Raw genomic sequence first — 69,007 nt, forward strand, 5'->3', positions numbered from 1 at the left:
ATGCCATCACCCTCAGGGGTTTTGTGGTTGTTGTTGTTTGGTAATGTAGATTTTGGAAATTGAACTCAGGTCCTCATGCTTGCAAGCCAAGCACCAAGTGAGCCGTCCCTCAGGCCCTACCTGGTACCCACTGAAATTACTATGGAAATCTCCATCTTAGACTCCATCTCGTACCTGCTCACCCTACTTCAGAATTCAGACCTGCTGGTTTCGGTTGCTCCAAACCCATTTGTTTTGTTTTTGTTTAAGACAAAGCCTTGCTATATAGACTGAGCTAGCCTATATCTCACTATGTAGAATAGGCTAGCCTCAAACTCACAGCAATCTTCCCTCCTCAGTCTCTTAGATGCTGGGATTACAGTTGTGTGCCACCATGCCCAGTTTCCAAACTAAATGAAAACCCGTCTTAAAATTTTTGCACATCAGTAATTCTGTGATTTTCCTCATATTTTCTCTCTTGAAGATGTTTTCCTTTTACTCCTCTGTCTCGTTTTCATTTCTTCCTAATCTTGGGGCAGGGGGCTGATTGGTCTTCCTGATTCTGGTTGGAGGAGAGAGGAATACCTCTGAGTACATTACGGGGGTGACCTATGACCTTGTTGGCTGTGTCTGTCCAGAGAGCTGGGACTTTGTTTTTTTTTTGTTTTTTGTTTTTTTTAAGCTGAGGATTGAACCCAGGGCCTTGTGCTTGCTAGGCAAGCACTCTACCACTGAGCTAAATCCCCAACCCGAGCTGGGACTTTGACTGTGGAGTGGGAGCAGACTCAGCATGTCATAGAGAAAGTCATGTGTTGACTCTATTTGGTCCAGGGAAAGTCAGGGCTGTTCTTCCGGCAGCTCACAGGATTCTTACAGGTTGACTTCTAGGACTCTTTGAAACCATCCTTCCATCCCATAATAGAAATACATCTAGCCGAGCGATATGATGCATCTTGATTTTATTAGGACAAAGCATAGGGATGGGCAGTTGCCAGGGGAAAGGGGGGGAGCGCTGGGGGAGTGCAGCAGAGATGCTGTAGTGTGCAGCTAGAAGGCACAGCTGCTTTCCACAAAGCGCCGGCACTTCATGACCCGCAGGTAGGTCTCAGCCTTGTGCAGGTCCTTCTTAAAGCAGGAGAGCAACCCGTAGTTTTTGAGCAGAGCGTCATCGCTGCGCATGTTGGTATCAAACTTATCATAGGTTTGCTTGAGGAGCTGCCCAGCACGGGGACTGCCATCTTCCAGCTCCTGCAGTGGGAAGGAAGGGTAAGAGAGGCAGAGGAGTCTCCCAAGCTGTGCTCTCCCCCACTCCAGGACCTAGAGAAAGGATGCCTTCTCAAGGGTCAAGGCCGGGCTGGTAAATAGAGAACGGCAGTGAGCGCCCAGCTGGGCTCCAGGCAGAGGCAAAGGACAGTGTGGCCCACCCCAGTGTCATCCTCACCTGCATCAGAGCCTGGATGCCCTCTTCCAGGTCCTTCAGTTTCTCGTAGACACGGTCCGAGGTTCCGAACATCAGGCTGTTGGTGAAGACCCTGCTGAGGAACTGTGCGGGCCCCAGCCATGACTGGATGAGAAGCAGTGAGAATCGAAGCAGTTCCATGTCCTGAGAAGAAAGGGCTGGGTGGTGCGAACTGCCCCGGGATCTCTGCCTGGGACTCCAAGTTTGCCCCAGCTTCCGGGAGAAGGGGGTCTCTGGCCTGTAGTGCAGTTAGGGAAGACAGGGATTGTACAGACAAAGCCTGAGTGGCCACTCACGGTTCTCTGCTGGGCCTCCTCCTTGCCTGTGGGGGCTGGGATGGTCTCTGAGAAGCAGAAGGCAGCCTGGGTGTTCTGGATGGAATAGCGCTGTCCCTCGGGGATGTAGGCACGTTCCTGGAGGAAGAGCAGTCAGTGAGGCTGAGCCTGTAGCTCTCTGTCATCACTACCTGATGGAGAACCCGCTCCATTTCTGTTCATCTTGACAGCATTGGCTTGAGATCCCCAACCCCTCAGTTTCCTCCTATGACTTCCTGTTGTCTGTGGGCAGGGGTCTGCCCTTTCCTGCTTCCACAGTTGGGAAGGCACCCATCTCTAGAGAACTTACGAACTCTTTGTAGGTGTCAGCAGCCAGCTGGTGCAGATGCTGGGCTCGGAGCACAGCGTTGGCAAACAGACTGGACAAGGGCACGGCAGGGAAAGCTCCAGCCTCCTGAGGCCAGAAGAGGCAGAGCAGGGTGAAGGTCAGGAGCCAGGGGGTCCGAGAGTCTAGAGAGAGAGAAGAGGGCAGGAAAAGACTGAGAGCAACAGCCAATCTCTCCTGACCCCTGTAGGGACCCATAGTGTTCCCAACATGGGTAGAAGTTGGGCTGCACTCATGTTAGAAGCCTCCCATCCATCTTCAGGGCCCCTTGGTCCATATCACACCCAGCAGGATTTGAGAATGCTTACCTGAAGCCATTGCCAAGCAGTGATCTGTCCACAGGACCCTGAGCACTTTGGGATCTGGTCTCTAGAATCCTGGCCTTGATCCCGTGCACGCCCTTTTTATACCCTACCTGTTTTCCCCAACCCCAAGGCCCCTGCCTCCTCCCTATACATTTATTCATGGGCTGGGGCCACTGTCAGCTTGTGCTGATGGATAATTTAGGGGCTCCTCCCACTCACCATGTTCCCACTCCTCTCCTGCGGTCATGTCCCTGATCTTATCTTTCCATCACCACCTTTACCAGGCTTGTGAGCATTGGTTATGCAAGATCTCAGCTACAGAGACCACCCAATGTGTCCTTTGGAGAGTATCCCGAGTCCAGGGTACTCTGGCGGGTTGCTGCTGTTTGTTCACTGGGATGAGGGGCAACAGAGCCCCTCCAAGGAGGCATTGTCCCACCAATGTTCCTTTGTAAGTTGTGTTTATTTGTGTGTATGTGTGTGTGTGTGTGTGTGTGTGTGTGTGTGTGTGTGTGTGCATATAGGGATCAGAAGATAACTTAGGAATTGATTCTGTCTTTCTATCATGTGGGTTCCAGGACCTGAACTCAGGTACTCAGCCTTGGCTGCAGGTACCTTTACCTTCTGGACCATTTTTCTGGCCTTATTCTATCCTTTTCTTCTTGAATGTGTGATTCCCTAAGTCCACAACAAAAAACGCATGTGCTGGATTTACAGAGATGGCTTATATGCTAAGAGAGCTGGCTGTTCTACTAGAGGACCTGAGTTTGGTTCCCAGCACCCACGTCAAGTAGATCACAACCATGTGTAACTCCGGCTCTAGGGGATCTGATGCCCTCTTCTGGCTTCCATGAGCACTCACACATATGTGACGTAGACTCATACACATACACACCAAAACAAACAAACAAACAAACAAACAATAAATAAATAAATAAATAAAATAACCTTGAGAGAGAGAGAGAGAGAGAGAGAGAGAGAGAGAGAGAAAGGAAGGAAGAAAGAAAGAAAGGTAGGTGTGGTGGTGCATACCTTTAATCCCAGCACTTGGGAGGCAGAGGTAGACAAATCCCTGTGAGTTCAAGGCCAGCTTGGTCTACAGAGTAAGTTCCAGGACAGCCAAAGCTATACAGAGAAACCCTGTCTCTAAACAAACAAGCAAGCAAGCAAGCAAATAAATAAATGAATGAGTGAATGAATGAATGAATGAATGAATAAAAATAAAGAGAGAAAGAGATAGAGAAAGAATACGTGCGTTGGGAAAGGGAGGAACTCTTCCCCCATGGACAACATAGGTTGGTGGAGGGCATCTGGGTGTAGTGTAGTGCTAACATTGACCGCTAGAGGGTACCGTCCATGCATATTGCCCTCCCACAAACTCAAAGGTGCCCCTTAGGTCTGAGGGGCAAAGATCCAAACTTGAGGATCTGCCTCTGCTCCTTGGACCCGCCATGGAGCAGTAAAACAAGAAGCAAAACTGGTGTAAACAGATTTGGACTTCAAGTTCTTCCCTTATAGCCCTGAAGCTATAAGGATGCCCCGGGCGCCTTTAAGTTCAGGAAGCCATTCTGGGTTTTGAGTGGCAGCTCTGGGAGTCTGGGTCCGCACTCTGAAGCCCTTTCACTGTAGCCCCCAGCTCCTTAGCATCTGTCAAGAGTGTATCAGGAAGCAAAGAACATTCTCACATTTGGTCTTGTGAGTGTGGTGTAAGCACCAAACCCATTTCTTCATTTCAGAAGAAGAGACTGAGGTTCTGAAAGAACAATTCAAGAGCTGGTTCTGCTGAGGCAGCAGCTCCCTCAGCCTTGCAGTTCCTGTGCTCCATTGCCCAAGCCCTCTACCCCTAGCACCTGTGTGGAACCAGCTAGTTATTTTAGCTTCTGAACCCTTCCGAGTGCTCGGCCTCACCCCTGCATGCAAGGGTGCCTTGGCTTCGTTTTGTTTTCCCTGCCCATTCCCAGGTGAAAATGTGCCAGAAGTGTGGGGTGCAAATGGGAAAGCTTACAGCAAGGCGAAGCCAGGGCCAAAGAAGGCTGGGCTGTGACAGCATGTGGACCTCACCAGCATCCATTCCCCAGAACTCCCTGCACCTACATCTTTGGATCTCAGGATGTGTAATGCTTGATCCAGTACGAAAACATACAAGCAAGCATATCTCTCCAGAAGTAGCTGGTCATGGTATCAGCAACCAACATTGAAAAACCATGTCTCTGGGGTCTACAACGTGAATACTGGGGCCTCTACACCTCACCCCACTGAGGACCGGAAGATAGAGCCTCTTAACATCACCCAAGCATTTCCCAACAACTGCCTCTGATTCATCGTTCTGAAGAGGCTGCGAGAGCCTTAGGGGCTGTTCCAGGCAGGTCTGGGGAAGGCTGCAGGGGATTACCGAAGCTCTAAGAAAGATGGTACCAGAGAGAAAGTAAGGGCACAATTTTCTCTCCTCCTTCCAACTCTCCCAAAGAGGAGGAGCTAGATGAGTAGTGGAGAATGGTCCTCAAGCCTTCTGCCTCCACTGCCATCCTCCCTTGCATGCCCTGGAAGAGGGGGTAATTGACATCTTCTCTTGTCATCTCAGAGCTGAAGTGACCCCAGAATGGGGACTCCTGGGGATACATCTTTATAGAACGTTAGTATTACAAGCTCTAGGCCCAGGAGGATGTGAGGTCATAGGAGCTGGTGACTTTTTCTCTAATCTGGACCATTTTAGGACCTCTGGTGACAGAGACCAAAACCAGAATTCACTGCTACTAAAAACTAAGCTCTGACTTAACTTAGTGTTTGTCCAATTGTTCTGGAAAGTTGCCCAGCCTCAGTGTACCACTGAGACTTCAGAATCCTTTGGGGTCAGAGGCTGCCAAACAATGGTCTCTGCAGGGCTCGTGAGGGAGAGGATGTAACCGGCATCTCTGATTCCAGCCTCCAGAAGTTCAGGATGACATCTTTAAGAAATACCCATTTTAATCTCTATGAGTTCAAGGCCAGCCTGGTCTACAGTGAGAGTTCCAGGACAGTCAGGGCTACACAGAGAAATCCTGTCTCAAAACAACCAACCAAACAACCAACCAACCAAACAAACAAACAAAAGAAATACCCATTTTAGAGCCAGAGAGATGGCTTGGTCGGTAAAGAGCTTGCTTCACAAGCATGAAGACCTGAGCCTGGATCCCCAGCATCCAGCCTTGCTTCACAAGAATGAAGACCTGAGCCTAGATCCCTAGCATCCAGCCTTTATAAGGCAGGGCATGTTGGCACACACCTGTAATCTCAGTGCTGGCGGCGCGGAGATGGCAGGATCCCTGGGCTTGCTCTAGCTGGATCTCTGAGTTTTGGGTTCAGTAAAGGTTCCTTTCACTAAAAACAAGGTGAAGGGGCTGGAGAGCTGGCTCAGCAGTTCAGAGCAGACTGCTCTTGCGGAGAACCCATTTGGTTCCTAGCACCCATATAGGTCAGCTCACAACGGCTTGTAACTATAGTTCCAGGAAACCCAATACCCTCCTCTCACCTGAATTCATGTACACACACACACACACACACAAGAACACATAATTTCAAAATAAAACAGTAAAAGTAAAACAAGGCAGACAGTGCTTGAGAAACCATCTGTAGCCTGTTGACTTCTGGCTTTTGCACACAGTCACACACACACACACACACACACACACACACACACACACACACACACACAAACTGATACAGACATACACAAAGAACACCCCTTGGAGTCCATGGATGTCTTTGTCTGGAAGCCCTTTGTGTTGCCAGACTTAACTCTCTCTGGGCTTCTCTGGATGCACTACAGAAAGTCATAGATCTTCTCTTGGTCCTAAAGTGGCCTCTTCTATGCTTTGAGGTTCAAGTCTATGGGTAGGAGCAGTCTCATTTTTCTCAGCCTAGTTTAGGGATGACCTCAGCAGAATTAGGGGTCCCTCTGCACACTCCTCACTGGCAATTTGAAGCCCACCTTTCCATGTCTTGCTCTGTCCTCTTCTGGAGGATTCTGTTATTGCATTCAATGTGCCTTATTCCTCTTCAGTATTCTTTACATCAGATTTAAACATATACATAACATAAATAAATATACATATATTACATATGATGCATATATAGTCTTCTTCAGGCTACCCTGAAACTCACTGTGTAGCCCAGGCTGGCCTCAAACTCACGACCTTCCTGCCTCAGCCTCCTGAGTGCTGGGGTTCTAAATGTACAACCTCCCCTAATCCAGCTAGTCCACGGGGCTTAGCACTATTGAGCACTAACTTTATTGAGTCACAGGATTTTGACTTTAAAGTTGAAAGTGTATTATTTGGGGATTCCCAAGGGCCTTTCCAGGGAAGGTGTGTTTCTGAAGACCCACCATGTGCCAGGAACTGTCCTGGACAATAGGGCACGTGCGTCTCATTTGAGAGCTAAGGACGCTGAGACTCAGAGACAGACTGCATGGGTCTTGCAGTTTCTAAGGGATGACTCTACTGTCTTCCCCCGCCCCCTGCACGCCCCCACGGCACTGCCTGGCATTCACAGGACCTTCCTCATTGCACAGCCAGCCCTCACACAGATGTTCAGTGAAGGTGGGAGGAACTGAATGCAAAGGGATTGAATGGAGCATCCACAGACGCTAAGAAAAGTCGTAGCAAAACAACAACCCAGTGTGGCCTGATTTAGTGAACCAAATCAGATCATCCTTCATATTTGTATCGCACGTTTCAGTGTGCTTCATGGTTTCACTTCCTGTATCTTCTTGGACCCTGGAGTTCTCCCCACGATGCAACAGAAGGCTCTGGGTAGAGTGAGGGTCTTAGAGGGCTGGGGAATGGCTGGGCAGGCACCCCTGTGTATCAGTGGAGTATTGATGCTGGGGGATAATCCATGAACAATTGTAACTGGATATGCTAAGTAAAAGTGAAAAGTAAAACTTACTGGAAAAGACTGGGCTAGAAAGACACCTCAGTCAGTAAAGTGCTTGCCCGGCAATCAGGAGGACCTCCGTTAGAGTCCCCAGAACCTGTGTTTTTTAACAAAACAAAACAGGCAGGTGGGTGGATTACCCTTGTAATCCTAGTGCTGGGCGTACAGAGACCGGAGGGTCCGTGGGAACGTGGGGATAGTGAGCCAGGCATCTTTGCTGACTCAGCCAGTTCCAGGCCAGCAAGAGACCATATTAGAAAATAAAAAATTAAAAGGTGGGTGGTGCCTGAGGAACAGCACTGTCCAAAGTTGTTCTCCAGCCTCCATAGGCACACACACATATGTGCATGTGTACTTATACACACATGTGCCCTCGTACCCACATGCACCCCCCCCACACACACACAATCATACCCACAGAAAAGTGGAGAAGTCTGGGGTACTTTCCCTGGTGGGGTCTCGGTAACTTACCCTCCGGCCATTTGTGATTCTCTTAGACCATGGCCTCGCTGTCTCTTTGAGGTGGGATTTCCCACCCTTCTTTTACTCATTCCTCACTCTGTTCTACTTCTCTCGCTGAGACAGGGATCTCCCAGCGTAGCCCAGGTTGGATCCAAACTCTATCCTCTTTCCTCAGTCCCTGAATGCCAGGATTGCAGGTGCCTGCCAATTCTCTTAGTTGTTGAGCAAGTGCTGGCAACCCACCCTCCCAGGCAAACATTGTACCAGGAAGGTGGGCATGCCTCGATGGACCCAAAATGCCATCTTTTCTCTTTACTGGGAGGAGAACAAGCCATGACATGGAGGGAGTGGGCAAGCTGGTGGACCCAGAGGGACCTGTTCCCAGGAACAAATGCTTGGGAAAAGAGAACCAGTGTGTGTGTGGGGTGCAGTCAGAAAACCAAGGGGGGCTCGGAGGGCCAACGAGCTACAAATAGCAAGTAGATATGTCACATCTAGAAATCCCCTTACTAAAACAATTCTTTCGTTTTTCTGTTATTGTTTTGTTTTGTTTTGTTTTTGAGACAGGGTCTTACTACATAGTCCAGCCATCCTTGAACCCATGGCAATCCTCTTGCCTCCACCTCCCAAGTGTTGGGAGTACAGCTGTGAGCCACTGTGCCCAATGTTACAGTTATTTTTTAAATAAAAGGGGCAGCAGGTACATGAACACACAGCAACATATGCATGAAAAAATTAACTGGAAAAGTAGGCAAGGCTGCGTGGATAAGAAGTCTACACAAGCAGACCCACGCTTGCTGAATCTGGACCCTAATCATATCTGGTTTCCATCCTGCCGTGTGGACAGAGCTGGGTTAGGTAAGTCCAAGGAAAGATGACAACTTTTCTTTTCCTTTTTTTGGTTTTCTTGAGACAGAGTTTCTCTGTGTAGCTTTGTGCTTTTCCTGGATCTCGCTCTGTAGACCAGGCTGGCCTCAAACTCACAGAGATCCACCTGGCTCTGCCTCCTGAGTGCTGGGATTAAAGGCATGTGCCACCACTGCCCGGTGACAATTTTTTAAGAAGATGTTTTTATTTTATGTTTTTACTGTTTTGTTTGTTTCAACTGGATTTTACTCTGTAGCCCAGGTTGGCTTCAGGTGCACACACATCAATCTTCCTGTCTCAGCTTTCCAAGTGCGGGGGTAGAGTGGGGAAGGGAGAAGGGGGTTATAGATGTAAGCCACCACACCAGGGGAAGATGTTTTTAAAAAACATCTACACTAGGTACTAGGATCAGTCAAAATGTTTTTAAACAAACTCCTTTCTGATTGAACTCAGAATTTAATGCCTGTTAATCTCTGTTCTTTGCCGTCAGCTGCGTTTCCAAGGAAAGACTTCTGGGTTGGGGAAGGCACCTCCAGTTGAAGGTTGATGTTTTCGTTATAATGCAGTACTGGGGATGTTATACAGTAGGGTTGGGGGCAGCTCCAAGGCACAGGAAACATCCAGAAATCCCCCGGTTCTGAAGTTCGCTAAAAAGAGCAGACAGAATCTGGGAGTTCCAGTGTTCCCAGGTGGCTTTTGAGACCGTCCTCGTACAAGTGGCTAGGCATGGCTAGCTGTGAGAATGACCTGCTGTTACCACCCAAACAGAGCTGTCTTTTTCTACCTTGTTTTTCTCTCGTGTTTGAATCTGCTGGAAAAACACCCAAAGCCATGGGGTCAGATGGCCCCAGCCCAGGCAGCACCTGCATTGAGAGGGCCGGAAGTCAAGCCGAGCGGAGGAGGAACCATTCTGTGCTTAAACCAGGGCCCCCCAGGGACCTGGCTGGATTCCCCCAGTGGGCAATGAGGCATGTGCCCACCAAGGGCCTCTGAGCTGCATTCTGCAGTAGGGAAGCTGGTCCAGGCCCCATTAAAAAGGGCAGGGCGTGCTTCTGACCTGTGGTAAGTGGGAAGAGTGAGGCTTTACAAAACACAGCGCTTTAAAACAGCTCATGGCGGCGTCCCGGGGTTTTGTCCCCTAGTCCCTCCCCCTCCTTCCCTTCAGTTTCATGGCTGCCCAGCCTCATAGGAGGCAGTGGTAAAAGAGTAGGCAGAATGGATCTTTGGATCACAAGACCTGATTCTGACTCTAGGCCACTATTGCTGACCTTGCTGAGCTTTTAGTAATGGAACTAAGACTACGCCCCCTCCCCCAACACACAAACACACACACACACACACACACACACACACACACACACACACACACACACACACACACACACACACACACACACGAGAGATGGGCTCAGTAGTTAAGAGCACTGACTGCTCTTCCAGAAGACCCAGGTTCAATTGCCAGCACCCACAGGGTGGTTCACAACTGTCTAGACACCCCCCCCAAAAAAGACTACCCTCATGGTTAAGCTGGGGCTAAACAGTATCATGCAGATGAGGGGTGCACCACAAAAATTTGGCATCTCTTAAGAGGTGCTCAACATTTATCTATTGTGCTCAGGAGTAGCTTTTGACTCATGTTCTGTTCCCTGGTTTATACAAACTTGACATGTTTTTGAATTCATAGAATGATACAAATTTCCCATGTTTATAAATAGAAAAGTAAACAAACTTAATTATTTTATGTGACATTAAAAATATAAAACCAGGGGCCTGGAGAGATGGCTCAGAGGTTAAGAGCAGTGGCTGTTCTTCCAGAGGTCCTGAGCTCAATTCCCAGCACCCACACGGTGGCTCACAACCATCTGTAATGAGATCTGGTGCCCTCTTCTGGCCTGCAGGGACACATGCAAACAGAACACTGTATACATAATAAATAAATAAATTTAAAATATATATATAAAACCAAACCTAGTGTGGTGGCACACACCATTAATTCTAGCACTCAGGAGTCAGAGGCAGGTGGATCTCTGTGAGTTTAGGGCCAGTTTGGTCTACAGAGCTAGTCCCAGGCCAGCCAGGAATTGATAATGAGACCTTATCTCAAAAAAAACCACTAAACAAACAACAATTGGCTGGAGAGATGCCTTGCTTGGTAAGTGCTGGCCACATAAACATGAAGGAAGACTTTCCTTCAATTGCCAGAACTCAGGTACAAAACCTTGACATGGTGGGCGTACTTGTAATCCCAGTGCTGGGGAGGCAGGGATGGCAGACACTTGGAGCTGGATGGCCAGCCAGGTTAGTCCCATCTACAAGCTCCAGGCCAGTCAGAGGCTCTGTCATACAAATTTATGAAGCAATCCATATTTTTTTCTATATGAAAAATACCCAGTAGCTGGCTCAACTCACTCCTTTAATTTTTTTAGGCAGTTCTCAAAATATTGCCAAGGTGGGCCTTGAACTCAAGATTCTTCCTCAGCCCGGGTAGCTGGGATCAACAGGGGTGAATCATCATGGCTTGTGCCAGATAGGATTAATGATTCCCGTGTTACAGTGAAAGCAACCGCAGTCTTAGATGCTCCTTACCCTCACTATTATGACCCAGCTAGAGCTCTACTGCCAGGGACCCACAAGACAGACAAGGTGATACCATACGAGCTCCCGAAACAGAAAAACACCCCAAGTAGAAACTCTTCCATCAAAACCAAGGAAGTTACTGTCCTGTGAAGGTGTCTGCTGAAGGGGGTGCCTCCTGCCCAAATGATTTTTTGTCAACAAACATTTCAAGGCCCAGGGAACCTCTGCTACTGAAATGTGGTAGTCTGTCGGTAAAGTCAAGGCCTCCCCTGAACCAGGGAAGCCCCAAGCAGGGGGAGATCCTGCTTAGGGCAGTAGTGAAGACTCCTTTACCCTGGCTGGCTGCCTGGTCCCTGGTGGAGGTAGAGGACAGAATTAGCCCTAGTATGCAAAACAGCAGGAAAGCAAGGGCTCCAGCTCAGTGACAGCAGATGGCAAAACAAGACAGTTCCCTCTGGCAACCCAGACCTGGGAGGATCAGCGAGGCCCACCTCAACCAGCCTGGCCCAGAGGTCAGGGTCACTTCGTGGTAGGGACTCTGACCTGAAGGCCTTACCCACCTGTCCCACCCTGAATTCCTGTGGGAGCTGTTGTCTCGGTCTTTCCCAGATGCTGACAGCTGCCCAGGGTAGAGATTCACTTGCCTGAGTCCACAGCAGGGATGGCAGAGATGTGTTGTGGGTTCCACCAAGGAGTAGAGCGCCATAGTGGAGCTTGGTAGGGAGACTCCGCTTAAACATCTTAACTGTTCTCATCTTCCCAGCTTCTCTCACAGCTAGTAGGTAGGACTTGATTTGTAAAGCCTTAGAGGCCAGTGGGGTGGGAGAAGAGTGCTTTCTTTCTCTGTGACACTGGGATCACCCTGACCAAAAGTCCCCCAAATTTACCATTCAAATATCCCCTTTAGGAATCAATCTCTTTCTTAAGACAGGGTTTCTCTGTGTAGTTCTAGCTGATCTGGAACTCATTCTCTAGACCAGGTTGGCTTTGAACTCACAGAGATCTACTTGCCTCTGCTTCCCAAGTTCTAGAATCAAAAGTGTGTGCCACCACACCCAGCAGGAATCAAAAGAATCTCTCTCTCTCTCTCTCTCTCTCTCTCTCTCTCTCTCTCTCTCTTTCTCTCTGTCTGTCTCTGTCTCTCTCTCCCTGTTCAGCAGAAGGACAGGTTGGATCCTCTTCCTCCAATGACTGTTCCAGGGTAGGGGTGTGACTGTAGACCCCAGCTGGGCCTTCAGGGAGAAGGGTAGGGTTACTAGGGCAGTCACTACCCCCCCCCCCAGTTTCATAAGGCCATAGGTACCACATTCAGATACCACCATAGCTCACAAAACCACACCCACCCACCCAGTTCCTAGAGATGGATGTCATGAAGGCCTCTGGTGACAGACACATTGTTTATTCCACAGGAGGATGGGCTGTAGGCTAGGCAATCCCTGGGATGAGAGAGAGAAATGACATTCTTGCAGGCCCTTCTGGTGCCAGTGGGGACCATGGTCCTTCCTGGGCTCTTCAGGAAGCTAGTCTGCTCTGAGTCCATTTGTAGGTTCCCACAAGTCTCTGTTTCCTGTCCCAAACATGAGGACAGACCCTGCACGACACTTCTAGAAGAAGCCTTGGGTCCAGTCTATCCCCAGAGAACTCCCCAGTCCATGTCAATGCCCATTGTCCTTCTACCCCGGGTCTTTCAGCAAGAGCTGGGGACCAGGGGCTGGAGAGAGAGGCGGCATTAGTGGTCCAGCTTCAGACGCTGGCTGAGGATCCAGGAAAGAAGGGCTGGGCTATGAGCCAGGCAGTTCGGAAGCAATGAGGCCCAGGAGTTGGGCAAGATGAGGGTGGCCCTCACTCCTGGCCTGGGTGTTCTCCGACAGACCACTTTACCTCCCCTGTCCGGAGAGTCACGATGTCTTCGTAGGTGGCTGTCTGGTCAATGTTCAAGCCCTAGAAAAACGAATTGGTGCTCAGGTCTGGGCCACATTCTAACCATGCCAACAGAGGGTGACCCCCGCAGCTCAGACCTGCTAGGCTACACTGTCCCTTACCTCGTAGGTGTGATCCTCCTCCATTCCTGCCTTACTGTCATCCTGTGTGGGCGTGGGGGAAGAAGAACGAAATTCAGGGTGTTAGGGTCCTCCATCCCTAATGGGCCAGGGGTGTGGGTCTGGGGGGGGGGCAGGAAGAAGGCGTCTCCAAGAACAAATGAATGAATGAACAGTGAACCAATGGACAGAACTTGGGGTGGGGCCTATTCAAGAGAGCAGCCACAGAGTCTGAGAAGATGGAGACCCTGCCCATGTCTTATCTGCCCTGTACCCACCTCCCACCTTTCCCAAGGATCCCCAGTTCCCGCGGGCACCTTGTCTAGTAGCAAGAAGATGGGTACAATGATGAAGACAATGATTAGGAGGGTCTGGATCATGATGATACCATCTTTCAGTGTGTTCCGCTGCTTCAATTGTTCCAAGGTGCTGAATCCTGGGGCAGGGGGACAGGGCATAATGCTGGAGCTGACGGTTCAATAAAGCAGCTCTTTGGACACCCTCAGGGCCTACTGCCCAGCAGCTCTTCTGGGAGTTCTAGGGCCACAGCCACCTCCCCTGGTAGGCGGGCTGGGCTGGGGCATGGGTGTGGATGGCTACATGAACACAAATCTCCCCTGCACACACCTAAGACTTTAATTTCTGAGCCACAGCTCCAGGCAGCATCCAAGCTGGTGCTGTTACATTGTTGCTTGCAGAAGTAGACACCATTGTCCTCAAACTGGATGCTTTGGATGGTGAGGGTGTAGACAGAGCCGTTCTGCATCATGGAGATGTGTCCTTCATTTCGTAACAACTCCTGGGGCTCCTGGTCCCCTTGCTTTCGGAACCAGGTCAGGACTCCGGAGTAGTTTGAGGAGCAGTAGAGCTTCACCACGGAGTTCCGCTTTTTGGCTACGTACCTTGGGTACTGGCCTATCTCGGAACAAGAGCCTCCTGTGGACACCAAGGCAAGGTTCGAAATCTGGCTTAGTGTCTGTCTGTTTGAAGCCTAGCCCACTGCGGAAGACCCTGACCCAGTTTAGCTGACCTCACGTGTCTTGAGCATCATCAGGTTTCTGAGACCGTCCAAAGGCAGAGGTGTGGGAAGTAGGTCATGTGAGAGGCCACATAGCATACCATATACTGTTTCACACCTCTGCCTGATCAAACCTCTGTCCACTGGTCTTTCCTTAAAAAGGATTCTGGAACTTTCCCATTGCTTTCACGTTCACTGTAATGGCTAGATCCGGACCTCATCTTTTGGACAGCCTGCCTTTTGGCCTCATTGGTTACTTCAGCTCTTTGGGCTTTCCTACACCCACCCCAAATCCTCAAGGGCTCCCCACTGTCCCAGGGTTGAATCCTTAGGCTTCCACCTGAGGCCCTCTCTTACCCTCTCGACCCTTCTCATAGACCCACTCCATGTTCAAGCCTGAGAGGTTTGCTGGGTCTCAGCTACACAGACCCAGGCCTGAGGCCTGGTGGAATCCTATCTAGTGGTCATGCTCTGATCCACAGTATTGGCTTAGTTCTGGCCTTCGGCGGCCAGGACTGGAGCACACTAGCCTGATGAGGGATGACAGCCATCCAGAAATGTAGTTTCAGTGAGAGACCTTAAGGAGGTGTAGGTATGGGACTCCAGATGAGGAGCTCCAGGCGAAGATATGGGACCCCGGTGGCTAGTGTTGAACAGATAGATACATTTGCTTGTGAAGTGGTGGGTGAGGCAACTAACCTTGGAAAGTCTGTGACAGGTCACTGTTTGTCATTGCTGGTACCAGCTCACCTGGAGGGTGGGAGGAAGTGGGCGGGGCTAGGTCAGGCCTCTCTCTCTCTCTCTCTCTCTCTCTCTCTCTCTCTCTCTTTCTCTCTCTCTCACTCTCTCCCCCACCCCTACCCTCAGTTGATGGCTCCACCCTTACCCCCTCCACATTCCCAGGGTCACTTCCTCCTTCCAGGACTACAACTTCAGGCCCCTTTAAATCTCCCTGTGTCTGTACTAAAAAGAGGCAGAAGTAAGGCAGGGTACTAGAAGCCCTACTCCCTGCTCCCTTCTGCCTTTGACTCTCAGGCTGGCCTGGAGCTTCTGCAGATAACAGTTGGGAGAAGGGCCTGCCCAGTCTTTCAAAGAGAGGACCTTTCCTGAACCATGCTATCTTCCAGGTTACAGGGACCAGCATTTCCCATGCTCTGTGCCCTCAGGGCTTAGCTTCGAGGCTCTTCCAGGCCATAGCGGCCAACAAGATTAACCCCTTGCACCCAGCTCAACCTGAAACCATCCAGGCAGGAGAGGGGCTGGGACCTCAGGCCCTGAGCCTTCCGTTGAGACCCACAAGCTAGGCATAGGACAGTCAGATGGACTGTTTGCTGTCAATGCAGGCGCCTGAGCAAGCAAGAGTCTGAGCCTGAGTCTCAACCCAGAATGAGGCCACAGGCCTGTCTCAAAGCCAGCAGACCTATTATTGTCTGTCACATAAGCCATACCTGAAAAGAGCAGCAGCAGGAACAACAGCCAGTGGCAGGACATGGAAGATGGCCCCAGTGTGGTCATGGTCACTGCTCCGGTGTCCAGGCCCGTCACCACTCAGGAGGTTTTTGGGAGAAACATGCAACTGTATGTCAGCCTGGGCTGCAGCCTGACTGCTCTCTGCCTCTTCCCCATTAGGCCCCTTCCTGCTATGCAAATTGAGACCCAGGGGAGGCACCATTTCTCTAGGGACCCCAGGGGAGGGAGGCCTCATCAGCTGGCCTGCTGGAACTTGCCGGTGGCCCTGCTTGGACTGCACAACTTGGGATTCTGTGAGACAGTAGAAGCCCTGGGAGTGGAGGGGCGCTCCCGAATCTTCTAGGGACAGCCTGTGTTTCTCTCTCCGCCCCACTGGGAGGTCATTTCCTGGGTCGGCAGCCTCTACTGTGGGTTGCCTTTCTCTGGAAGGGCAGAGCTCGGGGCAGTTAACACACACCAATCCTCTACACCATTGGTTCCCACCCTGTGGGTTGTGACTATCAAAGACACATGGTCTTAGGAACTCTCAACTGTAAATTTATTTGTGTTGCTACTACATAACTGTAATTTTGCTACTGAGAGGTAGCATCAGAAATATGTGTTTTCTGCCGGGCGATGGTGGCGCATGCCTTTAATCCCAGCACTTGGGAGGCAGAGGCAGGCGGATCTCTGTGAGTTCGAGGCCAGCCTGGGCTACAGAGCGAGTTCCAGGAAAGGCGCAAAGCTACATAGAGAAACCCTGTCTCGAAGGGGGGAAAAAGGTGTTTCCAAAGGTTGTGACCCACAGGTTGAGAACCATTGCTTAAATGACTCTGACCTTGGGCCCTTTGCCCTGGGCAGCCTTTATCTGTAGGAAGAAGTACCCTGAGGAAGGACAGTGCAGAGGACAGACTCACACCAGGCTGCTGGAGAGGCCCAGAGAAAAGTTCCTTGGAGTACAGAAAACCATGTCAAAAGTTGACTCTGTGGGAAGGGAGCCATAGAGGTTCTTGTGCAAAAGTATGCCAACTGATAGAAAAAGATACAGCCTTGACAGGACCCTCCTCTTTTTGCATATGAGGTTGCTGTGGGTTGCCAAAGGGGCTGGACTTAAATAGAAACCACTTAGGGAAAATCTGCCACATAACCGTCATGGTTGAAAGGGCTTTTCCAGGAATTCTGTGGGATGCTGAGATCACCGAAGTGTCGTACGTAGCTCTAGCGGTCCTGAGCAGGGGTGAGGCTGTGATGGGAGAGCCCTCTGGTTCTGTAGGCTCTTTGGTTCTAGCTCAACAGCAAGCATGACCGTAGGCACCACAGCATTCAGGGGTTCATCTGAGCTTAGCTTTGTGTCCTTGCCTCGGGGTCTATGAAACCCTTAGCAGCCTCGCGCCTTCGAGTCTATGTCTCCCCTAGCAGCTTCTTTTTCTGTCTTGTCTCCTGATCCCCAGGAAAGACAGACAGATGTTAACATCTTTGGTAGCCTCATTACGTCTCACTGTCCCCCACAGCAGCCTGTGTGGCTGGCAGGATGGTCCACATTTGGAGAACAGCTGCCCTTTTCTTCCCACAGCAGGGTTAGAAGGTGAGAGGGTGGTGTCTGGGTACTCCTACCTCTGTCCTGAGCCTGTACCTCACTTGACAGTATGAGGGTCAGCTACTAAGGGAGTATAGTAGGCTAGGGTCCTGGGTTATGGAAATTGGGGGTAAGAGGGTTAAATTTTTATCTGAAAAACAGTTCATTCCGGGCAATCCCACATGTTTTTTGATTCTTTCCAGATGTTCCCAATGTAAAAAAAAAAAAAATTCTCTGAAAAGGTGTCAGATGTTCAGCTCACAGGAGACACAGCACCAGAAAAAGAATGTCGCCTAAGGTCAGCATGGGGGTCATGGGCCCCTCCCCTGGCAGTAAGTCAAAGTCCAGGGTCCCTCCTCTCAGTAGACTGGACCCTGAGGAGCTAATGATAGAAGGCTTGTTGGCTTTGAGGCTAGTGAACCTCAAAGTTGGGAGGTTAATAGCAAAGTTTTTGGGGGTCACACATGTGCTGTCTGGGCTGTACAGGGGCAGTGATTGCTTAGGAGGTGGCTCTGAGCTCAAGTGTAGGGGGGGGGCACAAGTGGTTGGCAGGGGGTGGTTGACATCAACATCCCCATGGGAGGGATGCAGATGAGCCCTTTGGGCTTCATTCCCATTCATGCCAGGCAGGGAGCCAGTGGGGCCCCACGGCCACAGGGCTATTTGTCACAGTTTGGGCCATGTTGTTCCCTTGCTAGTGACCACATCACTAAGCCTTGTACAAGCGTGTGACGCCCATTCCTTCCCAGAACAGGAGGCCTTGTAACCCACCCCCGCCTCTGCCCTGGGCTGTCCTAGCTACACAGCCCAGCATCTGGTGACCTTTCTCTTCCCCTTTCCAGGAAGACAGCACCAAAACAAGATGTGGAAGACAGGCGAGAAACAAGGTGCTCAGGCGTGTGGGAAGAAGTCAGGGACTCTGCGATGGGAGAGGTTAGGAAGGAAGGGCTCAAACCTTTCTCATTCTTGCCTCAGTATCCTGGGCCTGTAGATCTTAGTCGCCAGGAGGAGGGGCTGCTAAACTCAGGTTCAACCCCAGATGTGCTAGCCAAAGTCCCTCACCTAGGAGAGCACTTAGAGATGTGCCTGAGCAACTGTGACAGTCATGGCGGATGCCCCTGGTTCACAAAGGCTCTGGATAAGATGGATCACGGCCCATGAAGTAATTTCTCAGCCTGATCTGCCAACAGCACCCAGGGAGAAAGTGCCCAGTCCTAACCACTGAGAGATCAAGCCTTCTATCTATCTGTATGAAATAGAGGCAGTCCCAGTAGCCGGTTCTCCGTAGGGTGGCTGTGTCCACCCAAAGCTGCCCTGCATCCTTGGCTGTGTGTAAGCTTTCTACCAAGAGAGGAATGAGGAGGGAGAATTTTGAGACCCAAGCCCCTGCTGTCTACACCCCCCACATGTTTTTTCCTTTCTTCTTCTGCCAGAGATCCTGGAAAGATGGGCTGGGGCCTCCTGCAATCCTTCTGTCCTCAGGGCTGGGGAGACCCAAATAAGTTCTGGAGAAGTAGGTGAGAAGAAACTTCTTCTCCGGGGAGGAGGCACAGAAACCCTGCAGAGTGGGTGAACCCAAGCTCAGGGGTGTTCATGCTTAGAGTCAGGTATTGCTCTAGAAAATATACTTCCATGTAAAATGGCTCCCCACCCACTGGGCACATGCACTGAGCTTGCTTTGTAAGAAATGGTCTCTGCTGTGCACAGGTCCATGTGGCCCTGGGCTCTGGTGGGGACCAGGGTAGTACTGAGAAGACAGCACCCAGAGCAGGGGGGACTACCATGAACCCCACAAGGTCTGGATGAGGGGACAGAGAGGTGAAAGGAGCCTCTGGAGACAGGGACTATGGACGGAGGATTCCAACACATATTTGGGGGGACTGCCTATTAGAAGAGAAGGAGCGTGAGGACAAGCCTGGGCTTCCTCTTCCTGTCTTGGCTCCCAGAGGCTCCTGCATCATCCCTACTTGGCACAGTTTCTGGTTTACCCTTCTTCTTGCCTCCCTCAGCCCTCACCTGCATGGAGGTGCAGAAGGAGGCCACATCCCAGAGGCACCAGGGGAGAGTTTATTATAAGAACTGTACAAAGAAGCTTATCCGACAGCCTGGCTTTGGGCTGGTTCCCACCTAGACAAGGTGGGAGCAGGGTTCACTCGGCAGAGGGGTCCACAGGCAGCACTGCAGCCTCTGCTCACGGCTCTTCCTTCCTCTGCAGTGATTCTACCAGTTGGTGGAGAACATCAGACCTAACAATTCTGAGGCTCTGGGGGCCAAACCGGGCTGGGCCTGGAAAGGCGTGGTTGGTGGGTTCTGGGCAGAGAACTACTGACTCTCACTGGGGAAGCTTTCTAAAGGGACAGTCAGTTACCGTAGGAAGGAGACCTCAACTCCTTCGACAGAAGAGATACGGGAAGGAGACACAGAGTGGGAACAAGACTGGGTGTGAGGACAAGAAAGAGAGAAAGGGGAAGAGCGAGTCTCTGAGAAGGGAGCCAGAGAGGTATCCAGGTGAGGCGGGGAGGGCTGAGAGAGCAGAGCAAGCAAGGAGACTGGCCCGAGGTGTGCACATATGTGAAGACAGGTGTGTGCACGCGCACCTGGTTCTGAAAGTTTTGCCGATTCCTGAGTTTTACTCAAGCTGTTTATGAGAAACAAGAAGAAGAAGAAGAAGAAGAAGAAGAAGAAGAAGAAGAAGAAGAAGAAGAAGAAGAAGAAGAAGAAGAAGAAGAAGAAGAAAGAATTTAGGCCAAGTAGGATTACAAGTGCAAAGTTTAGAGTGTGTGTTCATCCTTATTTACTCCCTCACAGCAAAACTCACTCTCCTACATTTAGGGATACTTAGATGAGCAGACCCGCAGTGAAGACACTTCATCCTCTCTTCTCCCTCTCTGTCACACTGACACACACAGACACAAACATTCACAGATACATGTGTGTCTGCAGACACAAGTGGTTCACATACATACAGTTGTGTACAAACACATGAACTCAGGCTCACAAGCAGGTGCACAACCACACAGATGTACAGGGACACACACAAGTGTCCGAATCCAAAGACCCCGAGCAGGATCCTCACTCCCTCTTCCGAATCTGATCTCTGTTCTCTGAGTCAGCAGAACCTGGTCCTGGTGAGCAGAGCTAAAGAAAATGGCTTTCAGCTGGGTGGTGGTGGTGCACGTCTTTAATCCCAGCACTTAGGAGGCAGAGGTAGGCGGATCTCTGTGAGTTCAAGGCCAGCCTCGTCCACAGAGTGAGTTCCAGGACAGGCACCAAAACTACACAGAGAAACCCTGTCTTGAAAAACGAAAAGAAAGAGAAGAAAGCAAACGGCTTTCCTTCCCAGGCAGCAGGAAGACTGAAGCCAAACCTGGTGGGCCTTCTTGATGGCATGCCCTAGCCCCAGCATCAATACCTCTCCCATGAGCTTGGCTCTAACATTCTCAGGGGCACTTTGAGGAAGCAGGAGAGACAAGGAGCAGGGAAGAGATGGGCAGAGATTAGACAAGAAGGAGGAGAGGTCTCAGCCCTGGGGGTCAGAGGAAGGCAGAGAGAGGAAAGAGGGAGCGAACAGATTCTTCTTAGAGAGTATCAAACCTGACCGCAGCCAGACCTGGGGGCTCAGGCCCAAGTGCATTAACGCAGCTGGCAGGACCCAGCCTGTATGACCCATCCATGCATCCTAGAGAAAGGTAATTCCCGAGGGGAGTCCTTCCTTGGTTCTTCCCCCAGGGGCCAGCCAGGGGAGCTGTCCACCGGCCTGGATATGACTGGGTGAAAGGTTTCAGAAGTCATGCTTCCAGCGTGACACATCCGGATCCAGTGGCCAATTGGCTCTGTGCAGCAATTTCTGTACCAGAACTATTTCTTTTTTACAGGGCACTCCTGAGCTGGCAGGGGGGAAGCTGCGTCCCAGTCACAGAGATGGGAGCGCTGGCCAAGCCCTGGGGTCAGGTGTAGGTTTTTGAGGTTAAGACTTGTCTTTGTTCTGGCTAGAGCTGGGGGACTTGGGCCCGTAAGAGTAGTGTCAGCAAGGCAGCCAATCCCTCCATGATGTGCCTGCTCTTCCCCAAGTAGGGAACAGCATTCTACTGTCCTGGCCAAGAGAATGTCTGTCACAGCAATGTAAAGATGAAATTGGGAGGCAGTGGCTTCGGCCCCACCTGAGCCCTGGCACAATTCCCATTTCCCTCAGCCCAGGCGTCAAGCCCTGAGTAGCCCCTGCCTCCAAGTCCCACCCTCCAGCTCTGTACACAGCTCTCTCATGGGAGCTTCAGGCCTGTGTCAGTGCTCAGCTGGCCACCTTGATACTACTCTCTATACAAGAGACTCTTTGACCCCTGGCCGCACAGTCTGCCCCTGTGGTGCTGATGGTGGTGGTGGTGATGGTGGTGGTGGTGCTGATGGTGGTAGTGGTGCTGATGATGGTGATGGTGCTGATGATGGTAGTGATACTGATGGTGGTGGTGCTGATGGTGGTAGTGGTGCTGATGGTGGTAATGATACTGATGATGGCAGTGGTGCTGATGGAGGAGGAGGAGGAGTCTGGGCAGTGTCCAAGGGGCTGGTGGGTATGAGCTCCATGGTGGGTCCAGCATCCCCTGTAGAGTCCTTCTCCTCCTCCCCCTGGCTCTGCACACCATTGTCCTCATTCTCAGGGCCGTACATCTTGTTCATGGTGTTGGCAATCAAGCCTTCCTTCTCGGGGGCTCCGTCTCCATTGCCGTCCTGGCTGTGGCGGTACATGTAGGAGGCCTGCTTCACAGAGCGCTGCAGCAGGTGGCGGCGGTATGCCCTCTGGATTTTGATAGCACACACCTCCTCCTGCTTCCTCTTGAGGGTGGTGGTGATGGGCTCATAGGAGACCTTGGAGGGGTTGGCTGCCATAAACTTCTCCTCCATGGTCTGCTTGAGGGCATCCATCTCCCCAGAGTCACCCAGTACCTCTTTAGTCAGGGCAAAGAGGATATCCAGGCAGTGGATCTTGTCCCCCGGCACCATGGGCAGGTCTAATGTGATAAGCTTGATCTTGTTGGGTTTGGCGATTTTCAGTGGCTCCTGCAGGGTGTCCACAAAGTCAGAGAGGCGGCTGTAGTCGATGAACTGAGTGGCATCCGGGTCGAACTTCTCCCAGGTCTCGTAGAACATCTCAAAGTCATCCTCACTGAGGGGCTCGCTGCTCTCCTCAGTGGCCACATTGAAATTCTCTAGGATGATGGCAATGTACATGTTGACTACGATGAGGAAGGAGATGATGATGTAGCTACAGAAGAAACAGATGCCAATGGATGGGTTGCCACAGTCACCCTTGAAGCTGGTGCCTGGGTTCTCCAGTGTCGGGTCGCAATCTGGGGGCCCACTATTGAGGATGGGGTTCAGAAGCCCATCCCAGCCAGCTGATGTGGTAATCTCAAAGAGGCAGATGATACTGTTGCCAAATGTCTCAAAGTTAAACATGTCATCGATGCCCGACTCTTTCTTGACATAGGCGAAGTTGGACATGCCGAAGATGGAGTAGATGAACATGACCAGAAAGAGGAGGAGGCCGATGTTAAAGAGGGCAGGCAGTGACATCATGAGGGCAAACAGCAGCGTCCGGATGCCCTTGGCCCCACGGATCAGACGCAAGACTCGCCCAATCCGTGCCAAGCGGATCACACGGAACAGTGTGGGTGACACGAAGTATTTCTGTATCAAGTCAGAAAGCGCAAGGCCTACAGAGAGAAACAGAGACTGGGTTAGGCACTGGGGACATGGAGGGCTGGGGGGCCTGGCCCTGTGTACTATGGCTTCTCCTAGAGCTCTTGGGGGCCCCAGGTTACTTTGTCCTGACAGTTGAAGGTGGGATATATTAAAATTGATGGGGCCCATCCTTAAATCTGCTTGCAGATACCACAGGCAAGAGAGAGTAGGGAGGAGAGAATAGCTGTGTGGCTTGTTCTCATCTGTAAAATGGGAGTGAAATGAAACCACCATGCAAGAGTGAGGCCAGGCCCGTTAAGTGCACAGTAAATGCCTGGCATGCAGTAAATACTCAATAAACAGTACCTACTTACGGTCGTGGTTGTAGGTATCTGTTCTCCTCTCAATGTATAAAGATTCCGCAACCCTTTTCTTATTTGTGTATATGTTTACATGTATGTACATACTTATTTGTACGCGTGCATATGTGTGTGTGCATGCACACAAGCCAGAGAAAAACCACATGTATCATTTTTCCTCAGATACCACCCACCTTGTTTGTTGAAAGAGGGTCCCTCACTGGCCCTGAGGCCCAATGATTAGGCTAGGCTGGCTGGCCAGGGAGCCCCAGGGTCCCAACTGTCTCCACTACCTCAGTGCTGAGATCACAAGGGTGTGCCACCACGCCTGGCTTCTTTACATGGGTCCTGAGGATCAGACCCAGATCCTGTGCCTTCGCAGCAAGCTCTTGATTGACGAACTACCCCTTCAGCCCTCTCTCCTCCTTTTGGCTCAGCATGTGGCCACCCAAGTACACACCTGCTGGCTTCATGTGTGCACAGATGACAGGTGGCCTGTGAGCCATGCACTCCTTTGTGCATTAAAGGTGAAAGAATGGCAGACACATGTGTGTGTTTGTATAGGTGTGTGCGTGTTCCAGGTCTATGTGCATGAGGGAAGGCTTCCCTGAATGACTCATTTTGGTGTGGCCCTGCCAGCTCACCCACGATGGATAAGATGACCACCACAAAGTCGAAGATATTCCAGCCGATGGTGAAGTAGTATTGGCGCAGAGCAAACATCTTGAGCACACACTCCCCTGTGAAGATGATGATGAAGACCATGTTGATGTTGTAGAGGATGTCCACCTTGAGCTGGCTCTGGTCATCCGTCTCCACCATCATGGTAACCATGTTAAGGCAGATGAGGATCATGATGGAGATGTCAAACACCTGCTTTGTCACGAAGTCGTACACCATGCCCTGGATCTTGTTCTGCAGTGGGATGGAACGTACACATGTGGGACATGGAGTCGGGGGACACGATCAAGACCCAGACAGGATGGGTATGAGCGGGAGGTGCAGGACGGTTCAACAGAGGCCTGGGGAGGGGGAGGAGGAGGGGGAGAGGGAGAAAGTAGGTGCAAAGCATGCCACAGGAGGGAAGGGTCTGGAAACACATCATTCTCTGTGTTGGGGGTGCGTCTGTGTTCGTCGGTCCCCCACTTTAGGACCCTTCCTCCGTACACAGTTCCTAAGTCATCTCTACCCTTCTTCCCAAGTCATCGTTTGTTGGGGTGTATGCACATCTACTTCTGGCTCCTTGTTGGGGCCCTTGTCTCATAGGCCAGAGGTCTCACTTGAGAAGGTGGGTGGGTGCTGGGAAGTTGTGTGGGGCTAGGTGAGGGGTAATCAGTAGCAGGAGCCTAGAGACACCTGCTGTGTTTGTGAGCAGAGCCTTTGTGAGGTTGAGTCCTTGGAGGTGGAGCAGAGCAAAGGCTGCATGGACATCTGCTGTCCCCTCAAGCAGCAGCCTGGTACAGGCCACTGGATGAGGGGCCCAGAGCCTGATACCTGAGGTCGGGGAATGGGCTTCTGGGGCTTCTTGGAGCCAAGCTTCTTCATGGCGTTGTAGTATTTCTTCTGCTCCTCTGTCATGAAGATATCTTTTCCTCCAAAGTATAGTAGGGCAGAGACAATGAGACTGAGGCGGGTCCCTTTCCCTGCTCCCAGGACCCCCACCTCAAGCACTACCTTGAAGGTGGACTTTACCCCTTGAGAAGCATCCAGTGGGAAGGCAGAGGCTCTAGAGGGGCTAGAGGTGGAGGGTGGGGAAGGGAGAAACTGGTTCTGAAGAAGGGTGGGTGAGTAAAAGAAGGAGGGAGTGAGAGGGTTTCAGGCCCATTTCCCAGTTTCAAGGTAAGTCCCATTAATACTTCACCAGTGGGTCTTTAGCTTGTATCTACTTAATTTATTGTTATTGAGATAGGGTCTCTCTTTGTAGCATAGGCTGGCCTCAAATACACTATGTAGCCCAGGCTGGCCTACAACTCGTGAACTTATTGCCCCAGACCACTTAGTGCTGAAACTCAGGTGTGTGTCGCCTTGTCTGGCTCTACGTCCAGCTCATTTTATAGATTGGGAAAACGAAACTCCAGGGGTCAAGTCACTGTTTGGTCCGCTAGAGGGGTTTCAATCCACGCTTGCTGCCCAGGTATCCAGGTCAATGACTGCTCAGGGCTGCTCAGGCAGCTGATGACTATAGGAAGAAATAAGTGAATGGGCGGGGGAGGGGCCCTCCGGGGAGGGCCAGATACTCATCTTCTTTTTCTGTTGGTTGAAGTTGTCAATGATGACACCGATGAAGAGATTGAGCGTGAAAAAGGAGCCAAAGATGATGAAGATGACGAAGTAAAGGTACATGTAGATGTTCACCTCATACTGCGGCTGCTCCTCCTTCTGCAGGGTGAGGTACATGCACCGGGTTTCTCTTTGTTCCCCAAAGTACTATGAGCGGCACTCCCCTCCTCCCCAGGCTGCTGGGCTACCAAAGAGCTAGCATGGCGAGGTGGAGGTGGGGTGGACGTGGGGATGGCAGAATGGGCCACTATCAGCTCCCCTCTAACTTAATTATCAACCCAGTGAGCCAACTCACCTCCCGGGAGTCCACGGCTGCATACATGATGTCCATCCAACCCTTGAAAGTGGCCTGAGAGATCATGGCAAGTCATGAGGGGAGGGGCTGTCCCATACACCACCATTCAATCTCCTTCCCTTCCCTAATCAAGACCTCTCCAAAGACCACCTGCCAGGACCTCACTGGGCAGCATCAAAGAGACTAGAGAGAGATAAACACCACCTCCAGGTCCCATGGCATTGCAGAAAGGGTTGGCCACCCCTAACATGGAATAGTGGATTCTGAGATGATGAGGGACAACTGGGCACTTCTCCCCAGTTCTGAGAAGGCTCAGTGGGTGTCACTCACCACCTGAAGGAGGGAGAGATAGCCCAGACCCACGTTGTCATAGTTGACCTTGACGTTCATCCAGCGGACCTGGCCCGTGTGCATGAGGCTTTCACACTCAGACTTGTTGTTGACCACAGAGATGTCGAATCTCTTATAGGTGGTGGTGTTGACACAGTAGTAGAACTTCCCAGCAAACAAGTTGACCCCCATGATGCTGAAGATGAGCCAGAAGATGAGGCACACAAGGAGCACATTCATGATGGAGGGGATGGCTCCCAGGAGAGCGTTCACCACCACCTAGGGGCCAGGGTGGTGGTGGGGGTTATTGCGGGAGCTATTCTTAGGCATCTCACTGGGGACTCCCAACCAGGGGACCAGGCAGAGCTGAGCACTGGCCAGTCCAAGTGGGAGAGGAGTCTGCTGGGGCATATGTGTACAGGGGTAAGGTGTAGGGGCAGGGAGCTAGCAGACTGGTCCTCTAGAAGGGCTCTCTGCTTGGCTGAAGCCATCAAGGCAGAATGAGGGTGCCAGGCTTCTCTGGAAGCTGCCAGGTCATGGGTCACAAGGCAGGAGATAAACACTGCTTTCTTAGCCTCGTAGGAAACTCAGCCCATGTGACCTGGCTTGGCTCACCGCATCAGTGAAAGACACAGAAAGGCATAAAAAAGAAGCCATCAAGGTCCGCAGAGCAATAGGATTCAGGGTCAGGTCCCTGTCCCTTACCAGCCCTGGCCATATAGGCTTACCAAACTGTTTTAGTCTTGGATGAATCTGAGAATTGTGCCCCCTGATGTTACCCTCCCACCCCTTTTTAATTGTTTTTGAGACAGGGTCTCATGTATCCTGGGCTGGATTTGAACTTGCTGTTTAGCTGAAGAAGCCCTTGAGATACTGCTCCTGCCTCCACCTCCTGAGTGCTGGGGTTAGAGGTGTGTGCCACCACATCTAATGTATGAGGTTCAGGGGATTGTCCCCAGGGCTTTGTGCATGCTAGGTGACCACTCTACCAACCGAGCCACACCCTAGCCTGATCAGTTCCCCTTTAAGTAAGAGCTTTCTCACGACCTCTAGTCAGAGTGGGTGGCAGGAGCTGAGGATGCTATATGTCTCTTCAAATCACTCAGTTGGCCATGAGCAGGTTATTTCTCTCAGCGGGCAGAGGTCCCCAGCACCAGGATTGGGGGCCCAGCCTTGGGCCAACATCTTACATGAACTGGGGAGGTCGGAGTGCTTAGGTTGAGCTTGCTACTGCCCTGGAATGAGATCTCATTCCCAGTAGATCTTCTGTCCCTGATGGAAGTCCCATCCAACTTGCCCAGACCCTGTGTTCACCTGTGACTTCTGCTCTCACAGACCTCTGGGGATCTTCACTAAAGTGCCCCTGAAGCCAAAGGCATGGTTCCACGCTCGAGAGGGGCAGGCTCAATACTGGAGCAGAAGTACTTGCTCACGTGTTCCTGTTATAGGGCCCTGGGGGGCCCCAATCTGAGGTGGGGAGACCCATAAACCCACAGGCCAACCTTCCTTCCTCTTGCCTCAAGCCTTCCGGGCCACTACAGCAGCCTCTGCTGCCCTCCAGTGGTGGCAGGGGTAAGTTAATGAGAACGGGGCTTCCTGAAGATGGGTCACAGCCAGTCCCTGGTTGACCGACATATTGTCATGTACCTTGTAACCCTGCCCCATGGTGGCTGCTCCCGCGCCCTGAGTCCTCCTCAGCATTCCCCATCCAATACTCACCCTCATACCCTCAAATCGAGACAGCGCCCTCAGGGGACGCAGGGCCCTCAGTGTGCGCAGGGATTTGATGGGCCCCAGCTCAGAGTAGCCCAGCCAGTTGGCCACCAGGCTGATGATGGAGACCTGTAGGAAATGTGTGTTCAGGAGGTGCAGGGTCCCTGGCTTTCCTCCAGCCAGGGACAAGAGGGGAACCTCAATTTCTGTTTGTCTCCTGTAGATCTAATCCCTGGCGGATGATCCTGTCTGGTGGGAAGAGTAGCCTGTGACCTCTAGTACCTCTCAATCATGTCACCTATGACAGTAAATGGGAAAGACAGTGCCCGTCTCGTATGGTCCTGTGTGCCTATCAAAGGACATATGAAATCCTGCCCTTGCACTGGCAGGGATCATAAAGCCCCAGGCCTGGGCTGTAGTATCTGGAAGCAAGAGGTCAGTCTATATATAGGGAACAGTGCTGACCGGGGGGGGGGGGGGGGGGGGGGGGCTGACTCTCTGCATGAATTTGGAGGGGTCCCATCTCCAAGAGCCTGGGCTCCCTGAAGGTCTTGACATCTGACTGTGTGACTAGACCCGGGGGACTCACGTCCACAATGAGGAAATCGAGCCAGCACCAGGCATTAGTGAAATACACCTTGAAGCCGTAGGCCACCCACTTAAGCAGCATCTCCAGGATGAAGATGTAGGTGAAGACCTTGTCTGCATACTCCAGGATGGTACGGATGGTCTTCCTCTGCTCAATGTAGATGTCCTCGAAGGCCTGGGGACACCAGTACAACCCACAATGGCCAGGGGCTCAGAAGTTGGGGCAGCAAGCTCTGTTCCCCCATCCTGCTTGCTGCTGCTGGTTCCCAGGGCTCTTCCTTGGGAGGTAGATTGGGACACCCCTGGGGAACTTCCAGCCCCCCGTCTATCACTGGAAGGGGCAAACTTCCTTGTAGGAAGGAGTCTCAGTTCTCAACCAGCTGCTGGAGGTCCACAGTGATGTATCTTCAGTCCTGTCTACCCTTAATTCCAAATTCCCAGGCCCACCTGCCTCCCCACTGGCTGAGGGGACAGAGACTATAAAACAAAGGACCCTGTCTTCTGCTTTGGAAACTGATGCTGGGCTGGGGAGGGACCACTGCTGTCCTGTAAGCAGGAGAGCTGGAGTTCAGAATCACAGAACCTATGTCAGGCTAAATAGAGGTGGCAGCTCCAGTACTCAGGAGACAGAGACGGGAGCAATCCCCGGAGCAAGATGGCCAGCCAGCCTAGCCTAGACAGTTAGTTCTGAGTTCAGTGAGAGACCCTGCCTCAATACAGAAAGTGGAGAACAGCAGAGAAAGATGGCTGCCACCTACCTCGGGGCCTCTACATGCATGCATACAAACACACACACAAGCACACACACACACACACACACACACACACACACACACACTTCTAAAAACATCTGTCAGAAATACAGATGAGCCTCTGGATTCTCTGGGTTTGGAAGAGTGCTGTCTGCATCCACCCTTGGTATAAAGGGAGCCTTAGGGAGCAAGCCCCTGCTTCTGTTCCCACCCTGCCCGCTGGGGGAAGGTGCCTACCAGGGCTCCGCTGCTGAGCAGGATCATGAAGACAATAAAGGTCTCAAACCAGTTGTGCTCAACAATCTTGAAACAGGCCCGGCGCAGTGTCCACCACATTTTCCCACGGCCCTGGGAGATGTCCACATAGAGGCAGGGGCAGCGTTGCACACAGGCTGGGAAGCAGGGTGGTACATGTCACTGGCCATTAGGTGTTTCAGGATGCACCTTTCCACCCCCAAGTGGCCCCAAGAACAGGGTCCCACCTCCTCCCCACACCTGGCTCCATCTGGTTCCCATGGGGGCTCAAGGACCCTCTCTACAGCCCATTCCATCCATGCGCCAACTGCTGCTAAAATGGACCCAGGAGGAAAGATGGTTCACAAGCAAGCTTAGGACAGCTGCTGCCCCATGCTCCCCCATCTTGCCTGGTCTAGGCTTCTCAGGCTCAGGTGTTGGCTTCCCAGGTAAGGCAAGTTGAGCGGCACCAGGGAAGAAAACCCTGTGTGTTTCTGTAGCCCTCCTCTGGCCCGGGTGTGGGGCTGGTCTGTAGGTGTGTCCTCACCCTCTGTGAAGCATTCCTCAGGTAGCTCCCCCTCGGGGTTCTCCTCAGCCTGCTCCTCCGGGTCCTCTTCAGGGGGCTTGTAGTCAGCTGTGCTGCAGACGGACGAGTTCCCATCGTGGAGAGGCTGTAGTGGCTTCTGTGGGGACCACAGGGCACGTCACTCCTGGGTCCCAAGAAGTCCCCGTATTACCCAATAGGTGGGGTAGTATGGGAGATCAGACAGAAAGGAGAAGAGAGAAGAGCAGGCTCCATTCATTCGTTAGTTCATTCATTCATTCACATAGTAAACCTTGCAAAACTATCACTATATTCTGGCGAAAGCACCCTAGTGACCAAGATGTCCTCAGTTCTGCCCTCATGGCACTTGAGACCTAGGAAATCACAGTGAAGTTGTGAGGAGGCCTCCTGAGGACAGAAGATGGGCTAAGGGATGCTTGGTGGGGGCTCAGCCCGGTGGGGTCCTAGGAAGTGTAGGGTCAGCAGAAGAAAAGAGGCCCGAAGGTGCTTTTGAAGGGGCAAGGGTAAGAAGCAGAGCCGAGAGAGATCTGGGCTGCCACAGCTGCAGAGAGCAGGCACATGGTGCCCCCAGAGTCCAAGCCTTCCCACCCGCAGGGTCTGTTTGGCTGAGAGATCCAGAGAGGATGGAAAAATTTTCCCCTGCCAAGGCTCCAGTGTGGCGCCAAGGGAATCTGATCACAGGGGGGGGAGGGGTGTGGGGGCTGGTGCTCTGGCCTAGCCAGGCCTCCTCCAACCTCCCGGTGTAATCCCAGGCCAGATTCTCAGGCTGGCCTCCATGCTTCAAGGAGATCCTTCATGGTGAAGTCTCTGAAGAGAAAGATGAATTGGGCAGCCCCTTCCGTGTGTGTGTGTGTGTGTGTGTGTGTGTGTGTGTGTGTGTGTGTGTGTGTGTTGTAGCTCTGTACCCAGTGCACTAGCCAGAAAACCAAGGGTGGGCAGGTCTTGTTGACAGTTGACAGAAAGGAAAACTGAGGCATGGAGCATCTGGCCAATCAGAGCATACACCCTGGCCCCATCCTCACATGTCAACTCTCACAATGGCCCTTGAGCTCTGCTTGCTCCTCAGACCTCTTGCCTTCCCAAAGTCATGGGCCTGCCACGCTCCAGCTAGCCCCTCCCGCACTGAGTTCCTAATACCGAGGTCGAGGCTGGTGCTATGTTTCCTGGCTTATTTATAGCACCATAGCACTCAAGCCCCCGCGAAGTCAACATGCCACCCCATACTGGTGTGTGCTGGGGCTGGGGATAAGGAGTCAAGAGCTTTTAGGGCAAAGTTCATTAGTGCCCCCACCAGGGTGGGGTGGGTATCATCCTTTGCTTCCATCTCGGTAATCTTTTTCCTATTAGGGCTGCAGGAAGTGTGAGGAGTTCAGTCAGCTCCCCAAGGTAGCCCCGACAGGGTCCCAGACTTTGAGGGTGACCACCACCTGTGTCTCAGTAACCTCCTAAACCCTCAAAGGGAGGGTCAGGAGGAGTGAGCTATCTTAGGCCAGCAGGGCTGAGTGGATCAGGACTCTGACTTATCCTTGTTTCCAAACTCCTTTTGGGTTCTCTTGCTGTCCTCAGATCACTGGCCTGGACCTGGTACCAGGTCCAGGAAGTTTGGAACAGCCCCAGAGGAATTCTATGCAGAGATAAGTGATTGTGCCACTTTCAGCCTGCAGGGGGCTTTGGAGCTATAGATCAGACCTGAACATATGCAGGGCAAAGACTTGGCAGGGCCTTTAAGCCCAGGGGGTTATTTCAGAGAGGCCTGTTGGAGCTGGGCATGGTGGTGCAGCCTTTAATCCCAGCACTCAGGAAGCAGGGGCAGAGCCCTGTGAGTTCCGGGCCAGCCTGGTCTACAGAGTGAGTTCCAGGACAGCCAGACCTGTTACACAGAGAAATTCTGCCTCAAAAAAACCAAAAGGGGGGGGGGGGGGGAGATCCCTCTTGGGTCCACAGTGGTGGAGCTGAAGTGCCACAGATAGGGGCATCTGTCCAGAATGCTTTCTGCTGGCAGACAGGGCCCAGGTAGAGTTTTGGCCTGGCCAGTTGGAGCAATCCTGGTGTCTGCCCTAACACTCACAGAGAGCTGGCTGTGTGTGAACCAACACAACACAATGCCACAGGGCAGGAACCTTTCACCGATGAAGAAACTCAGGGTCAGAAAGGTTTTACGACTTGTCTAAAGTTAAGCAAAATTTTAAAGCTGGGTCTTACTGGCCCCCGTCCCCGGCAGCCAGACCCTCAATGGGATCACCTTGATGTCTTCAGGCTCCGAGAAGGTGTCAGTCTCCTCCTCTGTGGGCATCTCCAGGTCGGACTCCTCCGAGGCAATGGGCACCTGAATGGTGAGGTAGGGGTTGTTGATGAAGTTGAGGTGATCCAGCTCGATGCTGGAGCGGGGGCCGTCAGTCAGGCCCACGTGGTTCAGGATATGATTGTCCTTCAGGTCCTTGTTTTCATCTTCTGGTGGCGGTTCCTTCTTCTCGTCCTCGGGAGCACTTTCTCCAGTCTCCCCAGCACCCCCGGGCTCACCCAGGCTAAGCATGATGTCCTTGGGGCTCAGGATCTTGCCATGCAACAGCCCCAGGAGGAAGGCTTTGGCAAAGCCAATGCCCCACTTGATGCGCCCGATGGCAATCTGCAGGTTGTTCATCTCGCCATCTTCATCTGATGCTGCCAAGCTGTCGGCACTGAAGGAACTCAGCAGGAGAGCCAGGAACAGATTCAGGACCTGAAAAGCAAGGGCAGAGGGTCTCAGGCCAGCCAGGGTCGGAGGGATACCACCTTCACCCCTAATGGGATCCTCAGGACTATACACCAGAACTGCCTCATGTTGGACACTTAAGAGAATGCCATCTTCCAGGTGCGGCCGTACACACCTTTAATCCCAGCACTCAGGAGGCAGAGGCAGCAGATGTGAGTCTGAGGCAGCCTGGTCTACAGAGCGAGTTCCAGGACAGCCAGGACTACGTAGAGAGACACTGTCTCAAAAATAAACACATAAATAAACAAATATAAAAGGATGTCATCTACTGGGGAAGATGGTACTCATGATTGCCAGCGGAGGGCTCCTAGTATCAGTCCCACCCTACAGATATGGAAACTGAGGTTCACGTCTGTCATGGGACCCTGCTGCCCAAGGCAGTGACAGGGTTTGGGGTGGTGTGCTGGATGACAGAGGCTCTGCTTTCACTGTTGCCCAGGTCCAAGCTTCTAAACTTTTAGGAATCCCTTTTTTCCTTACTGTTGTTTTGTTCATTTGTTTTATGAGATGGGTTTCTGTGTGTAGCCCTGGTTACCCTAGAACTCGCTCTGTAGACCAGACTGGCCTCGAACTCATAGAGATCCACCTGCATCTATCTGTCTTCTGAGTGCTGGGATTAAAGGCGTGCACCACCAGCATTCCACTGCTGACTAGGTCTTTAAAGGCCATAGTGAACCCATCCACTCCCTCCATTTTATTTTCCAGGGGACAATGACTATATTCCTGCCTCCTGGCCTCAGAGAGCCCGCAGCCTAGTAGAAACAGGGCTTTGATCAGACAAATCCCATACCATGGATATAGGTGGCAACAGAGACTAGGAAATAAGTTTTGGAACCATGCCACCCAGCTCTACACTTCAGTTTATTAGGCTATCCTATGCTTTAGTTTAATGTAAAATGAAGATAATTCCAGCACATTGTGATTGCTAAACAAACAAACAAACAAACAACAGAGATAGAAGACTTACTAGGTACTCAGACTGGCTGCTATTACACATGCAATAATAGATAATTGTGCAAGGTGGGGGAATTAAATTAAATTAAATTAAATTAAATTAACCCGAGGGTGGGTTAGCGTTTTGTAAGTAAGAAAAGTAAGTCCCTGAATGGTGGAATGATTTGTCCTAAGACAGACAGCACAGGCCAGGACTACATCTCAGGTTTCTAATGCTGTTATACAACCTTAGAGGGCACCACTGCTTTGCACTACAAGATGACCTGTATCTTGGGAGGCTTGCAATATGGCGGCCCTTCCTCCCACTAGCCCACCCATCTTTGAACAGCAAGATGAAGGTGAAGTTGTCTGGGGCAGGAGGTCACAGCTTCTGCCTGCCAAGGGCATAGCCATGGTCTTACGCTCCTGGCCATGAGGGAATAAGGGAGCTTATGTGTGAAAATCTACTGTCCTTGACTGTCTTCATGTGTCCCACTGCCTGGCACGATCAGTGTCCTCCAAGGTCTTCTCATCATTGTCTCAACTATCAGTTTAATGTCTTTAAAAATTATATTAAAATCCTTTTTGGGGGAATGTGCTTGGGGTCTCAGATCTCATAGCTTCCTGCCGTTGCTCCCATATTTACTGGTCTTTCTTCTCCCTTTGGGGAGGGGACATCCAGTTGCCAGAAACACATTTGAGATGGGAATTAGCTGCTCTCTGGGTCAGCAGGGTTTGCACACGGCTCCTGCCTGGGACAGAAATAGCCTTCTCAGGCAAAGGGGGGAGGGGCAGTCTCCCTGGGAGCTCTGTGGGGTGGGGTACCCATGTCTTAGTCCCTTCTCCCTCTTCACGCTAAGCCAGAGGAAGCGACCAAGTGCTGTGAATGCAGAGGGTGTGTGTGCTCATGAACGCTGGCAGGGTGCCCTGGTGCCCTCTGGCAGACGCCTGCTCCTCTGAAGCCTGAGAGGGAGAGGGCTGAGAGGGGACGGTGCCCAAGGAGGAGATGAGCACACTGTCTCCCTGGGCTGCTGCAAGCCCTCTGAGCAAATTGGGAGAGTCATAGAGATGGGCTGGAAGAGACAGTAGGGTGTGTGTGTGTGTGTGTGTGTGTGTGTGTGTCACAGTACACAGAGGCAGTGCCACGCCACGACTGTAGATTCTGGAACCAGAAAACTTGGCTTCGAATACATTAGCTCTGAGCCTTTGCTTCCTGCTCTCTGAAATAGACACGTTAGTCCACCCCTGCTCGGGTGATGGTGAGGACTGACGGACTACACACACTGAGCTCAAGACTCTGGGCAAACGCTGAACAAGAGCTGTCAGCATCAAGGGCACCGGGATCACTGCGGCCTCACTGGCGTCATAGTTACTAGAGTCACAGACCCAGGCTCCAGTCCCAGCTCAGCATCTCAAGAGCTGGGTATCTCTGGGCCTCCTCCAGTGCAGAGACAGCATTCCCGGCCTCACAGGGGTGTGGGGGAAGGTTACCAGAAGCTTTGGGCTAATGGCTGGAACCTCCCCCTCCCCCAAGGGGAGGTGGTCACTGATTTTATTATAATGATTACTAACCTAAAACCATGCACCTGTGACATCTGACCTCCCTGAACTCAGAGGCTAAGCACTGAGCCTGCGCCAGGTAACCCTTATGAGAACCACCATTGACGTCCTCATTTTCCAGACAGGAAAACCGAGGAAAAAGAGGTTAAAATTATTGCTGGGTACGGGCCAGTGAGATGGCTCAGGGTGTCAAAAGGCTCTCCACAGGAGCCTAAGGACCTGAGGTAAATGATCAGATCCCATTATGGAAACAGAGAGAATCAACACCACAAAAATGGCCCTGCTCCCTCTCCTCCTCTCCTCTCCTCTCCTCCCCCCACCACACACACACACACAAAATACCCACACAAACAGTTAAAAAAAAAATTAAGTGGGCATCGTGGTGCATACTTAGAATCTCAATACTTGAGTAGCTGAGGCAGGAGGATCTTGAGTTCAAGGACAGCCGTGGTTACAAAGCAAGGCGGACACAAAATGTACAGAGAGGTCACTCCTACAGGCTCATTTAGCCATCCTGGCCCTTAAATCTACACTCACCCTAAGTCTGGCCCAGAAAACACCTCTTTCCCCCCACTCTCTCAGAACCCTCTCCTAGGAACTGCAGTCCTGAGTTCTCTCCTGTAGCTGTCCCGAGGTCTCCTCCAGCTGAGGTGACACCCCCTTCCCCATCAGCCTCAGCCCCCAGCCAGAGCCCAGCGATATCTGAGAGGCGCAGGCCCAGCAGCCCAGGTTCCTCCAGCCTTTGTGGGGCTATGCCGCATCTTCCACTCTCTGTTGCCCAGAGCAAGTGTCAGCCACCACAGGAGGCAGTCAGGGGCAGCACTAAGGAGCCCTGATGGGAGGGACCCTACCTCTACCCCAAGAAGGGGAGGAGCCCACAAGCCCAGTCACAGAAATGCTGGCCAGCTGGCCCACAAGCCTCGCCCCTGTCCAGCCAGCATCTCTTCCATGCACGGCCCCACGCACCAAGCCTTAGGCTACAGAAAGGGGCAAAATAGAAGGAGTTCCATCATGGAGTGGGTAGCCATCCCAGCCTTGGCATGGAAGTTCCAACCCCCACTGAGGCTTCGGTAGTGGCCACGCCCACAAGGCGGGGCTGAGGGAGGACGCGGAAGACCCAGGATGGAGAGGAGAGGTCTCTCTTGGTTCTGGGACCCTGGACACTGGAGGTAGACCGAGCAGAGTTCTCCAGAGAACACCGCCGGACTGCGCCACGCCTTTCCCAGACCCTGCAACCTATCCCTTCATTTGTAAGTTACCCTACAAAATAAACCTCCCTTTAACTACGTGGAGTGGCCTTAATAGTTTCACCGATACCATCATTTCTGGGTTGTCCACCACTGGACTGGTTCTTCTTCCCAGACCACAGGACCACAGACAAAGAAGGTGGAAGAAAAAACCTCCATGGAGACCCGGCTCACTCCGTGCTGCATCTTTCTTCGTACTAGTGACCCGACAGTCTGAAATACTTGTCTTCTATTTGAGAGACCCCAGCTGCACTGGAGAGCAGTTATGGCTCAATATGGTTCACACCATGGCGACAATGAGGAAGCTAGGATTGTACAATGCAGGTCTGTCTGCCGCTATAGATCAGCTCACCTCAAAACACAGCTTGCAGGCTTGGGAAGGTAGCTGCTGCGTGTGAAGTGTCTACTACATGAGTATGATGGCCTGAGTTAGCGTCCCCAGAACCCATGAGAAAAGACAGTGTGATCACTCAGATCTGTAACCCTAAAACTGGGGGCGGGGCTGGAGTCCAGATGGGCAGAGACAAGCTGATCCCTGGAGCTCATTGGCCAGCCAGTCTGCCAATCAATTAAAGACCCTGTCTCAGAACATAGGAGGAGAGTGAACAAGGAAACCCTTCCAGATCAACTTCCAATCTTCACACACATGTGCATATATATGTATGTACACCCGCGCACACACATACACACATACTGCACACACATGTGAGTGAACGTGCACACAGGCATCCATGCACATATAAACAAGGTGCATGGCTCCTGAGGAACGACACCTGAGGCTGCTCTGTGATCTTCTTACTCTCATGCACATGTGTGTGCCTGCACACACGGGAACAGGTAGGCATGAGTGTGCTCATGCAACCCCATGCACACACCCACACACATACACAACAAATACAGCCTACATGCCAGGCATGGTCCACACCTATAACACGGCACTTAGGAACCTGAGTCAGGAGGATTGCTGGAAGTCCTGAGCCAGTCTGGGTGACAGAGTGACTGACGCTGTCCCTGAACCAGTGACAGAAGCAGCCTGCGGACTCATTGGAAACAGGTTCCCAGGGTCACATTCTCTAGGGCTGGGGCCAGGAACCCATTTTAAGAAAGTCCTGGGGGTTGGGGATTTAGCTCAGTGGTAGAGTGCTTGCCTAGCAAGCACTAGGCCCTGGGTTCGATCCTCAGCTCCATTAAAAATAAAATAATAAACAAACGAACAAATAAATAAATAAATAAATAAAGCATTCATGGTTCATCCGAATTAAAATTTGACTGAGACTCTTGCATTTAAAAAAAAAAGAAAGAAAAAGAAAAAGAAAAAGAAAAGAAAGTCCTGCTGATGGTTAAGCATAAAATGTTGACACTCACTGAGGGAAATCATAAAATCACCATTTAAGGAGGTGGCCATGGAAGGTAGAAAACTCTTTTGGGGGGTAGGTGGTTCTCTGTGTAACCCTGGCTGTCCTGGAATTCACTCTGTAGACCAGGCTGGCCTCAAACTCAGAGAGATCCGCCTGGCTCTGTCTCCTGAGCGCTTGGATTAAAGGTGTGTGCCATCACCGCCCAGCAAAAACCTTTTAAAGTTAGATTTGTTTGTTTTATTATGTATGTTTTTCCTGCATGTGTATATGTGGACCACATGAGTGCCTGGTGCCCGAGGGAGTCAGAAGAGGGCATTGATCCCCCGAAACTGGAGTTATGGATGGTTAGGAACCACCATGTGAGTGCTGGGAATTGAACCCAGGTCCTCCGCAAAAGCAGCAACTCCTTGTAACTACTGAGCCATCTCTCCAGTCCCTACTGTTTGTTTTTTGGAGACAGTCTTGCTATAGAGCCCAGACTGCCCTGGTACTCACTAAGGAGGCCTGGCTCTCTTTGAACTTGCAAAGATCCTGTATGTCAGCTTCCTGAATGCTGAATATGGTGTCCACCACCACCAGGCCTGACTAGAGAGATCTAAACACCAACACTTTTATACAGCTATGAAATGAAATATGTCCCTCAAATGAAAAGACAGGAACTGTGCACGCTTCATGTCTCTCCTGCGTAAGAGTCAGGAAGCTTCCCAGACAGATTACTTACCACCAAGTTGCCAATGACCATGACCATCATAAAGACGATGAGGCACATGGCCTGGCCAGCCACCTCCATGCAGTCCCACATGGTCTCGATCCACTCCCCACAGAGCACGCGGAAGACGATGAGGAAGGAGTGGAAGAAGTCGTGCATGTGCCAGCGGGGTAGACTGCAGTCCAAGGCAATCTTGCACACGCACTCCTTGTAGCTCTTCCCGAAGAGCTGCATCCCCACCACGGCGAAGATGAAGACGATGATGGCTAGCACCAGGGTCAGGTTGCCCAGCGCACCCACTGAGTTGCCAATGATCTTGATCAGCATGTTAAGTGTTGGCCAGGACTTGGCCAGCTTGAAGACACGCAGCTGCCAGGCAGAGGGAACACAAGAATGACTGAGGCTTGGGGACCACCAGCCAAGCCCAGGGAGCCCTAGGAGAAAGCTCCATGTCCAGCAGTCTTAAACCCCATCCTCCCGATGAACAAGGCTTCACTCTGCCTCTCTGTTAATGGGGGTGCTTGAGTCCTACAGCCTCCTGATACCCATGTTAAAGTGGGAAAAGAAAATGGCGTTATCCATTGAAGATATAGTCTAAAGTATTTACAAGTGAGACTGTATACCAGAATTTGCTCTAACATATTATCTCCTAATAAAAATAGATGGGATAGATGAAAAAAAAGAATTGTAGCATTTATGGCTGGGGAGATGGCTTAGCAGTTAGGGGCACTTCATTGGTCTTCCAGAGAGTCCAAGTTCAGCTCCCAGCACCCACAGTTGGCGGTTCATAAACACCTGTAATTCCAGCTGCAGGGGGTCCTACATCCTCTTCTAGCCTCTACAAGCACCCATAGCAAAGACGTGTGGTGTATGGACACACATATAAATTTTTAAAAATTAATGATAAAATTACACTGTACTAGTGGTTGTAGTGGTGGATAGCAATAGTCCTCGTGATAAAGTTAAAAAAACAGGAGTGAACTTCAAGGGGTAGAGAAAAATAAAGAGTAATTCTTAAATCCCAAACATGTTACTAATGGACACTGAGGTTTTGTCTTCCACGGCTGCCCAAGGTCATCTAATGTCATCTCTCAGGGCCCCCCATTTTGGTCCCCCACCCCAGCCCTCTGTAATAGGAAGGAAGGACTCTCTTTCTCCTAGTTTACAGATAAAGGCTCCCAGGGGCCAGTGGCATGCGCAGGCAGCTGGGTCTTCTAGCCTCTTAGGATTTCTCCTTCCGTTCCCCCCTCAGCCCCCAGGTCTTGCATACCAGACGGAAGGAGCGGAGCACTGACAGCCCCTGGACGTTGGCCAAGCCCAGCTCTACCAGGCTGAGGGTTACGATGAAGCTGTCAAAGATGTTCCAGCCCTGCTGGAAATACTCATAGGGATCCATGGCAATCAGCTTCAGCACCATCTCTGCAGTGAAAATGCCCGTGAAGACCTGTGGGGTAGGACATGGAATCCCTGTCACAAAGTCTCATGGAGAACAGGGCCTTGGGAGAGTTCACCCTTCACACCTCCTGGCAGATGCTTTAGAAACTGAAGGGCAGGGGTTGAGGGCCCTGAAAAGAGGTAGGGAATGGCCCCCGCAGTCCATGTGTGTGCATGTGGCAACAGGTGTAAAGACCACGTCCTATGCCTAGGTGGATACAACATAGACCCATTCCTACCCATTTCTGACATTGTGACCACGGTCAAGTCAGTAACTTCTTGGGTCTTCGACCTGATCGTAATGTTCAATGTTCATGAAGTCTGGTCCACACTGACCTTGTTGGCATGTGGTTCTCTACAAAGCTGGAGGGATTATCACACTCTTTCCACAGAAAAGCAATTGAGGCTCAGAGAGGTACACCCCAGCTCCCTCCCTGCCACTCAGTTCCTCAGGCTCTCAATTCAGGATTTCTCTTTTGTGCTCCAAGCCTCCCTACCGAGCACAACCCAGGACCTAGCAAACTTGGCTTTTTGATTTTGGAACAGATGTCATGTAGCTCAGGCTAGCCTTGAAATCACTACACTGCAGAAGACGACCATGGACTTCTGATGTTCCTGCCTCCACCTTCCAGGTGCTAGGTTGACAAGCACCTGTCCTCAGGCCTGGTTTTATTCAGTGCTGGGAATGGAGCCTAGGAAGGCTCCCACAGTTAGATAAGCACTCCACCAAATGAGTCACGCCCTCAACCACCTAGCAAGCTTTGGTGGACACAAGGTCTTGGGCAGAATCAGTAAGAAGATCAGATCTGCCTCCTCAACCCCAGAACAGGTACCTGAGGGCCTCACAGCCCCTTCAAGTTCACTGAGCACGGCCCCCTCCTACCAAGCATCAGCTGCTCTGGGTCAACAGCTTGCCTAGGTACACACTGGGTCCCTTCCAAGAGCTGTCCCTGGCCATAGCAGGTGCCCAGATAGCAGTGCAGTGTGGACGGTGGGAAGACAGGCAAACAGGCCCTGCCCATCACACACACCCTGGCAGCTGAGCCATGAGCCTGGAGCACGCCCTGGCCTCTCTTGCCCAGGCCTCTCTTGCCCAGTCTGGCCATGGCTGCTTTGGGCATCTTTACAAGATATGTCTGTCTGCTTTGAAGATTGGGGATTCTGATGGCATGATTCTTATGCCCCCTACCCAGTGTTGGTACTGTCCCAGCCCTCCCTCATATCATAGACACTCTGAGCTTGCCTCTCCTGGAGGCAATGGGAGCCTCTTGCCCTTTTGCGATGGTTGGGTGGGTGGGGTGGGACTGCAAAGGGGATTGGGAAGGGTGGGGCACAGTGGAGGAGGGCTGGAGGAGGAGGCAGCAGCTTTTCCTTTGTCAGGCTCCACTGGGGCTGGCAATGAGGTGCTAATGCTCCTAATGGGCAGGGATAAGCGGTTGGATCAGAGCATGTCAACAATAGCTGAGCAGCAAAGGGCTTGGAACAGAGCAGCCTGGTGGAGCTGGAGAACTGGAGGTCTCTGGAGAGAGGTAGACCCACTGGCATTTGGGTATCTTTGGCTATATGCCCCCACTCCCAGGCCCTTGGTCTCTTTTAGGTTCCTGACAGTCTATGAAAGTTGAGAAACTTGTTTCCTAGCCCCACCCATTTCCACACCCCCACTCCCTCAACCCCAATTCTTAGATGTGGCCTGGATCCCAGACCTCCGGGAGTTTTGATCTCAGCTCACCCCACTCTCCTTGTTCCCAAGTACCTTGAAGTTCAATTACCATATTCCCTAGACCACTGCGTGCACGCGCCTCCTCTTACGACTTGTGCCAGCTGTCCCCAAGTGCCCTACATTTCCAGACAGCCCAGGCAGCCCCACTCTCTGTCCTGTTCTCCAGAGGACCGCCCTCCCCTTCCATCTTTTTCTTACCAAGTTGCCCACGGAGAGCACATTGTCAAAGTGCTCGGTCATGGGGTAATGCTCCATGGCCATGAAGAGGGTGTTGAGCACGATGCAGATGGTGATACCCAGGTCCACGAAGGGGTCCATGACGATCAGGTGGATGATATGCTTGAACTTCACCCACGGGGCACAGCAGTTCCAGATGAGCACTTTGTGTGCACACTTGTACCACCATGGTGGGCACTTCTGGTGGGCCTCTTCCAGCTCTGGAGGTGGAGTTAACAGGCCTCTGATGAAGAGTCTCTGTCTGGCTTGACTCTTAACTCCATCTAGCTCTCTGAGCCTCCTCCTACGCTAGGACTCTTTCGCCCACCCCTCAAAAAGGCTTTCTCTAGCCCCACCCCACACCACATCGGCTCAAGCCAGTCCCTCAAAATCCCACCCACAAGCCCCATCCCTCCAAGCCCTGCCCTCTTAGACTTCAGCCCATCAAGGCACATCTCCTTGGTAAGCCTTAACCCGAACCCCTCCCCAGTGCTCGGCTTTGAGCCCTCAGCAACCCCATTGTTACACCCTACAATGCCCTCCACTCAGTGAGCTGGAGCGGAGCTATCTGCCATTCTCTCGGGCTTGGGATTCTGTCAGGAAAGAGACATGCCCTGGTCTCTGGCTGGGCTCCAGAGTCTTTAGGGAGTATGGGGGGGTCCGCTTTAGGGGGTCAGTCCTCAGTGCTGCTGGCAGAATTCCTGAATGCTTTCCCTCCCTGTGATAACACAGGTCACCCCAGACTGTCCCCGGGCATAAACACCTTTCCCTCTTGAGTGGCTTTCTGGAAAACTACTACTCCTGCTACCTAAAGCTGTGGGGTCTACGGGATGGGGCTGTTCCTTCACCTGGCCTCTGTGGCTATGGGAGTGGCCTTCTCCTAGTCAGCCTCTCCAGAACCCACCACTGGAAACTTAAGAGGCAAACACTACCGGTGCTACCTATTTTGTAGCTGAAGAGCCTAGGATAGGTGGCAGCCCCTTGGAGACTCTGGGTAGGGCTGGGGTCCCACCCAGGAATGAGAAAAATGAACCTCTTGTCTCAGGCTAGTCTGCTTGGGCTACTGTCGGGGTCCCAGCAGCTGGGATCTGAAGCCTGAGAAAGAGGTCACAGCAAGAGCAGAGGCGGGAGCTTCTTGGGCCAGCTCTGCCCAGCATCCCAGGACCGTTTTCTCTGAGTGCAGAGTGTAAGGTCACGTGAGATGGGTCCCTCTGCAGGTTGGCAGAGCCCTGAAGAGCCCCAGGCTGCTTTTAGCACAAGGCAAGCCCTAGGAGGCGACCGGGTCCCCTCTCTGGGTCAGAGATTCTTTCTAGCCTCCCTCTCTCTTCATTTCCATATCTACTCCTCCTTCCTCTCTCTCACCGTCCTCTTCTCCCATCCATACGCCTATCTGTCTTTCCATTCGGCAATCTGCCGCACCATCTACTGTCCATCCACCCAGCCAAGCTTCTGTCTGGCCATCTCTTGTTTACCGCTTCTGTATTCTCCTCCTGAGACTTGGGGGTACCACAGGTCTTGTGGGAGTCTGTGATTTTACTTGGGGAAATTGAACCATTGACTTTTAACCTTTACCCAGGAAACACTGGAGTAGTTTCCAGAACACCAGGCCTTCCCGATTAGTATTATTAGCCTGTCCTTCCTCGTTGCCTTGGCAGCCCCCAGGCCCTCCCGGAAGCCCCTGGTTCCCGCAACGGCCTGGCCTTGCAGCCAGAAATGGACCAGGTTGACAGGACTATATTTATCCCAGCTTACTTCTCTGGTGTCAATATTAAGTTACTGCCCTCCTGAAGCTGGGTCCAAGCAGGCCCTGCCCTGCACCTCAGGAGGCTGAGAGGCCTGGTGGGCAGTGCAGGCAGAGTGGGAGGGGAGGGGGGCACAGGGCACTCACCCTCCATAGCATCTGAGATGGCACTGTCTGCGCTGCAGCTTGGCCTCGGGGGCCCCTTCTCCCCAGACGTGTCCAGGCTGCCATTGCAGTCCTTGCTGTGGGCCGGGTCCCCATCTGCCTCCCCACCCTCCAGAGCCTGGGCGGCCTTGGCCTGTAAATCGGCAAGGACAATGAACGAGAAGTGTCACAGTGAGCCAGGGGGATGGACACATTGATTCTTACTGGGCCTTCTGGATGACAGGCCTTTTCTTAGTTGATGCCAAATCTAGGGAATGGAGACAAGGGCCAGCTTTCAGTGGTGATGGAGTGACAGGGTAAGGACAAGGTGACTGGAGACCTTGACCCTGAAGACCCTCAGCCCTGATACACTGCTGGGCCCTAGACTTCATACATGTATGAGAAAGAGGGGAGCTGTCCCTTGTACAACCTAGGACCCTGCCTCACCTCAACAAAGACCCAGAAAGCACAAAGCCATCGACCTTTAATCTGGAGGAAAGTTCACATTTCACTGTCCCAAACTCCTTGCAGTGTCACGGGGGAAACTGAGGCATCAAAGCTCTCTACCTGGGGCTTTGTGCTCCTTTTGCTCCATAACCCTTCCCTCTTGCCCCTCCTCCCAGCCTGCCTGGAAGGAGCCAGCAGATTAAGCAGGCCAGGCTGGGGGCAGGGAAACCCTTGGGTCCTCACCCCAAACTCTCTGCCTGAGTCCACACCTTTTCTAACTCCTCCTGGTGTTTTTTGAATTTCTCCAGCATCTGCTGAAACTCCTCCTCTTTCTCCTGGTCCTCGGCCAGGGTAGCTTCATTCTGCTCGGCATACGCCATGGCCACTACTGCCAGGATCAGGTTGATGAGGTAGAAGGAGCCCAGAAAGATGATGACCACAAAGAAGATCATGTAGGTCTTGCCAGCTGCTCGAAGAGTCTGCAGATGAGGAAAGAAGAGAGGGGTCTCATGGCCTCCATGGGCCCTTGGACATGGCTGTCACTTAGGTAGGTAGTCAGAGAAGGGGTCCCTCACAGAGCCTGGGCATGTGGGGGCCTTGGAGACACCACTGCCTGCTCCATTTAATTAAACAAGTATCTTCAATCTGTAGTTGGTTGAATCTACAGAGGTGGAGCCCACAGATACAGAGGCCCAACTACCATTGTGTGGGGGCAGAGTTGAGTTTCCCGGATGTCCTATTGGTTTCTCTGAGGCTTGGAGATTCCTGGGACTGAGTCTATAGTAGCCCCAGACCCTCAGCTCATAAAGCAAAAATGGAAAATGACTATGATTTGTCTCTGGCCGGGTATTTCCTAAGAGCCCAAAAGGGGACTGAAGGCGTGCCCTAGAGGAGACGGTGCTTTGAGGGCCCGGCCATTGTGGGTGGGCTCTGAGGAGCAGTGGTCCAGAGGGTATGTCTGTGGGGCCGAAGGGCAGAGTGAGGGCAGCTGTACCAGCTGGAAGAGGTTCTCCCAGTAGTCCTGGGTCATGAGCCGGAAGAGCGCCAGGAAGGCCCAGCTGAAGGTGTCATAGCTGGTGTAGCCGTAGTTGGGGTTCCGCCCAGCCTTTATGCATTCATAACCTTCAGGACAGTGCCTGGTAGTGAAAGGGGGGACTGGTTTAGGGATGGCAGAGAGCTGAGGACAGATGGAGGCTCCGGGGAGTGGGGAGCTCTCCACATGTCCTCCAAGTACCAAAGCCTTCTATCCTTGCCCATTGTTTCCCCCCACACTCCTATCCACTCCAGATCCCTGTCCCTAATGAATCCCCACCTCCCAGGATACCTGGGGTACTGTCGCCCCACAACTCACCCGGCATCACTGCTATTCCCACAGAGCAGGGCGTCATTGGCGCCCTCCAAGAAGTAGAAGTTCTCTTTGGGAGACAGGCCACAAAGAAGACACGTTACCACACAGATGCACAGTAAACACATGCACACAGCATACACCAGCGGACAGATCTGTGTGCCCAAGGACACCAGACAGACACTCCCTGTGTAGTCCCTCCCATCCTTTACAAACAGTTCCAAATTCCAAGATCTCCAGTGGGTAAACTGCAGGGCTCTAAGCCATGCCAGCTTGCTGCCTATTGTGGTTATGAAGTCAGGATTTACCAAGAGCCTGAGACGGGGCAAAGGGCTGTGTCTGCATATGCATTAGGCTACCACATACTTATGTAACTGTAGGGATGGGGTTAGAATCTAGGAGCCACAGTGAAGGAAGAACACCACTTCAATAAGCAGACACTGTGAGTAATAGAGACTATGAGAATGTGATGCGGGTTCATGTAACCATAAAGGACAAGCATGTGAACAGGACATGTTCATTGGTAGCCTTACCAGGAAAGGGGTATAGAATGTGGGGAAGGGGAACAGGGTGCCCAGGCTACAGAAGGATGATGGATTGTCTCTTTGTACAGTGAGAGCCGTGTGTGTGTGGAGGGGGGGACCTTTTTCTCAGCACCAACTGTACATTTTTTTTTTCAGGGAGTCTCTTATTGGGACCTGGGATTTGCCAGTAAGGCAGGATTACCTCTCATACCAATGGATGGACCCCTGAGGTCTGCCTGTTTCCGCCTGTCCAGTGCTGGAATCACAGGCATGTGCCACCATGCCTGGTTGTTTACATGGCTTCTGGGGATTGACCTCGAGTCCTCAATCTTGCATGGCAAGCGCTTTGTGGATTGAGCTATCTCCTCAGCCTCAACAGGTGCAGGATTTTTTAAACAGTGTGTCATTAGCACATTAAGGGAAGTTTTGTCACACTTCATTTGATAGGAGAGGATTTTTGTTGTTGTTTTTGAGACAGGGTTGACTGTCTTGGATCTCACTCTGTGGACCAGGCTGGCCTCGAGCTCACAGAGATCCACCTGCCTCCCGAGTGCTGGGATTAAAGGCGTGTGCTACTGCGCCTGGTGATAGGAGAAGCTTCTAAGGGTCATGACTGAGTGACTTGTTGAAGGCTACCCAAGCTGGTTAGTGATGGATTTAAGCTCACGTCCTCTGCAAAGAAGCAACTGAGACAGAGAGCATGAGGGGCCAGGTGGTCTCCTCTGGCCTTCCTTCCTCCCATCTCACCTATGTCATTGATGTAGGCGTCCCAGTCAAAGGTATAGTTGCTGGCCCAGCTCTCCTGGCTGTTCCATGTGTCATTGTCATACCACGAGTCATTGCCGTACCACGTGTCGTTACCAAACCACGTGGTGTTGGTGTCGTTCATGGGCGGGGGCCAGCGCACACATTTCTGCCGCAGGTTTCCCATGAAGAGCTGCAGTCCCACCAGTGCAAAGACACTCAGGCAGAAGACAGTGAGGATCATCACGTCTGACAGCTTTTTCACGGACTGGATCAGGGCTCCCACAATGGTCTTCAGCCCTGGTCACAGCGAGGGGAACAGCATCAGCCGGGGAAGGGCGGGATAGTGGAGGACTCTGCCGTGAGCCTCACCCTGAGCCTCAGCCAACTCCATCTCCAAGGCTGCTTTCATTCCTCACAATGTCTTCCCTGAAGCCCTCCTATAGCAACCCCATTTCTGAGTACCTCCTCCGTGTGGAGCTTGGCTTTGCCTGAAGACAAATGACCTCTAAGATTCAACGGGCCGCCTGACCCTCAGAACTACACAAAAGCCTAGAGGATTTTTAACAAATCTCACTGGGTTAGTGCTCCCAAAGTATGTTCTCCGAGCATCGTCTTAAGCCTGGCTTAGGTTTTCAGAATCTGAGTGTTCACTTCTAGGCCTGGGTATGGTAGAGAGAGCATGTTGGCCCAGGCACAGGGACCCCACACCTCCCAATACCTGGGATAACCGTGATGGTTTTCAGGGCCCGCAGCACACGGAAGGTCCTCAGGGCTGAGATGTTGCCCAAGTCCACAAACTCTGTCACATACCTGAGTGGGAAGTTGAGGTGGGGGTCTATCAGAGCTGGGACAAGAAATCCAGTGTCTCTGTGTCCAGAATGAGGATACCCAAAGAATTCTTGTAATTGGGGTTATCACAAGGATAATTTGGAGGGCAGGCCAAATAACCCCCAGGTTCCTGTTCTAGCCTAAGAGTTGGGAAGAACAGTGTTGAGCTTGCTGCTGGAGAATGGAGGAGAAGGACATCCCCACTCACCCACTGGCTGTGGGGCTGCAAATCAGGCTGCCTCCTAAAATATGAGGAGGGAACACGGACCTCTGAGCAGGGCCCTCAGAATGTCCTAGATCATGTCAACACCCTCTTTGGGGCTTACCCTTCTGGCTGCTCCCACCCCAGCCTCAGGCCCCGCTCACGCCATTGTGATGACACTGAAATCCAGCCAGTTCCAGGGGTCCCGGAGGAATGTGAAGTCATCGATGCAGAAGCCTCGGGCCAACATCTTAATGAGGGACTCAAAGGTGTAGATCCCTGTGAAGGTGTACCTGACAAGAAGAAGGCCAGTCAGGGCCAGTCTGTCACTTGGATGTGTGTGTGTGTGTGTGTGTGTGTGTGTGTGTGTGTGTGTGCACTTGCACACGTGCATGACAGCTGTAGACCTGAGAGGAGGGCACCTAGATGGCATATGGCTACCCAGGGCTGAGGACATGGGTGAGGGTGCTAACATGCCCTCCCCCACCGTGACTTAAGATGGAAACTGTTACAGGGACAGTGTGTCTCCCCTGAAAGACAAGAACAGTCTCACTCTGAGGACTCGGGGTACAGACCTGGAATAGGGGATTTGGGGAGGAGGACTTACTCCACATCCTTGGACCAAGAAGGCGGGTTGCTCATGGTCATGAACACACAGTTGGTCAAGATGGTGATCATGATAAACATGCTGAACAGCGTGGGGGTGGGTCAAGGAAAGAGAGGGAGCAGCTGGGAAGAGGAGGGCACAGGAAGGCCTCCTGCCCACCCCTACCCTCCCCACCTCTCCCACTTGGGCAGGATATGCGTGGATGAGCACCTTGATAGCCACACGCCTGATGATGCTGAAAGGGCTCAGCATGTAGAGGGCAGGTGTGGCAGAGAAGCGGAAGATGGCCTTGCCTTTGTTGAGCACAATGAAGGTCTGAGAAAGGGAGGGAAACCATGAGCCCAAAGGACAGACAAACAGACAGACAGACAGACAGGAGGCACAGATAGAGGGGGTCCTCCCACACCCAGACCTTCTTGTCACTGTAGTAAGGGTCCAGGTCCTCCAGGGGGATGCCGATGACTTCAGGTGGGGGGTCCCCATAGATGAGTGGTAGGTTCTTGCCAGCTTCCAGATCACTGCGTGGCTTCCGCTCAGGCTCCTCAATCTCCATTTGCTTATTCCGCTGCAGCCGGGCCTCCTCCTCCACTGCCCGCTGCTCTATGGCTGCCAGGGACTCTGGGGTGAAGGGGCGCAGGCAGTGGGGACCGAGGGGTACCAGGGTAGGCAGAGATGAGCTGGCCATCCTTGCATCCTGGGCTCAGGGGCCAGAAGGGCGGGGGGGCAGCAGGGCAGCTGTAGCCTGTAGTCCTGGGGTTCTGGGTGGTCACCAAAGTCCTGGGTCTACTCCTCACTTCCTGCCTGCCCAGGGGTTGGGCCAGGGAGGTGGGTGTACAGGTCTTGTTGGGGCTGAGAGATGTGCCTGCAAGACCCGGGTGTGCTGCTGCACAGGCACTGGGCAGGAAGCATCCCCACCCCAGGCCCCACAGTACACTCTTCTCTGCAATAGTTGTGCCACCTTCAGGATCAACAGAGAACGAACCAGACCCTCTTCAGCCTTGGGAACTTGCGGACAATGCCCCAGTGTCCTGAACTGTCTCCCGGGTTCAAACTCCAGGAACTGTGTGGCTTCAGCCTATAGGGACACAGAGAGAGAACCTGAACTGGCTGCGTCCACATGACCTCCAGATGGACCAAGATGAGGGTCTGGTAGGATTATCCTAAGGCACAGAAGGGCTGTGCTGGGCTAGTTATTGAAAAATGGACTTAGGGGAATGATTCCTTCAGCAAACAGAAAGAATACTGGCCCAGCCACTCACAACCACTGAAAGGTCAGTATGGGGCTGGAGAGATGGCCCAATAGTTAAGGGCATGTAAGGACCTGAGTCTGGATTCTAACACTCAAGAAAAAAAAAAAAAAGGATAGCCACATGAACAGTGCTGGGGAGGAGCAGAGACAGGAGGATTGCTGGGTCTTGCTGGCCACTAGTCTAGCTCCAGGTTTAGGGAAAGTCCTCCTTTAAAGACATGGATAGGGATAAAGCAGTCAATGCTCTCCTCTGGCCTCTGCAAGCATGTGTGTACACACACACACACACACACACACACACACACTCACACACTTCTCCCTTCAAAATCATTACCTCCCAGCCCTCCCACACAGATGATTATAAAGTTTATAGTGAATAGTTCTAGATTGTTTGGATACTGGGCCTATAAATACAATTGTTGATAGGGCATTGTTCAGATGATGTTGGCTGGGCGATGGTGGCACATGCCTTTAATCCCAGCACTCGGGAGGCAGGGGCAGGAGGATCTCTGTGAGTTCAAGGCCAGCCTGGGCTACCAAGTGAGTTCCAGGAAAGGCACAAAGCTACACAGAGAAACCCTGTCTCGAAAAACAAACAAACAAACAAAAGATGATGTTGGTATATTCGGCTTGAAAAAAAAGGGCGAATGGACCGGCAGCGTATACTGCATTAAATCCGGACACTAGTTCAGATTCACCTTCTGGGAAGTCAAAACGGGGCACGATTAGTTTCTGCTAGGGTTGAAATGTGTCATATTATTCCTAGAGGTCAAGTTGGGATAATTAGTCAGAGGGTTTCTTGAGTTAAGATTAGGGATTGAAGTCAGAATGATCCATTTATTAGAAGGACTTATAATAAATAATTGCCATGGTGACCTCATAGGAAACTGTTTGGGCTACTGCTCGTAAGGCTCCGAATATAGAGTATTTTGAGTTGGAGGCCCATCCTGATCATAGGATAGGATAGATTGATAAGCTGGAAGTAGCTAGGATGAATAGAATCCCTAGGATTAGGTTAACTAGAGGGTGAGGTATAGGTAGTGGATCCTAGAACCTCCTCCCTAACACAGGGACGCTGGCAGACCCCAGAGCGACATCAAGTACAGCCCTCTCGCAGAAGACCCGGGCCCAGAGGCTCTGGTTATTGTAGATACTTCTCAGCCTTGGTCAACAGATGAAGCAGATGACAGGGTAAGGCCAGAGCCATTGGGAAGAGGTGGCCATGCCCCTTGCCCAGCTACCCAGCTGCTTCTTGCCAGGCTCCAGGGAGTCATGTTTCTGGGAGATGACTCTGCTGGTTCCTGTTTCTCAGCTGGTCAGTGACCCTATTGTGAGCAAGTACACACATACACACACTGAGGTCTGTGCTGAAACCCTTCACAGACACACTCAGCCTGTCCCATGACTTACCCTGACCCTACATACATGCTTGAATCTTGTTATATGATAATGCTGGCCTGCCAGATGGCCTTGGAGGGACCCACCCAGTCTTAAGTCATCTTGGCCACAATACCCCAATTCTGGTGCCACCCTCTCTGTCTTTCACAGGAGCCCAGAGGGACCACAATAATCTAGTGTCACAGCCTGGCTCTGGACCAGTCCTCGAGGAACTGGCCCCACCTGAATCGCCAGAGCCCAGGGACAGTCCAGTGTTTCTTCTCGGCTCACACCCCTGAGCACCCTGTCCTGCTCCCATGTCTTGAAAATGATGTGGCCCACCCCACTGGCTTACTTCTGGTCTCTCTGGGAAAGCATCCCCTTCTCTTCTCTCTCTGGGAAAACACACACACACACACACACACACACACACACACTTCTCCCTTCAAAATCATTACCTCCCAGCCCTCCCATCCTTTCGCCAACACTGAAGCCATTTCATGTTTGGGAAATTTTGCTATGTGAGGGGAAATTAGCTGCATTCCCAGAACACACACAGAGGCTCACAGCTGCCTGTAAGTCCTGTTCCAGGGGATTGATGCTCCCTTCTGACCTCCACAGTGGCCAGCCACAAACAAACACACACGCAGGCAAAACATTCGTACAATAAAAGTAAATAAAGATATAAATTTTGTTTAAAAAACACATGTGGGGCTGAGTGGTGGCGCACACCTTTAATCCCAGGACTCAGGAGGTGGAGGCAGGTGGATTGCTGTGAGTTTGAGGCCAGCCCGGTCTACAGAACAAGTTCCAGGACAGCCAGGGCTACACAGAAAAATCCTGTCTCAAACCCTTTCCCAAAAAGAAGCCATGTGCCACCCTCTCTGGCTCCACTTTGGGTTTGTTTGTTTGTTTGAGACAGGTCTACCCTTGACCTAGGGCTCAATGATCAGAATGTTAGCTGGGTGTGGAGACTTCTACTTCCTCAGAGCTGGGATTGTAAGTATATCCTGACGCACCCAGTTTTGTCTGCTTGGCTTTTTTGTTTGTTTTGTTTTCAATGGGAGCTGAGGCTTGAACTCAGATTCTCAAGTTTATGCAGCATACACTTTCCTACACCCCTGGATCTCTGTAGGATTTTCCATGAGGCCTGTTCTCCCTCTTCCAGAAAACAAATGTTTCACGTCATCTCCTGCTTCTTTAAATGTCCACGCTCTCCCCTGACGTTCCCCTGCCTTTTTCCTAAATGATGCTGAGCCTTCCACTTATACTCAACACCTGGGCCCCTGTGCTCCCTCACGACATTTTTCTGCAGTTCTTTTCTGTCTACTGCTCATGGTTGTCTGTCTTCTTCTACATTAAAACTGATGACAGCCACCACACCTCACACCTCCGTCATCCGTCCCCCTGTCTTCCTGTCTTGGAAAGTGTCTACACCAGCTGTCTCTGCTTCCTTACCTTTTGCTCCCTCCTCAACCCATTCCAACCTGGCTGCCATCGCCCCGCCCAAACGGAACTGCTTTTGTCAATAACTAACACTCTCCCCGCTGCCAAGCCCAGGGCACAGGATTCTCGCCTCGCCTCCCTTGACCTCTCAGGAGCAGTCAACCCAGTTGGCCACAGCCCCTCTCTGGAATATTCTGTTCTTTCAGGCTCCATGGGATCACACTGGTGATTTCCCCTCCTCTCTTGCTACTCCTAACAACGTCTGTCATACGGCCCTTTCTGTACTTAATCCCTCAAGTCGAATAGGGCTCAGCCTTCACGTGTCTGCGATGATAGAAGATGACCTTTCCTCTCAGCTGCTGCCCTCTGGACAGCTCCACGGTGCTGAGAGACCCCCAACTGGAAGAGAACTTTTGTGGAGTTTCCATGGGTCCATACCCTCTTTCTCATGCCAGGAAATGCCACCATGTGTCCTGAATTCTTCTTTTCTGTCACTATGGCAAAGCACTACTAACCCCCTTTCCACAATGCATGGAAACCCACCTTTTCCCAGCGTCTCATGCCCGTGCCACAGTCATTTTCCGGGGTAGCCCGTCTCCTGCTACCATTTTTTTTTTTTTTTTTTGCCACTTATCCTTTGAATCAGTCCCACAAGGCAGCCACTGATCTTCCTTCCTTCCTTCCTTCCTTCCTTCCTTCCTTCCTCCCTCCCTCCCTCCCTCCCTCCCTCCCTCCCTTCCCTTCCCTTCCCTTTTCTTTCTTTCTTTCTTTCTTTCTTTCTTTCTTTCGATTTATTTATTTATTATGTATAGTGTTCTGCCTGCATGTATGCTGCACACCAGAAGAGGGCGCCATATCTCACTACAGATGGTTGTGAGCCACTGTGTTGCTGGGAATTGAACTCAGCACCTCTAGAAGAGCAGCTGGGGCTCTTAACCACTGAGTCATCTCTTCAGCCCCAACTGATATTTCAAAACAAAAACTGGCTCCTGTTTCTGTTAAAACTCTCCAATAATCCCCCAGTGTGCTTAGAATACAACCTAAGCCTCCGTGGTGGCCTCCCAGGTCCTGGCGCTCTGGCCCTGCCTACTTGACCTGCTATTGTCTACTGTCCTTACCCTGGTCACTCGGTTCCAGTCCTATTGGCTTCTTTGACCACTGGCTTTGTACCTGCCTTTGAGATTTTACCCAGCTCCCCCCTCTCTCTCTGGAACCCCACAGCCCCCCCCCCTTCTGTCTTCCATTTCAAGAGAGTTCTTCCTCTTTTTCCTACCAAACTCCCCTATATTTTCCGGGACATTATTTTTGGTAAGTTGTAGATGCTTGCCTCATTTGTCTGTGTGTTCTCCACAGAATGGAAATGTCAACACGAGCAACTGTGTCTATCCAGGTCACCATGGCTAGTCCCAGCACTGGGCATGCAGTAGGTATTTAAATAGTGTTTGTTGCCAGGCATGGTGGCACATGCCTTTAATCCCACACTTGGGAGGTAACACAGTCAGACCTCTGTGAGTTTGAGGTCAGCCTAGTCTACATAGTTAGTTTCAGGCTAGCCAGGGCTACATAGTGAGACCCTCCCTGTCTCAAAACAAAAATACCAACAAAGGGCATATTGAATGAATGAATGAAAGAATGAATGAATGAATGAATGAATGGGTGAGGCCTTGGATACAGACCTTTTAGGGATCTCATAGGGTTTTCTATGCTTCATCCACCAATCTATCCATCCATCCATCCATCCATCCATCCATCCATCCATCTATCCATCCATCCATCCATCTGTCCCTCTATCCATTTGTTCATATCTCAAAAGCTGAGCTGGGCATGAGAGGGCTCAGGAATCCACAGTTACCTGCTAATGGTCTGGGGAGAGTGGACCTGAGCCCACGTGGTGGCTGTAACAAGATGATACAGAGCCTGTCCTCAAGAGGGGCGTTGATGGTGCTGGGGGAGTTCAGGTAGGTGAGCAGTTACTTCCAAGGAAGAGGAAAAGATACGACTTTTAAGCTGGCTCTCAATGATGAGTAAGTTAGGAATACAGGAAGACAGAGGGGAGGACATGCCAGGGACAGGGGCAGCCAGGGCAAAGGCAGTCACTGGGAACCCGTATGGATCACAAAAGCCACTTAGGGAATGGGGTGGGGAGAGGTGGGATAGGGCGAGGGGTTGCTGCCAGGCATGAGGGGACTAGACTTTATCTTGCAGCCTTGCAGAGTTCCTCCCAGGAGTGGGAGGTCAGCTGGAGTCGCTACCATCTAGTACTGCCCACTACCCTTCCCATGCGTCTTACACAGCTGGGAGAGCTGTGCTGTTTTTAGTGGCACCGGTGGCAAGATGGAAAGACAGCTGCAATGTACAGATGTTCCTGGCAGAGACAAGGCATTGCCAAGACTCCATGACACCAGTAGGCTAGTAGATCTCCATGTGGCACCTCGGGGGTACAATGGAGCCTGAACATGGTAAGATGACAGTGCCTTTTGCCAACCTCTGTCCCAGTCTGGCCCCTGAGATGGGGCTTGGGTCTCAGGGCAACCCCTTGCCAGTGCATTTGGCAATGTTTCAGAGAACTGAGAGAACAGGTTTACTCCCTTATTCCACCCCAGGGAACTAAGACTTGAGAGGAGCCACACTTCCCAGGCCTCAAATTCGCTCACAGTTCACAGACTTTCTGAGTTTGTGGTACATGCCTGGCTCTGATCTTGGTCTAGGGCAGAGCCCAGAGGAGGTAAAGTCCCTGCCCTCACAGAGCTTGCATTCCAGAGGGAGGAGGCAGGAGGTAAATAAGGGAGCAAATAAGATAATTTTAGCGAGTGAGAAATGAGAGGCCAAGCCAAGGCTAAAGCCAACTCCTGGGAGCCAGGGCTGGAACCCATTTAGAAAGTGCAAAGTCCCATCCGAATGGCCTTCAAAAAGGAAGTTTGGGAGGAAGTGGTGGGTAAATCAGTCCTTCCTGGGGGCCTGGTGCTGGTGAGCCGACCAGGATGGAGGTGGGGGGGGGGGAGATCAGGAATGGTGGGCCAGGCTGAGGCCAGCTGTCTGCAGGCAGGGAGCCGAGGGTGAGGAGGCTGAGGGTGAGGTGGCTCCTCCTGGAGCAGGTCCAACCCAGCATTGTCTCTCCCTGTGGGACGGCCAGATTGGAGCACTCAGTTCCAGATATAGTCTGACCACAGAGGCCTTTTCTCTATGGTCTGGCCATTCATCACAGATGGAGTCTGCTGTCACTTTGAATCTTTCCCTAAGAGCTGTGGTCTAAATCCCCAGCCTGTAAACTATGTGGCTGATTCTTCTCTTTTCAATCTGCACACACCTCAACAAAAATATTAGTCGATTAATACCAACAGTATAGTAAAAAATTATGTACCGTGGCCACATGGGATTTATCTCAAATATGCCAGGCAAGCTCAAAAAACTAAGTAATATAAACTTCATATCAATAGACTGAAGAAGAAAAATCACCAGATCGTATCAATGAATGTAGATAGTGGTTAAAACCAAAACAAAATAAGCCCTAATCCCCATTCATGGTAAGACCTTCAGCAAATTAGAAAGGAGTTGATGAAGACAGGTTATGAAGAACCCTACAGTTAACACTGACTTCAGTGGAGGAACTAGAAGATTCCAAAACTGACCAAGGCAAAGGGGCTCCTCACTGCTTTTCAACACCACACTGTAAGTTTTACCTTTGCAACAGGAGAAGAAAAGGGAGGAAAAGACATAACAATTGGGAAGGGAAAAAATAAAACCATCCTTGTTGACAGACGGCATGATTGTCTCTGTCCAAAGTCAGCACTGACCAAAAGACTCTCGCCACTGGAAACAATCACAGACAAGCTGCTGTGTACAAGCTGAGGTATGGGACTTTATAAAGACTTGCTCATCACCACCCCCCACCCCACCTCATTCTCTGCACCTGGACATCTCCAGTCTTTTGTGAGGGAAGGTCTGCTGGGTGTTGGCAAGACAAAGCTCAGGATAGTCTCCTAAGCCCAGTTGTTTTTATACAGTTCCAGAACCTTCCCTTCTGGAAAAGCAATCCTTTTTTTGGGTGGTGGTGAGAATTGTCTTCAAATATCCAGAAATTCATTCATCTGCACCAGCCTAAAATCTCTCAAGTGGTCTCAGCTATGCCCCTACTTACTATAAAAGCTACTGTAAGAAACTGTCTTGGAAGGTTGATAATGGGTGGGCATAACCTGCCCTGTATACCCTTCCCTGCATACCCTTCCCCTGTCCCTTTAGCGTACACCTCCATGGATACAAAGATGCCAGGCAGCTAACTGGATTTGTTCAGGGTCCAGCTGCCACTCCTCTTACCAACTAGCCATGTCCTTTATCTCTTGCAAGACTGCTCATCACTCACCATTGTCCAGCTGTTTTGTTTGTTTACAAACAAAATTACAGGGCCAGCTAGACATCTCAGTGAGTAAAAGCACGCGTTAGCTACCCAGATCTGAAGATCTGATTTCCATCCCCAGAACCCAAGGACAAGAAAGAGGCAAGAAGACAGGTGGCCTGGTCCCCACATGCAGGATGTAGTTACAGGATACCCTGCCTATACATCTCTCTGTCACACACACAATAATGATAAATTTAATAACAAGGCGTGGTGGCACACACCTTCAATCCCAGCACTCAGGAGGCAGAGGCAGGTGGATCTCTGTGAGTTCAGAAGCCAGCCTGGTCTACATAGGGAGTTCTAGGACATCCAGGACTACACAGTAAGACTCAGACTTGAGAAATAACATAAAATGAACAAAATTATCTAAAGCAAGCTGGGTGTGGTAGTCTACATCTGTAATCTCAGTAACTGGAAGGGTGAGGCAGAAGGATTACCAAATGAGTTTGAGGCCACTCTGGGCTACGTAGTGAATTCCAGGTTAACCTATGCTACAGAGTAAACCACTGTCTCAGAAACAAGCCACAGCCAACCAGCCAAGACATTACTGAGAGCTGTAGGTGACCATGGAGATCTGCTTTAAGGGTCTCCTGCAGGGGAGGCTCAGATACAAAACACCCTGGAGACTCAACCACACCAAACTTCCATTCTGATCAAAGACAGCACTGGGCAGCAGGATGGACTGTTCCCCAAATTCCCGGGGTCCCACCGTGGCCCAGCTCCAAGAGTGAGGGGGATTGGAAGGGGGTTAGCTGTGTTACTTTTCTGCCAACACTTAACCTGGAGAAGACAGAGAACAAGCAGCCCTGGCCTTGGCAGGCCAGAGCACAGAGGAAGTCACCGTAGGTGGCCCTCTGCTCCTGGCCTAACACTGTAGAGAAAATTTGGTTGCAAGGGGCCTTGGAGGGTGGCCTAGGGCTGGGAGACTGGATCAGAAAGCCCTGGGCACTGAGTAGCACCCAGAATTCAGGAAACCCACTGGGCTCATAGAGGAGGCTCATGAAGGGGTACAGAAGATTAGAATAAACCTTCTTTCCTTAGAGTCCCAATTCAACCAGCCTGCTCACGATCTAACCAGAAGACACAAATGACAGGGATGGACACATTATTTCTCACTGACTGTGTGCCAAGGGTGGCTGGCTGTCCACATCTGAAGCCTTGTCTACAACCAGGCTCTAAAGACCCTCCCAAAACGTGGGGTAGTTCTCCCCCTAAGATCCTCCCAAAACATGGGGTGGTTCTCCCCCTAAGACCCTCCCAAAATGTGGGGTGGTTCTCCCCCTAAGACCCTCCCAAACGTGGGGTGGTTCTCCCCCTAAGACCCTCCCAAAACGTGGGGTGGTTCTCCCCCTAAGACCCTCCCAAAACGTGGGGTAGTTTGCCCCAATCTTAGGCCTCCTTGTTCTACCCAAGCGCTTCCTGTTGGCTCAAAGCCAATGAAATAAGAACCACAAATGGGCTCTGTTCAGCTTTTGCCCCAGACACCCCCTCTCCAATCTCCTCACAGCTCTTTTATCCCTAGGAGCACAGCCCCAGGGAAGATTTCCTTCCCAGGCCTAAACCTTTAAGACAGAAAATGTATATCACGATACAGATACAGAATTCCAGGTGTCCTCCAACATGAGAAAAACGTTCCAGGGGTTGGAGGATCGGTTCTTCTGGCCCTAAATCTTGGGGCATTCATCTATCTGACTTGCAAAGTGTGTGAGGTGGCAGCATAAAGTAATAGTCCTGGACTAGGCTAGCACTCCCTACCTAGTCAATAGGTAATAATCAATTACCATGCATAATTCAGTACATGCTGGGAACTGAACCCACAGCTTTATACATGCTAGGCAAGTATGCTACTCGTAGAGCTACACCCCCAGCCCTGAGCTGTAGCCCCTTCCTTCCTCTCTTCTTCCCTCCCTCTGTCCTTCCTACCTTCCCTTCTCCTCCACCCCCTCCATGCTTCACCTCCCTCATTCCTTTCTTTCTCCTTAGTTTTGAGTCAGAGTCTCCCGTCTTCTAGGCTGGTCTTGATCTTGCTATGTAGCCAAGGATGACCCGAACATCTGATCTTCTTGCCTCCACCTCAGAAGTACTAGGATTACAGACCTGCACTCTGCCTGGTGCGTGCACTGCTGGGACTGAACCTGGGACCCAGTGCATGTTAGGAGGTGGGTGCATAGCACCAAGCGAGTCGCGTTCCCAGGCCCCAGGCTCTCTGGTGAAGACTCAGCAGTGTGCCAGCCCCTGTTTCACATGCTTCAGTTTGATTGTCCCAGCTAAGGATTTGAACATAGCTTTCTTTCATGCCAACCCCAAGTGCCCGCCGCTACAAACAAACATGGCCTCCCTCCAAACATGGCCTCCCTCCAGCCCTTTGGGGCATTGGCCTGGCCACAGTTGACCTACAGCACAAGTGGCCCCCTACACTGGCCTGGCCTCCAAGGGCAGGCTCAGTGTCTTGCCCGAAACTCCTTGAAAGGTGTGGCTGCGGTAGATACCTGGCAGGCCTAGAAGGATTGCTTGCTTCTTGGGGCTTTGTGTTTTGGGCTCAGGGCCTGGGAACATGGGTCAACAGTCTGGCAAAGGACTTCTTGGATACTTCTCTCTCTCTCTCTCTCTCTCTTTTTTTTTTTTTTGGTTTTTGGTTTGGTTTATTTTTCAAGACAGGGTTTCTCTCTGTAGCTTTGGTGCCTGTCCTGGATCTCGCTCTGTAGCCCAGCCTGGCTTTGAACTCACAGAGATCCACCTGCCTCTGCCTCCTGAGTGCTGGGATTAAAAGCATGCACCACCACCGCTTGGCTGGCTTGCTTTCTTTCTTTCTTTCTTTCTTTCTTTCTCTCTCTCTCTCTCTCTCTCTCTCTCTTTCCTTCTTTCTTTTAAGACAGGGTCTCTATATGTGGCTTGGACTGACTTTGAACTTACTATAGGTTGTACCACTATCCCTAACTGAAGTTTGTTTTTATGGAAATCAATGAACTACCACATATACACAACTCCATCCAATGTGGTCCACTTGTATGATCCATTCGCCATTCTCTGTCTCTTTGTCTCATCAACTCCATGACTCATTTTCCAGATCCCACTATGACCTATTTCACACACACACACACACACACACACACACACACACACACACACACACACGCATGTACACATGCTCCCTCTACTCTGACTCATTCCCCCAGCTGCTCAAAGGGCTGGGGAGATTGATTCGTTCTATCCAAGCCTGGGGCTTCCTGCCTTCTGTTAGCTCAAATTGCTCTATGGAACAATGCCTAGTATACAATGGTGCCCCATCCCCAAACTGCTGTCTGCACACACTATAGTCATGTGTGAGCCACTCACCTGCTCGGAACAAGTCTGGGGAGGGGGCCTGCCTCCACCACCATGGCTCCTCCTCCTGGGTAGTTCCTTTCAGGAACTCCCTCTGCCTTCAGCCTTCTATACTGCACCGCACTCCTCCGATCCTCCTAGAATCCAGAGAATTCCAGGACCAACCTAGCTCTGTATCTACTATCAGCCCCGATCCTCCTAGAATCCAGAGAATTCCAGGACCAACCTAGCTCTGTATCTACTATCAGCCCCGATCCTCCTAGAATCCAGAGAATTCCAGGACCAACCTAGCTCTGTATCTACTATCAGCCCCTATCACAGGGGAGGGTGAGCTAACAGACCTCCTTGCAGAGGCCCTTGGGAGCAGGGGCTGTGGCCACCAGCCATCCGGCAACACCTGAGATCATCAAGGATGGCTGATAGACTCTGCTCTGGCGGCTGCCACCTCTCCTCAGGCAGCCTGTGTTGCTCCTTCCTGCTCTTGGGAGGCTTTCCCTAGAAGTTGTGTCAGAAAAGCCTTCCTCCTTCTCCTCTTTGAGGTCCTTTTTCCAAAGTCAGACCGACTGAAACCTGCCAACTTCAACAACGACACAAGTCAACAGTAGGCCTTGCTACAAAGACTCTGATGGGACGGCCTTGGCCTTGTTTATTTCAAAGCCCTCATAGCATCCTAGCTGGAGGTCTCCACAGTCCATGCTATAGAGGCCCTCACTTCCAGGGAGATCAGATAAGAAGAAAAATATCCCTGACTTTACCCACCCTTGGCGTGTGTGTGTGTGTGTGTGTGTGTGTGTGTGTGTGTGTGTGTGTGTGTGGTGTGGTGTGCATACATGTGCGTATATGTGGATTAAGGCTAGAGGTCACTATTTGGTGTCCTATTTTTGGGGTCTGGAGCTCACTGATTCATCTGGATTAGCTGACCAGCAAGCCTCAGGGATCCTCTTGTCTCCACCTCCTAGTGCTGGGAATGGGCACAGCTGGCTGGGGACTCGAACTCAGGTCCTCAAGCTTGCATAACAAGCACTTTATGGAGCGAGCCATAGCCTCAGGCTCCAAATCTTGGTTTTTGAAGGGTTCCCAGAAGCTGTAGCCTCTTCCTCCTCTCACTCCTGTGGTGAGGTGTTTTATTATGTTTTCATAGACACAAAGAATTTAATGAGCTCGTCTATAAAGCTATTGGAGTTGAGATATTGCTCTGGGCACTCCAGTGTCCATGAATTCGCTGAATCCTCTCTATGATTTTGTTGTTATCACTTTGCTGATAGACGAGGCCTGGAAAGGGTAAGTGGCCTACCAGGTGCTCATTATGCAGTTAGTAACTGGGATTGACAGCTGGGCCCTCACCTTGTCCTAACCACCAGGCTAACCTGCTACCGACTGGCTATAACCTGCTAGTACCCATTGGGGGCTCCTGAGCGGAGTCCAGTGACTATTGGATTTTACTCTTCCCTCCTAGGACAGGACTCTAGGCAGAGGGCCCCAAGACAGGGACACTGCCTCATCTGCCTCCCTCTTGCCCACTCTACTGCCCTTAGGTCTCCTGGAGCCCCTCACCCCTCTGCCGCCCTCCCCACCCTCAACCCAGGGTGTTGACTGAAAACGGCAGGGTATAAAAATAGCCGATGCTGATGCTGCAGAATGGGTTGCACACACGGCAGCCAGGAGTAGGGGTAAAGGCGAAAGAAACCTGGGTCCCCAGCTCCTTCAGATGGAGCCACATTGAGACCTGCCCTGTCCCTGCCTCAGTGGGACTGGGGACCCCTGAAAGAGTCACCAGGCTGACCCAGAGCCCCAGAACCTGCCTCAATGACTCATAGTCTGCACGGTCCCAGGAAAGCTCTGTCCCAACTCAGTCTCCCCCGGAAGTTCCTCCCCAGAGAGCAGGGGCCTTGACCACTGTGGCTTGAGCCCTGGCCACTCCCTTACAGAGTGACCCCCTCCCTGTCCAAGTATCTGATGAAAAGGTGTTGAAGATGCCGACTGCATGTCCCGTGAAGTGTAAAGCTGACACCCACACACCTGCCTCTGTGCCCCTCACATCTCCTCCCTGCTCTCCAGACTTCATGCATGGGGCAGCTGCTTCCCTGCTCTGGAACCTCTGGTCCCTTTCTCTCTCCTCCATTCTGCCTCTTCCTGACGACTTCTCTGAATACTGCTGCCTTCAGCTGCACTATCCCCTCACTTCCCTCCACCCATGTTTCCTTGCTATTCTGATGGCCAGAATTCCTAGGCCCCCAAGGCAGAGAGCCGTTGTCAGGACTGATCACATCTCACCAAGAGATCCAGTGCTGGCTGTGTCTGGGTCAGGTCCTGGTCTGGAGCAGACAGACGCTCTTGAGAAGTTACTGGAGCAGGCTTCTCATCTGCCTATCTCTGAGCAGGGGAGGTGCCCCCTAGTCCTGAGTTCTGAAGCATATATATTTCCAAACCGGAAATGACAAGCAGGGCCAGGCTGGGCCTCCAAAGGTTCTTCATCCACCTTCTCCTTATGCCCTAAATCCCTACATGTAATCCTTTGAGGGGTGCCTGGACTACAGATGACGCCAGGCTGCTGAGATCACTGGATGCAAGGCCTGTGGTTTCTGTTCTCTGTGATCTGGACACTGTGTGGGGACTTGGGCCTGGCTTACCTTTGCCTGGATGCCCTGCCTGACAGGTTCAAAGGTCCTGGGATATTTAGCTTCTACCTTGTCCCCATCACTACCACAGAGGGTGATGCCTCATACTACAGGCAGAGGACTTGAGGGTAACCCCAGAAGTATCTGGAGGGGTCCTAGAAAAAACAACCTACCTACTGCTATCACCAACCCCACACAATGTCACCCAGCCTTTGCCACTGTTAGGGTACTCTTGATACATCCATAGCTATGGTGGCAGACGATTGATGACGTGTGTTGCTCCTGACACCTCCCCGAAATTCAGCCCCTTCCCCCTCCCCAAACTTCCCGACCTGCTCATTGGCAGGACCTCATCAAAGGCTCCCCATGCCTCTAGCCTTCCCAGGCTCTGCTGAGTGACTTGTTCATGTGCAAACTTTAGGAGATGAGGGTGAAGAGAGGGCAGGTGGAAGACCCCCCTCCTGGTGGAGGAGTGGGGGCTGCCTCCTGACAGTTGGAGGGTCTGGACCCTTGAACATAGCCTAGCCCTCCACACTGCTCTGACCTGGAGATCTCAGTCTCTACCCATATGAAGTCATATGTGGCCCAGGCTGGCCTTGAATTCATGGCAATCCTCCTGCCTCAGCCTTCCAAGTGCTGGGATTACAGGTGTATACCACTATGCTTGGTTAAGACTGGGATGGATGCCTTCATAACTTTCAGTAAGTTGACCCTTCCGATACACACCTGGACACCCAACTAGCCCTAGCCTCTGCAAGCAGTGTCTCCCAACTCTAGTCACACCTCTTCTCTGCCAGCCACTACTGCCCACCCTGTCCTGGTGTCCTGAGGGTCCTATTCTTGGTGAAGGGGGTGGAGGGGGTTGAGGTCTGCTGGACACTGCCCCCCTGACCTATACTGGGAACCTGTATGTCCTCAAGTCCCCTCAGGACTCTCTTGGTCCCCAGCGTTCCCTGAGTGCTATGACCCCATCTTTCCTCTCAAGGTACACTCTCTGGCTCAACATCCCACATCCCTCTTAGCTATACGGGGCTGCTCCCCTGGGCCCCCCTCTGCTATGTGGGACTACATCCTCCCCGCCCCCAGACTTGCCAGTCAAAGAGGCCTGTGGCTGGCAGAAGGGGCTGGAGGAGGGCGGGACAGTGGGCAGAGCCTAGACTGGTAGCAGCAGGGATGTGTCCTCCGCTGGCATCTCATGGAATCCTCTTTCAACAGAGCAAAGAGGCCGCCGCCACCCCCACCCGGCCTCCTGGGCCCTGCTGCTCCCAGCCTCAGCAAGCGGGCCAAGCCGACTTTTGATTCTCCTTCATGTCCCTTCCTGAAGAAACTACAGCCTGGACCCTGTCCTTTGGGTCACCCTGTGCCTGTCTGGAGCTAAGCTTTAGTCACATGCTACTTGTGACCAGAATGGGGACCCTTGCTCAGGGGAAGGACAGCAGGGGTAGAGAGAACAGACGACAGGACAGAGAGGCCAGCAGGGGACAGAGAGGGTAAGCGTTGACAGGGCAGATCGCAGAATGGGGTCCAGGTACAGACAGCAGAGCCGGGTGCGGAGAGGTCAGTGGTGTAGGAGCAAAGTGGTGACTTCCTCAGAACCAGGCTGGGGTTGAGGCCAGGGTCATCTGTCTCTTGGGGTGACCCACCCCTTGGGGTACCAGGCTGGGCTGGCACAGAAAGGCATAGTACTCACTGTTGGCCAGGAGCAGAGCAGAGCAGTGGCGGACGAGCCCCGGGTGCCGTGCCCACCTCGGGCTGGGGCTGGAGCTCTGGGGGACTTGGCTGGGGGGCCGGCCGGCGAGGACAGCTGCTGCCGCTGATGTCACAGGGTCATGAGTGAAACCTGAGGACTGGGCCAGTCTTCAGGTGGGTGCCTCAGCCACACTTCCCTCTGGGCATGCTCCAGGCACACCCTGAAAGAGCCGGGTTCTGAGACCACACTGACCCAGGAGTCCAGACCCTGACACACCCATCCACACAGGGGCTCATGTGCACACACACACACACACACACACACACACACACACACACACACGAACCTCCCCCATCCAGGATCTCTTCCAACCTTAGCAAACATAATGAAGGCTCCCTCCTAGTCACTTTTAGAGGCACTCCCAGGAAACAGGCTGCTTTACACACTCACACTCAGTTTGGCGCACACTCATGTGTGAACTCTCCACACATAGATGCTGTATGGCCATGCTCTCAGCAACACATACAAATCACTTTCATTCATACACACACACACACACACACACACACACACACACACACACCACACTCCTAGGCTCATACCATAGTCTTGTGCAAATCTTCCAGTACATATCCTCCAAACCCTATATTTTCAGCCACATCCATGCCAGATAACGCAAAATGCTGCCTGTTATGGACACAGGCTTTAATGAAGGGATGTGTGTTCATGTCTGTGCTTTCTTGTATTTTCACTGACGTGATTTGTGTGTGCCAACGTACTCACTCCCATTCACATAAACAGGGGCTGCTAGTGCAATCAATAGATTTTTATGAAGTATTTGCCCACATCCCCCACATCTCCCCCGCCCCACAGATGCACACACATGTGAGCGTGCACATTCACACCCCAACTGTTCAACCGGACCACACAGAAGTCTCAAGAGGCATTTGTCTGCCTCCTCCCCCACCCCCAGCTGGCAAGACATCTGTCCCTTCAAGCCTAGGGAGGGGTTGTGGTTGGGAAAAAGAAGATTGCCTTAGCTCCCCTGGTCACTCTGTAGATGTGGTGCCCCCTAGCGGAGTTGTTATGAAGTGCTCCATCTCACCTTCTTCAGCCTGCGGGAGCTGTGGATTTTTGTCCCCTCCCTGCTTTCCAGACCTTCCAAAGCAGCCTGTCTTGACTATGCCGTGTCCATCCCTGCCACAGGCAGCTGCTCCTAGCCCTCAGCAGACTGAGCTCTCGGGTGGAGTGTGCTTTGGTAGGCTCAGAAGGCCTGGCGCGCAGCCACCCTCATCTCCTGGAGGATCCTGTACTCCTTCTAGAACCTCTGTGGACAGAGCTTTGGATGTCACTGAGCCCCTGACTGTGGTGCTGGGCCTGGGGCTAGTCACTTCTCAGCCTCACTGTGCGGCTGCCACCGTGCCCATAGACGTCACCGACACTCTGAGCATTTTGTAAGCCAGGTGTGCGCACTGGTCTCCTCTACACACATTGGTCTCCTCTACAGGTCCCTCCCTGGCTGGGGGATCAAATCCTCCCTGGAAATGCCCTCACAACAAACCCAGAGCTGTGATTTACTAGATCTTCTAAGTATTTCTTATTTATCTATCTATCTATCTATCTATCTATCTATCTATCTATCTATTTATTTATTTATATTTTATATGCTTTGGTGTTTTGCCTACATATGTATCTGTGTGTTGGAGTCAGATCCCCTGGAACTGGAGCTACAGACAGTTGTGATATAGATGCTGGGAATTGAACCTGGGGCCTCCGGAAGAGCAATTAGTGCTCTTAACCTCGGAACCATCTCTTTAGCCCTGAGTAATTCTTTTAAAAAATTATTTAATTTTATTTTATGTACATTGGTGTTTTGCCTGCATGTGTATCTGTGTGAAGGTGTTGAGTCCCCTGGAAGTAGAGTTACAGACAGTTGTGAGCTGCCATGTGGTTGCTGGGAATTGAATCCGGGGCCTCTGGAAGAGCAGCCAGTGCTCTTAACCTCTGAGCCATCTCTCCAGCCCTGAGTACTTCTTATTCCAATCAAGTTACAGCATAAGTCACTGTGGACCCTGAACCAAGCAGACTGTGGACCTGTTTCATCCCAATCCTATCCTAGCAGCAAACCAAAGGCAAACAAAACCCCTCTTTTTCCTTGAGCTATTTTACAGGTTACGGTCACCCACAGACAAGAAGATTCTGCAAAGTAGAGCCACCTTCTAGAAAATCCCACCCTGACCCACAGTGAGTGAGTGTGCCATGACCTTTCCGAGTCTGAGCACTCGGTTTCTTTCCTAGGTTGATTGGTCAGGGTGCCTTCCTAGGATCTTCACTAGATGCTCATTCATGGTTGATGGCACCTCAGTTCCAGAGATCCTGGGGGGTACAGGGGTGGGGGGTAAGGGGCTCTGAAACTCCATTTTGTAGTTCCAATGGGTGAGACTCTGGAAAGAAGTCCCCATCCCAGGGCATCCCATCAACACAATACTTAACACGCCCCAAAGTACTACCAGCTACATGTTGAACAAAGCCACACCCCCACAAACCACTCAAGGATAACTGTGATGGGTAGAATAGTGGGGTGAGAGCGTGTATGTGGGACACACTCCCTTCGCTTGTGCGTTGCCTAGACTCCGTCTTGCCCATACGTTGTCAGCCGCAGAATTCTGCAGACCAACGTTTCACTTCCTTTAAGCCTCAGATCCAGCTCCTTGCTTCTTTGGAAACTGGACAACAGGGCCCGTTGCTGTCTGCTGCTCTCTCCCTGGTCTTCCTCACTGTGGCTAACGTAGACCTTGAGACTGTCCCTGGAAGTTTTACACGGGGTCTTTTCTGGTCATTTTCCATATGAAAGCAGGAGGAAGCGGTTCCTCATTCCAGGTGTATGATTTGTTTGGTCGGTTTGGTTTGGTTTTCTGAGACAGGGTTTCTCTGTGTAGCCTTGACTGTCCTAGAACTCACTCTGTAGACCAGGCTGGCCTGGAACTCAGAGATCTGCCTGCCTCTGCCTCTCAGGATGCTCGCAGCCATCTGTAACTCCAGTTCCAGGGGATCCGGTGACCTCTTCTGGCCTCTGCAGGCATCAGGCCCACATGTGATGTACTGACATACATGCAGACAAAACACCCATATGTATAAAAAACAAGTAAGTAATTAATTAAAAAAATAACATTGTAGTGGGACAGTGGTGGCACATGTCTTTAATCTCAGCACTTGGGAGGCAGAGCCAGGCGGATTTCTGAGTTTGAGGCCAGCCTGGTCTGCAGAGTGAATTCCCGGACAGGCTCCAAAGCTACACAGAGAAACCCTATCTCGAAAAACAAAAAAAACCTCCATATGAACACACAAGTATGCACACTGGCACACAAATGTGCACACACACATACAGACACACACACAAAATGAACAAATAAAATTCCAAAGACAAAACGAAGAGTCCCCATTGAGGGACAAATACGAAGGGAAAGGTGGAGGGTCCGACATCTGAAAGGTCACAATCATGGACAGGGAAGGAGCTGGTGAGTCACCTCCTCCAGAACTCTCCAGAGTTCAGGCAGCCATTTGGGAATTTTCTGCCTTTGTATGGGTATGGCTTGATTTCCAAAGCATTTGAATAGGCACACCAGTTTCTCCTCAGCCCTGTGTTCTAAATGCAGGTTTTACACAGCATCTTTCCAGGGCTCCTCTGTAGAAACGCAGACGTGGAAGGAGGAGGCTGGTGTTTAAGTGGGGACTCCCCCAAAGCAGACCCTATTGCCAGGATCTGGGAGGCAAGCCCCTGTGACCAAAGGAGAAAGGACAAGGACAGGTTAAAAGCCAGCAAGGCTCACACCCCGGAGTGGGCTGGCACGGGTGATGTGAGCTAACATCCATAAAGTGCCCTAGAGAGAGTCTCTAGGGGACACCCCTTGGCCAACCCAAGGAATACCCCCTCCTTATTGCTGGAGGCTCTCAAGCCTCCTGGCCTGTCTCACCTGTGGGTAGAAAATGTAGAGAGCCGGGCGAGTGTGGGGACCAGCCATAGAAGGACCTGGTTTCGGGGGAGGCAGGTGTCCACAGACTCTGTAGTTGGTTCTCCCACTCTCCCCCCCCACACACACACATCCCTATGGTTTGTGTACCTGTATGGAACTAGGGATGAACCCAGGGCCTCATGGAGCCAATGGAGCTACTTCCTAGTCCTGGACATGTGATTTTAAAAAAAAAAAAAAATCTTATCATCTATATTAATCTCCAGGAAGACCTGACCAGAGATGGAGTCTGCAATGAGGAATCCAAGCACGAAGGTCACCA

General features: G+C 51.7%; 3 protein-coding genes across 4 annotated transcripts; all 3 read right to left on the reverse strand.

Annotated features, from left to right (window-relative positions):
• Positions 1 to 914: 914 nt before the first annotated feature.
• On the reverse strand, positions 915 to 2,562 carry LOC118590047 (somatotropin). Its single transcript, XM_036197846.1, has 5 exons — positions 2,407 to 2,562; positions 2,063 to 2,223; positions 1,735 to 1,851; positions 1,421 to 1,582; positions 915 to 1,227 (listed from the first exon to the last, which is right to left on the reverse strand). Exons 1-5 carry the CDS (start codon positions 2,414 to 2,416, stop codon positions 1,027 to 1,029), a joined length of 651 nt encoding a protein of 216 aa, XP_036053739.1. The 5' UTR covers positions 2,417 to 2,562; the 3' UTR covers positions 915 to 1,026.
• Positions 2,563 to 12,621: 10,059 nt separating this feature from the next.
• Positions 12,622 to 15,815, reverse strand: Cd79b (CD79b molecule). Its single transcript, XM_036197979.1, has 6 exons — positions 15,729 to 15,815; positions 14,980 to 15,030; positions 13,890 to 14,198; positions 13,580 to 13,698; positions 13,266 to 13,307; positions 12,622 to 13,164 (listed from the first exon to the last, which is right to left on the reverse strand). Exons 1-6 carry the CDS (start codon positions 15,793 to 15,795, stop codon positions 13,066 to 13,068), a joined length of 687 nt encoding a protein of 228 aa, XP_036053872.1. The 5' UTR covers positions 15,796 to 15,815; the 3' UTR covers positions 12,622 to 13,065.
• Positions 15,816 to 20,626: 4,811 nt separating this feature from the next.
• On the reverse strand, positions 20,627 to 49,299 carry Scn4a (sodium voltage-gated channel alpha subunit 4). Of its 2 annotated transcripts, none has more exons than XM_036198133.1 (25): positions 49,027 to 49,299; positions 48,811 to 48,929; positions 48,615 to 48,704; positions 48,172 to 48,300; positions 47,696 to 47,787; positions 46,978 to 47,274; positions 45,713 to 45,776; positions 45,356 to 45,497; positions 44,631 to 44,840; positions 43,918 to 44,068; positions 42,012 to 42,250; positions 39,930 to 40,103; positions 38,672 to 39,028; positions 32,343 to 32,819; positions 30,083 to 30,218; positions 29,539 to 29,693; positions 28,551 to 28,724; positions 27,968 to 28,090; positions 26,249 to 26,527; positions 25,919 to 25,972; positions 25,585 to 25,722; positions 24,838 to 24,942; positions 23,988 to 24,258; positions 21,847 to 23,016; positions 20,627 to 21,702 (listed from the first exon to the last, which is right to left on the reverse strand). In XM_036198133.1, exons 1-25 carry the CDS (start codon positions 49,297 to 49,299, stop codon positions 21,620 to 21,622), a joined length of 5,502 nt encoding a protein of 1,833 aa, XP_036054026.1. In that variant the 3' UTR covers positions 20,627 to 21,619. The 2 variants fall into 2 exon arrangements, with proteins under 2 accessions (XP_036054026.1, XP_036054028.1); XM_036198135.1 differs by having other exon boundaries at positions 20,627 to 21,661; positions 21,827 to 23,016.
• Between the last annotated feature and the right edge of the window lie 19,708 nt (positions 49,300 to 69,007).

The sequence above is a fragment of the Onychomys torridus genome, chromosome 8, assembly GCF_903995425.1.
Source record: "Onychomys torridus chromosome 8, mOncTor1.1, whole genome shotgun sequence".
NCBI lineage: Eukaryota > Metazoa > Chordata > Mammalia > Rodentia > Cricetidae > Onychomys > Onychomys torridus.

Excerpts from the sequence above, each read along its gene's own strand:
- LOC118590047 (XM_036197846.1), bottom strand. Across the intron at positions 1,852-2,062 it reads CTGACACCTACAAAGAGTTC|GAACGTGCCTACATCCCCGA; the intron begins GTAAGTTCTCTA and ends CTCTTCCTCCAG. Across the intron at positions 1,583-1,734 it reads AGGAGGCCCAGCAGAGAACC|GACATGGAACTGCTTCGATT; the intron begins GTGAGTGGCCAC and ends CTTTCTTCTCAG.
- Cd79b (XM_036197979.1), bottom strand. The coding sequence starts at position 15,795 with ATGACCACACTGGGGCCATCTTCCATGTCCTGCCACTGGCTGTTGTTC. Across the intron at positions 15,031-15,728 it reads CCTGCTGCTGCTCTTTTCAG|GTGAGCTGGTACCAGCAATG; the intron begins GTATGGCTTATG and ends CCCACCCTCCAG. Across the intron at positions 14,199-14,979 it reads CCTGTCACAGACTTTCCAAG|GAGGCTCTTGTTCCGAGATA; the intron begins GTTAGTTGCCTC and ends TGGTGTCCACAG.
- Scn4a (XM_036198133.1), bottom strand. The coding sequence starts at position 49,299 with ATGGCCAGCTCATCTCTGCCTACCCTGGTACCCCTCGGTCCCCACTGC. Across the intron at positions 45,498-45,712 it reads GGGAATAGCAGTGATGCCGG|GCACTGTCCTGAAGGTTATG; the intron begins GTGAGTTGTGGG and ends TTTCACTACCAG. Across the intron at positions 24,259-24,837 it reads AGCCCATTCCCCGACCTCAG|AACAAGATCCAGGGCATGGT; the intron begins GTATCAGGCTCT and ends ATCCCACTGCAG.